At 41.7% G+C, this 72,089-nt stretch overlaps 1 protein-coding gene across 1 annotated transcript; it reads left to right on the forward strand.

The window, feature by feature from the left end:
* The first annotated feature begins 27,329 nt into the window (after nucleotides 1-27,329).
* Nucleotides 27,330-52,690, forward strand: kiz (kizuna centrosomal protein). The gene is made up of 15 exons (XM_084014032.1): nucleotides 27,330-27,484; nucleotides 28,022-28,084; nucleotides 30,105-30,267; nucleotides 31,563-31,640; nucleotides 32,939-33,563; nucleotides 33,646-33,898; nucleotides 36,821-36,940; nucleotides 37,616-37,780; nucleotides 38,946-39,096; nucleotides 41,126-41,282; nucleotides 41,747-41,809; nucleotides 43,135-43,218; nucleotides 43,546-43,606; nucleotides 50,206-50,252; nucleotides 52,090-52,690. Exons 1-15 carry the CDS (start codon nucleotides 27,333-27,335, stop codon nucleotides 52,176-52,178), a joined length of 2,271 nt encoding a protein of 756 aa, XP_083870158.1. The 5' UTR covers nucleotides 27,330-27,332; the 3' UTR covers nucleotides 52,179-52,690.
* Nucleotides 52,691-72,089: the final 19,399 nt, after the last annotated feature.

A 72,089-nucleotide genomic window follows, 5' to 3' on the forward strand; every position in this document is an offset into this window, starting at 1 on the left:
GCTCATCCCTTGTTTATATCTACAGCCACCAACAGACATGCACAAACATTAATGAGATTAAGAGGAAGCGGTGTGCAATATTTATTAGGCTAGACAAACACTTCTGGGGCTTCAGTGTGCTGGAAACAGGGCTCTCTCCAGGGGCCGGCGTTGGCACCGGCTGCCCAGGCAGGAGAGGCAGATGTCTCGAATTGCCAAGAGGATCTGCCCGCCTGCCACCCTCAAGATTGCTGCTCCACTTCTCCACACAACTTTAGAAAACACTCTATGTTACTATAGGTGCACGTGTGTGTGTGTGTGCTTGCATCTCTATGTGGCCACAATAAATTCCCTCCCTCTCTCTCCCCACGCTCCCCCTCTTCATTTCCACAAGTTGCCTCCCTAATTTTTTATTTTCTCTCTCTTATAACTTAAAAATGCAAATGGACGGATTGTTGTGATCATTGATGAGGACCTCTTTGTATCGTGTGTTAACCTCTATTAGGCGGGATTACAGTGACAGAGGCAAACTGGCATTTGGTCAGTGTCACAGTTACAGCACTTGCTGCTGGAATGCCCGGCTGTCACAGTCAGCTCCATCACCGGGCTTTCTCTCCTCCGAGTGTGAACTAATAAGCCTAGAAATTACAATTGCCTCCCTGCTAAATCCCTGATAGGCGGAAATAATGATATCAGTGCCCTGCTAATCTTCTTGGCTTGCCGCTTGGCATCAGCCTATTGAGGCACCAGTCATACTTACGTCTGATGAGATGAATTTAATCTCTCTGTCCGTAATGACAATAGGGGCCATTTTAATGTTATGGATGATATTTGTCAAGGTTCTGTCTACGTCTTTTCCCTCCCCAACCCTCGTTCTTCTCAAGCACGTACCCAATTTGACACAAGGTATCAGGACACTTGGACATTAGCGAAAGCAGACGCAGATAGTAAGTCTTTCTTAATTTCCCCATTTCAGAGAGAAATTAAAGAAGTTGCAACAGCGGTGTGTTTGAAAAAAATCTAAATACGATGAATGTTCCTCAGACTAATGGGATGTTAAAAGTACTGACAAAGCTAAGCAGATGCAACCAGACTTCTGCCAAGAAAATATTTTAATTTCTGCCGCTAGCTATTACCCAGTGCTACTGGGTCATTCAGTGCTCCACAATGTCCTTCAACTCATTATAATCCAAAATACATTTGACCGCATTCAGCATTCTCGCAATACTAATGCATTTCATTATGAGGGATGTATATCATCATAAAGGCATGTGTCTGGGGACAAGCAATAAGACTCTGAGGAAAAAACAAACTTATATCAAATGTCATTCTTTCATAACAGAGGCGTCCAAGGACAACTACCCAGGAATACTCCAATCTCTTCTCTACCAGTTCCCACAAACTAAAACCATGGAGCCATTGTGCCGACGCAAGGTCATACAGCAGCCTAGCAGTGACCTACCTGTTTGGTGCAACAAGAATGGAACAGTGAGAATTTAGCTAAGTGTTTTGGAGAATCCAAGAGTGGAGATCTTACGGACTCCATTTACAGATGAGTACTAAAATTAAATATGAGCTGTTTCAATATTGGTGCATATTCTCTCGCCAGCAGCTTAACACCCAACCTCCCTAAACTGCAAAAAAGACTTTACTCTCTCTCTCTCTCTCTCTCTCTCTCTCTCTCTCAAAAAAAAAAGGGAAGAGATCTAACAGTTTTAGAAAGACAAAACAGTTTCACATGGATGGTGTAAAAATGCTGTACTGTATGGGGGCAAACCCTATAATGATGGAATAATAATTCCTTTGCATATGTGTATATATTACTGGGGACAATATCAGAATTATTCTAAATGTGACAATTAAAAGGATCATGTTAACATCTTACTTTCTGTACATCACTAAAAACTTGTAGGATGGGTGACTGGTGTAGTCTCCCCCTTATAATATTTCAAAGAGAAAAAAAACAATTTTATTATCTCTTTTGCAGGGAAGTTTAAAAAGAGCCACCTGCTTTAGAAAAGGTAAAAACAAAGATGATTGACAATGTTTCCCAAAATGAATGTTACATTTTTTTTTACACCTGAATTACAGTAATTAGTGTTCATTTCCCTCCGTGCTGGACAATAAATGATCACAGATTAGCAGGTACAATTCACTGGAGGACAACTACACATGTTGCGGTATTGTGATGCAATAACAACAACAATAATAATCATTATAAAAACCCTGCAAGACCAAAGATAGCACACTTACATTTTGTGCCAGCTTAAGAATGTAATAAAATAACACCTTTAAGGACAATTACCACAAAGCATCTTTGTTTCCTGTTTCTGAATTAGTTTTACACAATAGCCAAATCCAAACGTTTTTCACACGTGTGAAACACACACACACACACACACACACACACACACACACACACACACACACACACAGAGGCTGCTGGAGGATCGATTGTCGTCATAGAAACTCTGTCATTAGATAAATGACTGCTTCCCGAGCTGTCAGATTTACTTTGACAGAACAATCAACACTATGTTATTTATGCCTGGCTGACAAAGAATCGTTTTGGCTTGGCGAGAACTGAACAATCCCACTGTGTCCCTAGTTGTCCTATTCAGGAAAGTACGCCATTACAAGGGTTGAGTTATGGAACATTGGACTTCCTTTACTGTCAGTTTATAGGCCAACATTTGAATCGCTCTTGTAATGGAAATTAGGCTCTAGTTATTCATTGGAAACTTGTGGAAACGGACATCCTGTCAAAACGTATAGTTTTAAATAAAAGAAACTCTGTGTTCCCTCTCTACGCTCTTGATTCTTACTGTATGGTGTCAATTATTATTCCAACAGGGAAAAGCTTAACAGATGTATATTAATATACAGTATAGAGAGGATGTTTGAAGTGCAGCGCAATGGGGGAACAATAATTATTATTGTGATTTGATGCATTTGGCATCAAGGATATGCCCGTCATGCAGATAGTAGGTAGTCGAAATTTGTTGCAGCAAGTTACTATATGGGATTATATTTTCAATGGACGCCTTTCATTTGTCAGCTGTCATTAAAAAATACAATAGACACCAATAACCATGGCCAAATGCTCAGCCACTTTAAACCACAGCTCGCGTACACAAATCCTTGTGCGTGGGAACGGAATATCACCACACCGTCTGCTTTGTTTCCATCCTCAGTGTTTTTTCCAAACTGATTGCCTCTCCGCTTTATGCTCTAATTTGAAATCTGTTTGGCTTTCCTGGAGGAGAGTATTGTTCTTTCACTGCACTGTGCTGTTAATGAGTATGGTTAAGAACATCATTATTTTTTAAGTATCATTTGGGTGTTCACAGTGGGTGATCTCGACAATAATCTGTTTTCTTGTTTCATATCTAGAGTGACAGCAGTGGGTGCCTCTTTAATACCCAGAAAATCATTAGCGCTGAGAATCTTTGGTATGCTGGAGAGAGAGAGAGAGAGAGAGAGAGAGAGAAAGAGAGAGAAAGAGAGAGAGACAGAGAGAAATTGTAATGAAGATGTATTAACTACGGGTAATTTGGTTGTTCTTCAGCTTGAGTTTCCCTTCGCTCTGCTCGTTGGTTTTATTTGCATTGATGTCTCCTCAGAAGTAGTTTGCTTCTTGAACAAAGGGGCTGGCGTATGTTAAGTGCTTTTGAAATCACAAGCATTCCAGCCATGAGGGCCGGGCCTGATGAAAGGGTGTGAAATACAATGTGGAAATCGATTTCACTATCTCCTCATTTGGCCCTGCCAAAGCACAGCGTTATGTCAAGCCAGCAGACACGGGCTGCTGTGTGCATGCGCGTACATTTAACACACTACACGCGATCAAAGGCTAGGAACAGACGGCCGGGCTTTAAGCCTGATGACTTCATGCCAGTTCTAGCGATGCGATGGACAGAATACATTAAAGGTGTTTCGTCTTCATATGAAGGCTCAACAATTGTGATAAAATAAAGGGAGAGTGGCACGAGATGATGCTACTGCATCGGTCTGAAGGCCACCACTGGGTAACACGAAGCCACTTGGAAGACACTGTAGGACCATTCAAAATGGCGGCTGAACTCAGTTTCCGAGGATGCGTCACATACTTGAGTGTGAAAGCCCATTGGCCGAAAGTGACCAATGATGACAACGGGTCAACAAAACTGTAGGGCCAGTGGCTGCTGCGCAGTCTGCCAGCCAACAGGAGCAACAAAACAAGTTAGAACCACGCTGCAACATCAGAACATCGCTCTCCCCAGCCGGGTCCACAACCAACGCCAGCGAACAGAACAGAACCCTAAGTAACCTCAGTCCCTTCATGGACCGACTCTCGGCATTAGCACACACACACACACAATTTAGATGGATGAATCTTGTTGTTTATTTAAATATCATCCATGTTTCCCTTTATTATATTTCAAAAGGACCATACCAGTCTTATTCTGACTGCTCTCCAATAGCAGAGATGTCCTGTCTTCACACATTTCGTGTGCATCAGTGTCTGCAGTGTATTTTAGTAGAGCTCAGCCAACCTCTTTTACTCCTTTCACTGCCATTCATGTTGAAATAGTGAGTAAAAACACTCTACTGAGACTGTTAAATCGATGGGTTTAGTATTCAACCTTGAGAAAATCAGTGCATTGTTTATTGTATCTAAAATTACTGTATTACTCTAATAAAAGCCATTATAATGTGCCCATTGATATCAAATCACGTCTGCGTTCGAAGCTAGAAGCAGGTTCTGGGTGCAACTGTTGTTAATCTGAGCTGTCAATCACAACAGAGCAAAGACAGCCATTGAGCCGAATGTTATTACACCTGGAAAAATTGTTTCTTACAGAAACCTTAATTTCGAACTGGAATTTGAGCTAGAAAGAGAATTTTAACAACGACGTGAGGTTTTACTAACCTTGAAAAACATTCTTTAGCATTTATTGAATATGAACAATACGTAAACAAACAAACTATCTAAAAAGTAAAGCAATTTCTGTAAACATGGAAGAGGTTAATGTAAACTAGGTGGCCGATGTTGTCGATGGACAATGACATTTAGTGACATTATATGGTATTTTAAATAAAAAACTTTATTTAATCTGTATGCGGTCTGTAAGAGTGAATGCTGGCAACCTCTACTCTTCAGAACTTCAAAATCCTTGATATGGTCATATTGGTTGTAGTTATTCATTTAATTATTAATCAGAGTTACAAATTGATGTATTTTACTATCTTTTACGAGACTAAATAATGAATTGGCTATATTTTTCCTTTTTTGAAAGTTGGTGCCACAAGGAACTTTATTTTATTTATTTATTTTATAAGTTATTATTCAATATCATTTTCATATAAATACCATTTAGGTAGCTTTAAGCACCACAAACTCAAAGGTCAACTACTTTATTTTCATTTACTCAAACACACAGACAATCACATTACAGTTACACTGATGTGAATGCTGTCATTCAAAAAGAGCAAAGGGTGGAAAAAGGGGCGAGCCACAGGAAGTCGGGGCGGGGGGCGGGGGGGGATGCTGGTCCTCAGATAGTGTGTGCACATCATTATACTCACTGCAATCTGTCAGCGTTGCACCAAGCAGGCGTCATCAATTTCTTTCCACTTCCAGAAAAAAAATGCTTTTTGTCTTTCCAAATAGCTACGTTGTTGCTATGACTCGGGTGATCCATCCTTCATGTATGTGTCTATTGAATGTAAATGACAGCTCCGTGTCTATACTGTTACAAAAGGGCCACAGAAAGCGGGGGCAACGGAACAACAGTGTGAGAGCTCCACTGTGGAGAGCTGGCAGTACCATCTGTGGGGATAAACAGGAAACGTACACAATGAAATTATAAGGCTCTCTCTCTCCTCGCTTTTGTGATTAATGGCAGTGATATCCGTCAAGCCGTTTCACCATATTTAACACTGCTACAGCAGTCTGCAGCTGTTGTGTTTTTTTCAATACGGCGAGAGAGAGAGAGAGAGAGAGAGCAGAAGACCGAAAGTAGAGAGAGAGAGAGAGAGAGCAGCTCAATCAAAATGCAGAATTACTGCTGATTTTCCTTTTAGCACCTTAACTCAGAGCACCATGCAAAAAACTCAAACAAGCGCACCGGATATAACAAGGCTGTTTGACGCTACAACAAAACAACCAAAAAACACCACGCCACTGTAATCTCTGCCCCGTGAGACGAGGCCTCTTATTGGTTGGGTGGGATCACTGAGACTACAGGTCAGGCAATGAGCTAGGGGAGTCAATTAAAGGAGCTCCAGCTTAATAGGGCTGTGATGTGGAGCCATAACAGCGTTATCTTGGCTCTCGCTCGAGGTGGCCAGATCTCTTTTGTGACACCAGCCAAGTAAATAAATAGCCAAATGAGGGCACACAATAGCGTCGGCAATATCCCAGGGCACCTATTATGCAAGGGGCCGGGGAAAATTATGCCCTCAACAAATTGCTAATGATGAGCCAGTGATGTCTTGTTAAGCGACATTGTTTTCCCTCAGATCCCTTTGTGTCTGCGCTGTGTTCTTCGTTTAACGAGACACACAAAAAAGCAGCTGAGCGGCTCTACGATATTTTCCCTTTCTTCTCCCTCCCTCTCCTCTCTTTCCTCCATTCCCTTTCCCATCTTCCTCTTCCTCTTCATCTCTCCTTTGCAGTTAACTTGTGTACGTGCCTCTGTTTTTCCATCCCCTCACATCCGCTGCCACTCAGAGGGCCTGATTTGGCGCATGAGAACATGCTAGAGTGGGCCTGCTCAGCAGGGAAGGGCCTTTTGATGCAGACCCCCCTGGGATCCATCCACTGAACCAGCAGTGCGTATCACAGATGTGACAGCTTTCATCTAACAGTTAACTTTTCCTAATTAAAGTCCCAAGTCTAATTACACACCAGTATATCTGATATTTCTGAGATGGTCATAGCAGTTCTGGGGGCAAAGCCCATCAAAGATCCAAGCATCGGTGATTGGGTGGGTGGGTGGGTTTTTTTGGAAGGAAACGGAGCGTTGCTCGTGCCCTGTGTGGGCTCACCTGGGTGTGGGGGGCTGTGAATGCCAAATGGCAAGGCCTCATCTCATTTGCAAAGATGCTGGCCCTGAATGTGGATGTGCAATTATGAATCATGGAGGAAAAATGGTTAAAAGAAAAAAAACATTCCATAATTAGCAAGGCAACTCCAAGCACAAGCAATGGAAATTAGTCCTGGTGTAATAAATTAGCCAGTGCATATATTACATGAGATGAACACCCTTGGGGCCTCGTATTAGCAGTTTTGGCTGTACACTCCTGTGTATTTAAATAAACCATTCACTCCTTCATTTCAGGCCCAATGACTTTTTTTTTTTTACATCTCATCCCCACCGTGTCAGTTGGGTGTGGTCTCTTTGTGTCTATAATATCACATGGGCGATTGCATCCTACAGCCCCAATTCTCTGCACAGTCTGTCAGCCTTTGTGGGTTTGTAATCATTGAATATTTTGTGTTCTATTTTACATTGATTAGAGTTACCCATTTCTCCCCAGCTATTTTCTCTAGCACTGATAAACAAATATGAAATTAGAACCAGTTGAGATGAGCTGGGAGGAAATTTGCATCAAAATAATACAGTGTGCGGTTAACAGACCAAAATCAGATAGCAGCAACAAAAGCTGGCAAATTGCAAATTAAAAGGCATGATGTAAATGGCATTTTGTCATTAAGCTACAGCAGCCATTTTTGGGGGGAGGATGGGGTGGTAGTGAGGGGGCTCATGCCGCTGGCTGTGATGAGTCTTATCCAGAGCGATTATTCATACTTGTCCTTCTGCTTGAATTAAAGCAAGAGTGCTGGAGCCAGTTAAAGCCAAATACTTGAATGGCTAGTGAACTCTCACCTTCACGCGCATCCATTTAGCTCACAAATGAGAGCCAAGTACAGTCAGTGGAAACCCATAATGGGTCTTTCTTCTTGCAGAGTGTGGCCATTACATACTAATTTCTTCTGGAGGCTCTTCGGGAAACACTTGGCTGGAGCCGCTGAGTCTTGTGCTGAGATGAGCAGACCCAACAATGCCAACACGCAAGGTGTTTGTGCTGGTCCCACTCATGTCAACCGACCACTATTGTGATAATTGGAGGGCTAGTATGTTATTGTATTTGGATGAGGGGCTATATCTTTTGTGAAGTGGAATGTTTTTAAATGATTTGTGTTTTGAATCTGTGTTTATGCAAGGTTGTTCTCTTTAGACCTCTAAACTCAGACTGTTATATAATAAAAAAAATTAAATGGCAATGTCAAAGAAATAATCGCACACATTGTTAAAGAAATGCTTGAAATATTTAAAGAAATTTAAAATGCCATTTATACTTCAGAGATCACCACTTGGCTAAAGTTTACTTTAAAAGTAGGGAACACATTTTTTCAAGTTCAAGTTATTTATTGGCATATGCACAACAATTACAGTTGTAACATTTGTTGAAATCATAGATTAAAAAAAAGAATCTAAGACATAAAATAGTGCAAGGTAAAATAGGTGCTGTCAAGTAGCTGTGTAAATCAATCTGAATGGTTCTTTAATACGAGGAGGAGCACAAATGGAAGAGTGCATTAGTAGAACAATATCATTCTCTACTCAAACATCTAATATCATATCCCGATTACAACGACGTATAAAAACCGAGAACTTTTTGTGTATTCATGAAGCGAGTTGTCGTTGGTGAGTTGCTGTGGTCCTAGCCATCCATTATCAACCAGCCCACATTATTGATGAGTGGTATTTTTTGCACCAGATTACCCACTGCACATCAGTAGCACCCAGGAGGCAGTGATTTAATTACGCAATTAGTGTGGTGGATGATTAAATGGCTTAATTAATAGAGGAAGATTGGGAATTTGGCTGGAGTTGACCATATTTAGCAAGCTCGCTAGTTTGTGTGGATCTTTCAATAATTGGTCTTTAGCTCTTTTGTTCAGTGTAATGCAGGGGTATGATGAGTGCGATGATGGCGAGGCAGCTATTGAAAGACTCACAACAACATCCGACAATAGTTGCATTCATTTGGCTATTAGGAATTTCAAGTGACATTCTTTTCAATGTGGCTTTCCACAATATTTCTGGTAGCGACTCGTTAACTAGCTAATGACTCCAATTAGTGAATCAATAAACACGATTATCTATTGCAGCAAATGTTACTAGCTCCGTCCCACATGCGGGCTCAGCTGTTCCTCGGAAAGAGTAGGATTTCACACTTCATGCCTGCTTTAGAGTCATTACATTTCTGTGTTCCCAGCTTTCCTCCTGTGGTTTGAGACTGGATCTTCAGACAGGATTTCTCTCAGGTCGGGGCTTTTGTTGTATTTACTGGATTAGTTCAGCTCTGAGCTCTCTAACACAGCGTAGTGTACACTTGTCCATCTGATTGACGGCCCGCGGGGACCGAGACAGGGAGTTATTTACTGCCTGTTTGTTTGCTCTCACACTGAGATATATATGGAGATACCAGATTGTGAGGTAAAGTCAATGGTGAGTTACATGGGTCTTTGTCAGTCACAAATAGTTGTGGCAAAGGCACAATCATTGTAGCATGTCGTCTCCTGAGCCGAGCAGTGCTCGCTGTGAGTGTATATTGTTTGCGGCACTTGACACCAGAACGTGAGGCTGAGAGAAGCCTCGTTCTGGTGTCAAGTTCACCGGTCCTCAGAAGCGTGACGTTGTCTTGTTAGCAGAGAAAGGCGACCATGTCGGATGCTACTCAACATAATTGCCACCATGGCAATCTCTGTTATATCCTCTCTGACATTGGAGGAAAAGTTTGACTCCAGATAGTGTATCTTTTTTTGTTTTGTTTTTTTACTGCCGTCCATCTGGATTGATGCTTTAACAAGTCGTAATCCCATAATCTGAAAAGAAACATTGTGGAAGAAGTCAATAGTTGTCTTTTTAATAGTTTAACCCCTATTGCAACGTGAAGGCTATGTGCAGTTGAACTTCCAGCTCGTCTGCGTAAATCCTTCAATTTAGCAAATGGAACATTCTATTCATTTACTGCACTATATGATATTTTGTCAAGTCAATCAAACAATCACTATAGCTGTCCGATATTTCAATGTCTTGTTCAGAGCGTGAATGCAATACAGGAGATATAATTACATTTTTTTTAATCACACATACTCAGCAGTCATAATCAAATCGACAAATTACTAAGTGTGCAATTTTCCATTTTATTTTTGTACAGAACTGTACTAATAGAGGCTTTAAAGGTGGATATAATTATTTGCTTTTCATTTTGCATTGTTACATTATCCCTCTCTATTTTCAGCCTTGTCCCAGTTGAATTGTAGCGAGAGCGTGAGCTTCTTCCCATCCATATTCAATAAAACAGAGCATCTCTGAATATCTGGTTCTCTACCAATGCTCAGCTGGGTCATGTTGTGGTTACTGCTGTAAATCTAAAAGTCACTGTCTCTAAATTGAAGATGCGTTTAGCACTGTGTTTATTGTATAAAGAATTTGTTTGGGAGGCCTATTCAAACAGCAATGCCCCATGCATTGAAAAAAGCTGTATTCATGGTTTCCTTCTTTCAAAGGCATATTATTTATATTTGAGTATTTCATATTTCTCTCATTCAAAGGTCTGAGTTGAAATGCAGTAATTGAAAGGCCTGCTACCATGTTGTGTTTATGTGCAGTCTTGTGAATCCAGTGCTGCCGTCTCGCTAAGGTTCATCTACCACAAATACATACTCAACCCGTGGCAAACAGTCAAATAAACAGCAGCCCAATGTATGTAATTCCATTAATACTCCAAAATACTCCAAAAATCAAAGTCATCAAACACTCAAGTAGAAAAATCATGATCTAAGTTAAGCAAAGTGTTGCTTTGAATTTTGTAAAGCTTTTCAATTCACTCCACAATTGTAAGAGGTTTAACAAATTATTTAATTGCCGTATTCAAGTTTTTTTCAGAAGACTACTGATGTAAAATTAAGTGGTGAGGTAAGTACTGATGGTTATTGCTTCCTACAGTAGAAATATAAAGCGAAATAAAACTTGACGCAAACATTTGAACATGATCCCAACCACTGTAAGCACAGCTTCCCCATGCTGCTGCCACTGTCAGCAGCCTGTCAGCCTGTCAGTCTGCCATGCTGCGATTGAGACATCAACCTAATCCATGTTTACACTGTCCTGCACGTGTCACGCCTAGCCGTTAACCACACAGAATTAGGCCGTGTTTGACACCTCCTGCAACCTGCCACTTGAACCCATCACCGACTTCAGGCTCAAAGAGCAGTTCCAGTGCTCCGTAAGCAGTTACTGCATTGTCAAGGGCCGAGAAAAGAAAAAATAAAGCAGGAGGCTGGTAGGGGACGAGGACGGGGTGGGGGGGATGGCTGGTGTAAGGAGAAACGATGGATGGCTGTGGGTAAGTGCCACTCCTTGAATATCCTCTCCGGCTCCTGTCCCACTCTCTCCCCCTTTTCCTTCATTCGCCTCATGTCTCTCCTCCTGCCGTCTCTCCCTCATTCTCTCTATCTTTCTCTGCGTCCCTCTTTCGGTTGCTTACTCAGAGAAGCTGCCAGTGTTTGCTTCTCCTTATCCAGGTTTCTAATCCGCAGCCAGTGAAAGAGGGGGTAGAGGGACAGGCAGAACCATTAGGGAAGAGTTTATCAGAGTCGCTCAATCTGTTATCACTCCTGTCCCTCTGTCCCTCCCGCCAGCCACCACCTCCCTCCCTTGTCACAGAGCTACTGATTGTAGCCCCTACCAGCCCCCCCTCCCCCCACACACACACACACGCACAAAGCCCACCTCTGAGTATGCTTGCGCATGTCCGTTTGACAGATTTGTCGGTGCGCCTTGCCATAAGTGAGTGAATATGTTATTGTGTACTAGTGCCCATCCATTGCTGCTCCACCTGAAAATGGCTGCAGCAAAGAATGAATAAAAGCCCAGCGCTTTTTCCGTCAAGGGGGCACTAGTTAACTTCCTGTACCCGATCACAAAGGGGCCCCAAAGAAATAACATCAAATGTGGAGTATTTCACCAGCAACCGGAGAGGAGACACTGAGTATCCGTGAGGGCACTCTGAGGTGTGAAAGCGGGCGCTCTAAAATATGCCTGCATCGTTTTTTTGTTGGCGCGGAGTGCTGCTGGGACCGAGAGGGGAGGGCTAGAGTTTACCTAAAGGATAAATGTCAGAGGATCAGCTAAATTAGATCCTGCCTGTATTAAGACATCAACCGCTGCTGATGTGTGTGTGTGTGTACGTGTGTGTGTTTTTCTTGTTCTGCTGGGTAGACCCCTGCTCTCAGCTAGACTGCAGTCCAGGCTAAAACGGAGCTCAAAATGGAAGTGGCAGAATAAGCCGTTTCCTAGAGTTCTGTCTAGTGTAGAACAAACCACTGAAGAGGGATGGCCCTTCTCTCTTATGTCACACTGTGCTGCTCGTAGGCTATGGCCCAATGAACCGCACCGCTAATGACACTTTAGATAAGGGATAACGACCATTTGAATGGTGATATCGTTTTTAATCATGGACAATGATCACTCTGTTTATTTTTCTGTATAGAACCTACAGATAATGGCCGGAACACATTTAATAACTGAATGCAGTTAGCTATAGGACTCTTCAGTACAGTGATAAAAAGAGCATCAGAGCTCCTTGACCACCATAGCTGCAGGCTTCCTGGGCCTATCTGTATTTACCTTTAAGGTTATATAGGTGGACACAGTGTAAGTACTGCCGTGGCCTGAAAGCATGAGACAGGGTAGGTTGTCTTTTCTCCCCCAGGCCCAAGTGTGGTGTGTTGGCTATAGTCACTGAGAACACTGCTGCAGGGCTTTGAAAGCACCAACACTCATCACACCTACAACTACCGCATTTGTTCCCATATCCGAGGGTACCCCAGAACGCAGCCCGAGAAACATGTTGGCTATCAATTTTATGTGGAAATACAGACGGAAAATGACTGCATTTGGATTCAGTTTCTGTGGGTAATTTGCTGTGAAAACATCGCCACTGGCTTTATTAGAATTTCTGTCTTTCACATTTTGATGTCTTGGTTTATGGGTTGAAGCACAGCACAGCGCAAGGCAACAACAGGAAAATAGCTGGTGCAGAGTGACATTTCTGCCACTTTGTTCATGTTCTGTCATTTAGAAGTAATGGCCATGACCACTGCCTCCGTGTTTACATAGCAGTGGGCTCCAAGCACCCAGCCTGTGACAAATTATAAAAGCCAGGCCTCTGTAGCCGGGTTGCATTTCATTAAACTTTAACTTCCCTTATCTGCAGAGACAGAGGACGGCATAATAAAGGCTGACAGGTATCTAAAGATGTATGTTTGGACTAGGGGACAGGAACAGCATGAGAGCCTTAGCCAGCTTTGTCACCAAAGAAGGGACATATGTTGTGGGCTATAAAAACTGAAGGCAGATGTTGCTGTTTTACTGAAGCAGAGAGAGGTTGTAGACACTGATGGTGCTTCGTACATATGTCCACCATGAATAGCTGTCTGTTTCACGAACAATGCTTCCTGCTGCACATGACAACAAAAGGAAATAAAAAAATACAGGTGTTATTTGCTATCTGATCAAAATACTGTGAGAATAAAATAGTCAAAATGGATTTGTCAGCGATTGCTTTAGATATCGCAATTTTATCCTTCCAAAAAAATATGACTTTGACGGTAATCTAGTATTAGTGGTCGTTTTGAAAATATGCCATTATATGGGAAGTAAAAGATTAAATTGGCGAATTGCAGTCAAACCTAAATATACAATGAAATGCATGGATTTAATAAAATAGCCATGCATATTGTTTAGAATAACAAGTTGAAAACAAATTAAAGATGACCGATTTAAAGATGTTTGTTTGACTGTGGCGAATAAGTCACACAAAATACAAGTGAGAACAATATGTTGCAGCCTTGCTTGTCTACACGCACACACACACACACACACACACACACACACACACACACACACACACACACACACACACAGAGAGGCCGCTCTGAAATCCACTCTACACAAAAAGTCCCCTTAGAAATGAAACTTGTATCTCAGGCGTAAGTTAGATGGGGTTTATATCTCAAAAGGACAATGTGGCAAGGCCAACATTAAACCATGTTAAGATCTTCTAAGAGAAGCAGTTGATTGATTCCATAGAACCTCGTCCATCAAGGCCACCAGGTTTGAACCAAAGATATTTGAAATGTGGGGAAGAAAGAGGTAGTTACAGCAACAAAAAGCTGCTGAAGCAGCCTTTGTAAGTATCTGAAAGGACCTATCTACAGCTCGCTAGGCTCTCCCGTTGAGCAGACGAAAGACTACCATGTACATAAATGCCAAGGGTGAGCGCACAACTTTGCCTGCGTGAATTAAAATGCCCACAATAACATTACAGCGTACACAAATAAAGCCAACCATTCATTTCTAGTAATACTGAGCAGGCACTTTCTCTTCATTCAGTGCTCCAAAAATACATGAATTTCTTGTGCGGTTTAATTGAAAGCACAAAAACAAACTCAGATGGAGTGGAATTTTTGCTCATTGTGTTCTATGTTAGCGCTGACTTTGTGAGACCAATGATGGTCCAATCTAATTTTCTCACCCTGTAATATCCTGTTTCAATACTGCACACATATTTAAGCACTGCCAATTTGGTGAATTTTCCTACATTCTCCATGAAAGGTTGTTTTCTGTGGTTCCACCAGTGTGAGTTGCTAGACAGCTACGCACATGCTGAGATAAGGTCAGATATGGCCTTCCCTGTGGGTGTTGGTGGAGGGTATCGGCCAGCCTGAGGAGTGGACTAGGTGGCCGAGATAGCCTCCTCCTGCAGGCAAGCGGGTTTGGAGTGCGCACCCCCCCCCCCCCCCCCAGCAGCCATGTCCTGTTGGAGTGAGCCCCTTCAGCAAAGCTTTGTCTGAGAAGAGAGTAGCCGAAAGGGCCCTCTGACACACTGGACAAGACCCTTCAATATACAAGCACCACCTCCACAGCCTCGTAGCCAACCTCACACACGCACGTTCTGCATATGCTCATGTGCGGCACCACACGAGTGCTGATGTTGTTTTATCTACTGCTTTTTGTGTGGTTTCAGAGTTTGAACAGAGTGCTAAGCTCAAACACAAACATTGGGCGCCGGAGGCGAGTGCAGACCGCCATCTGCCCCGTTCACGGCCTATCAGGCTTTCACTGTCCATTTCCAACAAGAAAACCTCCGCATTCATTGCAAGCCAGGGGAGAGAAAAGCAAGGAAGATAGAGTTGCACATTGCCTGAGTAAGTTTTAAATAGTTCTTTATCTACAGTGTTTTTGCACTGTGTCTCATGGAGGAGAAATGGAGATGTAATCAATAATAAACAACCTTGAAAATTGCTGTAAACAGATGGCCTATTGAAAAGAGGCAGGCTTTCACCTTCTGTACTTTCCCCCCATATTTGTGTGTTTCTAATTTACAATCCAAAAAAGAAGTTTACTCCATTGCTGAGCCCCTGACGGCATCTGTTCATAAAAAGATTGCAAATCTCCCAGTCAATACCAGCACACAATTGTCTTTCGCGTTATCATAAATAATAACCGACCTTTGCTTGTCTCTCAGGAAACATTTCCTAAGTCTCCGCAGATAACTCACACCATGTGTCACTAGGCGTGACAAAGCCCACGGTGTGACATATCTAGACCGGCGGAGAGGACTCGGAGACGGCGAGGGAAGAAAGGAGAGTAGAGGCGAAGGGTGGTGGGGGAAGGAGCGTTAAAGAGGAATGCAGTATAATGTATAGTGGTTTTGTCCAGGTAACGGTTGGCTCAAATGTGACTGTGACACATTTGAAATTGGCCCTGGCCTGCCTACAAAGACGGACGGAGGCGCTGCAAGCACTAGCCAATCCATACTCTCCAGACACCTGCTCAGCTTGGAGAATCCTCAGATATTGACCTTCAATTCAGCCAGCATTCAGAGTTGATGAAAAGAGATAAGCACTCTAATCTGTCCATCGTCTTCCCGCTCCCATTTATTGACTAACTGACATGGACTTATTTTAGCTCTGGCTGCATGCTGTCGCCACACGCCAATGTGATACATAAACCTAATAGATGTTTATTTGAAAGAGGCTAATATGAAAATTGCCGCTAAAGACACATGAATCAATTTTCAAAAGCAAACATAATTGGATATTCCGGGACACTTATTAACTATGAATGGGCCCGGGTCTTCTTGTCTGTCAGAGAAGTCTGTCCCCACCCCCCCGCTTTGCTTGTTTCCTTGTGTGACATGTTATTATGCCTCGTTTCCGTCTGTCAGCCATAGCCATTTAACAGATTGCCTGCCATAGAGGAACTGCTTTAAAATCTCAATGGAGGGGCGTGTGTGTGAAGGGAATGTGCGTATATCTAGCCAATTCTTTTATGTGCAAGTGTAGATAAATTCACACATTATACTCGGGTAGGTCCTTTCCTTACTCCTCCCACCGTGGTCCTACATTTTCACATGACAGTTGCAGGCTGGACGTTAGAGGCACTTGACAATGAGTAGGGGAGTAGGAGGAAGTACTCACAGAGAGCCTCTGTAGAGGATAGTGATGCCCACATACTGTCTGTGTCACAGACCCGCCATGAGGGTGACCATGTGGACGGATACATCCAAACACAATCAAACGCGTGCGGGCGCGCAGATTACCGAAGAGATTCACACACCGCCAACCACGCATGGTCACGCACCCCGTATCGGAGAGCCATCCGGTCATTTTCATATTCATATTTACATGTATATGAGAGCCAGCGCATCCCAGGAATACAGATCCATTTAAATTCAGACAGAATCCGTAAATACCCACCTTTCCGGAGAGCGGGAGAGACACAGAACGAGGTCAGTATATTTGTTTGAGTGACATTGTCTAAATTGAAGTTTGACACTCTTCACCACTCTAACCTTTATGCAAATGTGAAAACATCTATATGTGATGGACAGAATTCAATTAACTTAGATGACAGAAAATAATCTAGTGAACGGAATACATCATGCAGTTGAAAGTAACATAATCATCCTGGAAGGAAACTTGGGGGGGGGGGGGTGTCAGTGGGAGAGAGACAGAGGGAGAAAGAGAAGGAGAGAAGGGGGGGGGGGGCATGGGGGAGGGCACAAAGGAAGTAGAAGATAGAGCCCATTTCTCCGCCGTCTTATCGAATGGCACAAGCTCTATTTCTCCAAAGCGGAGTCTTCAGTCCACTAAACTCTTGATCTCAAATGAGAGACCCTGGAACACTGTTGCTAAGCAATTAGGGGGGCTTATTGAGCAGCTGATTCCTGCCGCTCAGTGTCCATCATTACAATTTTTCCTCAACCTCATAGACTTCCATACTGATGAGCAGCAGCCAGCGCCCAGTGACCACGCACACGAAAATGGGCTCCTGGAGGAAAGCTATAAATTACACTGCCGCTAATAGCTGCCACCCTTATTTCACCCAATATAGTAAGACCCCCCCACCCCCCACCCACCCCAAAAAAAAACCAACTGTTGCTGCATGAACCCTTATACATTGAGAGATATTCTGTTTTTTTTCCAAAAAATCGGGTCCACACTCCTTGGTATTTTTCTGTTTTCTTAAATTCCACAGTACAAGCACTCATGATCACATGTCTGAAATGATTAATATCACCTTACATCAATACAAAATTAGCATAGGTCATTTAAATACACCATCTATATCATCAAACAATTAGCCTTCATTATAGGAATCAGTGTAAAGACTGAGTGGTGGGGTGGGAACCAAAGGAGCAACCAGACCTGCCTTACACAATCTTTGCACACACGAGTTTGCTGTTGGCCAGATGGGGGCACCCTTAACCAAGATATGAGAAACCATGCTACTTTAGTGGAGCCGCTCACCACAATGAAATAAGGAGGTGTGTATAGAACGGGGAATGTTTGTTGTTATGCTCAAAACAATTCAAAAGTTTAAATGCCACACTTAGCAGCACAAAGCGAAAGCAGTGTACCCAAAATACATGTTGAAATTAACTGCATACCTGTGTGTATGTGGTTCAATATCTGCTGTGAGATCAACCTAGAATGAATTTCTTCATCCAAAAATCCACATAAAATCACTAAGATCAGTGCCAATCAAATAATCATAATGTATTTTAGAGAGCAGATAATGTTGCAATGCAATGTGGCGAAAAATAAAAATAATCTACCTCGCCGGTTTCCAAATCTCCCTCTCAATTCACACATCTCAGCTAAATTGTATTAGAATGCTGATTTAATCCCCATCATTTACATGTAGCTACAAAACGGTGCCGCAGAACTGAAACCGCCGTTGTAATGGGTGGTTAAGTGACTCCTCACCAGATCTCTTACATATAATATAAGTTCCATTAGCCCCGAAATGGCTACTGTATGGCATTTAATTAAATATAGCCTTTCAAAGAAAACCCACGGCAAGCAATTTAGAGTGTGGTTACATTTGAAGCTTGTGTGAGGTTACTAGTGCTTTTAACTACTGCACCCACTGCACAAACTGTTAATTAACATATTTAGAATGAAGTAGATTTGCCATGCACTAATCATTCTCTAATTCACTAGGAACTGCAGCCTTTCAAACACTGGACAGTAATCAACATGCCAGGCCTAAACATTACATAATCTGTAATTATGTTTTACTGAAAGAAAGGAAGAAATATATAAATAAATATACATAAATTAACAAAAGCCTATTGATGTGATTGGTTAATGGATGCCTTTACGTGTCGTGAAGGCTAGGTCTATTACACTTTCTGACTTACAATAGACACATTCACAGGAATGTGAGCGAGGGAGTCAGAAGAGAGAGCATGCTCTCAAGTGCTCTTAATAAGTTTCACCAATTTAACATGTAATGTTTCCGGCTCTTTGGAATTATTTCTCAACAGCGTGCAAATATCTATCTCAACGTGTACTAATTGTGGCCATATAAGAAATATCTGCGTATTTCACCAACCGTCACCGTGGACGTCACCACAGAAATTAGTCCACCCCACCTGGTATGGTGCAAGGGGTGGGCCTGTCCCTGAGGCCCCAGTGTACCATGGGTAATGTTTTGACTCCTCAGGTATAATGAGGGAGCTGTGGCTCGGCTGCTGAGAGGGAGAGTGGCAGCACTCCAGCCCTGACCCCCCTCCAAATCCTGGGAAACCCATCCTGGACTGACTCCCGCCTCAATCACAGCTTTAGGGTTGAGGAGAGAAACGGAGCGGCTGCCGCTGCTTATTGTCAAAGAGGACCAGGAGATTCAACGTACCCGCGTGCCCATCAACAGGTTAAACACTGAACTACACTCCTTCTGGTGTCGTCTCCTTGCAGCTCTTACAGGATCATCTGCATCTACATTAGACAGGGCCGACTACTGAGCTACCAGAGAATGAGTGAGATGTTTGCTAATGCATTTCATTTTATGACAAAAATTATACCAGTACCAGCAACCTTATGTCATTACTTATATGAGCTGCACAAAATTGCAATGGAAAAAATAATAATAATACAAATTTAAGCTAATTTTCTCACTGAAGTCAATGGGAAAATTAACCATGCAAATTAGGATTGCTGAATCAGAAAACCTGACAGTGAAGCTTCATGGGATGAAGGCAATCATTGCATGTCTTACTCGTGACCTGCAGGCAATTAGAGGGTAAAGCAATGAGCAAGCCTGCTGGGGTTCAACAGTTTTGTATTTTAACACGTGTTTTTGATTGAAAGAGGACCAATAAAGAGGAAACTCGCTGGGGGTTCATAAATGTATGTATAACGTTGCATTACTTCCATCCTGGAGGCCTGTGTTACAGCCACATACACATCAGGAGAAGATCACACAGCAGGCAGGCCGGCCCCTGTTCTACTGGCTGTTGTCAGGTGACTCTCTCTGCGGCTTCGGTGGCGGCAGATCCCAGCAGGGGACGTTGCTGATTGCTGACCACGCATAACAATGACGCCTGTGAACCCATCGCTTTAAGGCTGCCCCGGCTTTGATGCGACATCTAATTGGCCGAGATGAACTGTTGCTGTGGCAGCTTGGGGCCCGGCTCCACTGTACGCCAGTCCACACAGTCACTGTCTGCATTTAATTAGGTCCCCTCTGCCTTGTGTGTATATGTGTGTGTGTGTGTACTGTCCACGTGTGCATACACACATATATCAATATGCACTTCTATGTTTGCAACCACTTATGTGTATCTCCATGCATTTCTCTGCACGTTTGATATAAAAAAAATACTATTTATTATTAGTTGTAACAGAGGACAATTAGAAATGTAATGTTTTTATACCAAGGAAGGAATGTGACGTGGTTACACTTAAGTAATCCGTGACACGATGAGGTGCATGGTAGAATTAAGATGGAGAGGTTCGGGGCTTTACTGCCTGGTGGTTTGTTTTCTCAGTTCTTAGCGTAGCATGGAGGTACTAGTGATCGGCATGGGCAGTGACAGGGTGCAGTTGAGTGGAAGAAAGAGTGAAGGGAGTCGTAGTGGTTTGTTTTCGCAGGCCCTTCACTTCTCAGCGTTTGGCGATGGGTCTGGAGCCCGTTGTCGCCGTGGAGGAGCTGCGTGTGAGTGGCGCTTTGTTTAACTTCCTCTCAGTGCTGGAGAAACCAGCAGGGCCTGGTAATGAGTCTGCAAACAGGACTCAGAAGGAAGAGAATGGCGTTTCTCATTACTAATTGCAGTGAGTGATGGCAACATGGTGCTGTGCATGTTTTGTTTTTTTTAGAAAATGAATTATGATCAGTCATTTGCCTTAAACGATAACCGCACTTTGCAACAAATGCTAAATACAAAACTCATAAAAGTCGAGCTTAGCTAATACATGCATCACTCAGACCTTACAGCTACGTGAATGTTGCGTTGGCAAAGGGATATTTTCATTTTAGAAATGAAGGGCAATTTCAGAAGCTGTACTGCTTTGTTTATTTGCATAAAATTGAAGTAACACCACAAAGTATCATGTGTCTCAGCTTGTGCTGAACTCACCAGTGCACAATGACTGATTATGGCAAATTACTATCCCTGTGTGAGCTGCCGAGAAACCGCTCTATGTGCTGTACGCGGCCCTGAAGCAGGGGAAGAGAAATTGTTCCGCCCAAGTACCATAAAAACAGATTGGAAGCTCGGCACTGTGAATTAGCTGCACAGGAAGCCCCCTAAACCCCTTGTTTTATTCATGAGCATGAAGGCTATCTGAGTCTAAGAAACCCCTGTGGTCTCGCCCGCCACATCAAGGTTGCATGCGTCCATGGAATGTTGCATTTTTTTTATTTACATGCCACATTACAAAGCATCAACAGCTGCTGTCGTTTGAAAGCTCATAAACAAATTATTTACCCTAATGCAGGGAGAGAGATCAGCAGCCATGTTGAACAATTTTAATCAGCAAACCATCATTCAACTCATGGAATCCTGCTTGAAAAGTCCACAAGTTACATTTTTTTGTGGTTGAGGGCTTTGTTTGGCCAACCAGGGGGAAGAGCTGGTGGAGGCGGGGAGTGGAGCAACTGTTGAGAAAATGCATTGTTGTTGGTAATCCTTTGAAAATTGAAATAGGGAGAGGCAGTGGCTCCAGAGGGAGAATGATGCAGGGGACACACACATGACACTGCTACACTAGAGCACTGCGGAGCCAGAAGTTTCGGGTAGCCACAGGGGGTGCAACGGATCAGGGCCAAATAAGTGGAAGGTGAAGAGGCCACATCTGCCAAATTTGCAGAGCAGTGTTCTAGAGAAAATGAGCTTTCAAGTTACCAATGTCTGCTATCTGTTTACCGTGACACCTGCTAAACTTCATGTTATTAAGACAATATATGCTATGGACAATGCTCAGCTCTCACAACAGAACCAAAATATGTACCACAGTATGTATTATTGTATTATATACATCCAGATGTTTTATTAAATCCAGATCTGAATATAAACGGCATAGTATAAAAACAAAGTTTTGTTTTTTTTAATTAACCTTTTACCAATGAGAGGGGCATTAAATGGTCAATTTCTAATTAACAAGCAATAATAATAAAACAAAACCTATTGAAAACAAGAATTAGCCAGTAGGAGTCTGTTTGTTGGTTTTCCTTGTTTATCTCCCCTTAGATATATCTCACAATGTCGAGCCCCAGTATATGTTGAATTCAGAGCCATGTGTGCTTGTTTACTTGATTTGTCTGGGTGCCAACATTGCCTAATTGTCCTCTCAGCAACTTGGTCTCTCGTCATTACGGTGGCACTGAAGTCCTAACGAGTGGAATTGTTGTCTGAAAGATGGCCCCCTTTTTTCCCTGCTGCGAAAGCACATTAGTTCCAGACAGCTCATTTCCATTCCCCCTGTCATCTCTCTAGAAATGACGTGCAGTGCTTGAAACTGTTTATTTCCAAATTCAGACCTCCTCCGCAGCAGCCATCGGCTTCAATTACCAGTTTTTCCTGAGCGGAGCCATCAGGCAGCCTGACACTGAGGTCCAACCTAATTCCCACCTTCTCCAAAGTCAAGAGCATAATGTGCAGATAAAAAAGGTGGAAAATAGCCTGCCACTCATTAGCATGCAGCGCCTGCCTGTTCATTTGCTTGCTGCGAATGAAAGTTCTGACACTCAGCGCCTTGTGCAATACGAGAATAGTCCTCTTCAGTCTGCCTCGTGTCCTTACTGCCATGGAAAGGTCATCAGCAGAGGTGTGCGCTCACCAACCTGGCTCTCTGCTCTTCACTGGCCCACCAGGGAGAGGGGTTAGCTGGGGGTATTGATTCAGAGGGAACCTCATTACCGGCTGAATCAACATATTATTGCCATGTTTCACCCTGCCGAATTGTTTACAAGTGTCTTTAGCGCGGGCAAAAGCCTGCTCTGGTGGGCCACGACCGCATTCATTAGTCCCTGACCCCGGTGATTATGTGTTATCTGATACGCTGCTATCTGGCTTGGCCGCATGAGCAGGGCCACTGGCCTGCATCGGCCTGGGCCCATTACAAGCCCTCTCTCTTTCCCTCTACGTTTTTCTCTCCCTCTCCCCCTTGATCCCTCTTTCCCTCTGTCTGTGCTCCCTATGAATGTATCCATTAGCCTGCCGATGTGTAAATTGTTTTCACCTGCACTGCGGGCAGATGGGGAGCAGTGTCTCTGTCGTGATTTCCTATGCATGAGCTTTCTAATCAGTCAGAGTGTAACACGATTCCCTTGCTCCTTGCTCGAAAAAGGTGAGCTTGCGCACATACATCACACACGCATATACACACATAGTCTCGCATTCACAATCTGCAATCAATATGCATGCTGTGTTGTGGGGATATTGGTGCAGTGGCAGCGGTGACAGGGTTCATTATGTGAGCTCGCCTTACAACACTGTGATGGCTTAATACAGAGGAGAGGGCCTGGGCCTGAGCCCGGGCTGATCCATTCCCAATTTCAGTTCAAATCAAAGGATAATTTGACCTGGACAGCTAAACCCACATAAGCACAATGATATCCAGTAGCAGTGTCAAACGAGTGTGACCCATGTAAGAGAGAGGAGAGGTTGCCCTTCACGCAAACAAATCAAGCATTCCCTAACACCTTAATGTGGATATGACATGTGCCCCGTGGGCTTCTCCTGGAGGAGGGGGTCAAATGGATCCAGGATTGGATTGGCTCTTTGGAGATGGTGGTAGAGGTGCTCATGTAATGAGCTCTCTATACCTGGATGCTTGTCTATTCTGGTTGCTCATACAGGAAATTACATATCATTGTACTGTATGCAGGATGCTGTATCAAATTTGCTGATTACATCTATTGTAATCAGCCATAACTTCTACACTATATGCATATAGGTGCAACATTTCTGTAACATATTCAAAGCTTGGGTTTACATGAGTGGAACATGCAGGATACTGATGCACAGTGAGATGAGGCCAAAAACAACACAAGCTACTCTTCAGCATCAGTAACAGGTTCACTTCAGTTAACCGGCTGCCTGACAGCCGGTTCACTGCCAACGAGCCTGAGCTGGTAAACATGGAGGTGAAAGGGCACAGTTTTAACAAGGCCAGGGATCAGTGTAACCAACCAGGCCCGCTACAGGAGAAAACATTAATCCCTGGCTGCCAGACGGCTGACCTACACATCCGAGCCCACATGAATCTCATCATCTGACAACCTCACACGCTGCCCTTATTCGCTACTGTGTACCACACCACCCCTGCTATCAGCTGTCAGTCAAACCCCAGGCTCACAGACTCTTGTCAATCTGAGAGATGATCCTCTCCTCTTCCTGTCTCTCGCGCCCACTTACAGGATCTGTCTGTGGACTCCAAGCATGTGAAAATGATCAGTAAATATCTGGATGAGGCTAGTGGCTATATCTTAAAGAAAGAATAATATAAAAAAGAAAATAGAGAATGAATCCAATTTACAAACTACGACATCACACGGCAAGCGTGTGCTAACAACAGGCCACTGTAATCAGATCTGGGAGGCTTTGTTCAAAACCACACTGAAGCATTGTGCTCTCAGACAGCACTCGAGACAGCCCTGATGTTTATTCAAATAACCAACAAGTGCAGCATCATGCTGAATCTGATCACCTTAGAGACAGAAGAGACAATATCAACAGAAATAAAGTTAAAGTAAACAAATGCACATTTAAAAAAAAAAAAGAAGAAACAAAATGTGTCTTAACACAGCTTAGCACAGCCTCTTGGTGTTCATTTTCTTCTTAAGTTGCAAATGAAAAAGGCAAGCATTGGAAACTAGTTCCCCTCCACCCAAATCTATTTGTAAGCTTTCTTTTCCATGAAATTATAAAGGGGATTTGTTGCAGCTTTTCATCCACTTGATAGCACTTAACTAATTGCTGTCCTCTCGTAGACAAAAATGCACTCACAAAACATAGACATACTAGTAAACCATATGCAGGCATGCAATATTTTGGATCCTTTTTAAAATTTAAATCAGACCCGGTGCTCAGCAGATACTACTAATATCATCATCTGGACACATTTAATCTTTTAAATGTAACTTTGTGAAAATACCTATACCCCTGCCAACTACAAGTGCCTACTTTTGGAAACGATTATAAAAGCCTGGTCAAATCTCTTTCGCTAGGGGTATCAGCCAATTATAGAAACAAGTGACCATTGAATTAACACATGGAACTTGAAAGCTTTTGCACTCTGATGTAGAATGCTCTCTGGAAAAAAAATATGTCAGACCTTAATTTGCAATTTCACAGGGAGTCACCCGAGTTCTGGGCAAACAATAGGCACTAACTCAATGGAAACACAATGGCATTGTAAATGTTAAAATGTGTTGATGAATGTCACAGTTCTTCTTCAACATTTCCGTAAATGCGATCCAGACAAAACTATGAATGAATAACAAATGTTCAGAACAAGTTCATTTTAAACTTGCCACAATAGACAACTCCCACATCTGCTTTGTTCACAGATGAGCATTGAGGATTTGCATTAACCCCAAACACTGCTTCAGTATCTAAGTGATAGTGAAAGGAGTGAAGGGACAGCCATGAAAACCAGAGCTGTGGAAGAACAGCCACAAAAGACAGATAAACCCAACGCCACGGAGAGGTGAGCCAACTGTTCCAAGTCTCGCACAAGGGGAGGAAGAAAAAGGGAGGGGCGGAGGAGATAATTTAGCATTTGTGTAAGCTGTTTATCAAATTATTAACTGCACAGATGTTTCTGACTAGCTAGGGGCTGAACATGGGCTCTGCCAGGCAGGGGAACAAAGGTCTGAGGGATTCAACGGAGATGTGCACTGAATATCAATTTAATTTACTAGCTGTTAATTCTCATGCAAATTGTGACCTCTGTTAAGGCATATCAATGGCCATACACATTGTATGTCTTCAGAGGAGCAGCAGGCAGAAACACTGTATAAAACTGCAAATAGGGAAAATAATATTTTCAGGGCAGCCACATGTAGTCAGATTTGAAAAAGGTATGCATGGCACCTTGTTGTTTTTACTGATAAAACTTGTAAAGACTATAGGTTTCCTTACTCTGGCATCAAAACTGTTTTTGTTTTGCAACATTTGGTGCTGTATATACGTTTTTCTAGCAAGGTAGAAACTATCCGGTATACTCTCTGGACAGTCAAAAATAATCCTGTCCAAGAAAAATTCAGTGTGGAAGAGAAGAGAGGATCATTTATGAGCCCTGGAGCTTATTTTGCACATTTATCCGAGCAAAGCGACTGGAATCATACTCACCGATGTGTATTCACCTTAATTAGAGTGTCTTTATTTTTGATGCAACCTCAACCATGGTGCATCGTGATGAGTTGTCTGCCTGATACATAAAACAGGAGAGAGCATCATGAGTAAAGGGTGGTTGAGAATGTCATCTATATTGTGAACCATAATCTGCTGAAAATAATCATGAATACATGATATGACATTCAGCAGAGGTTGATCACTGGCATCAACCTCAGCCGAGCTCATGTGGAAAGGAAACGTTACAAGCCCCATTTTCTTCATCACCTCCAAAGTACCGCCTTTCAGCTCTCCACAGCACAAACAAAAACCTGGGCAACAATATCAATTATACATGCAGGAGGCAAACAAGGGGATTTATTTCACAACAAATAGCCTCATAGAGAGATGCTGAATAGGACAGATTAGCATTAGAAAAGGACAACAAAACTCCCCAGTTAACAGCTAAAGAGCAGTTTGATTGGACTGGAATTAGGGGAAATTGCTTGATTAGGGTGTACATTTGGACAGGGCTGTCGATTTCAGAATCCCAGCAAGAATGGGTTACGTTACGTCGCTTTGACAAAATGACATGCTGTTGCAGTCAAAACATGACATTATGAGAACTGTCAGTGATGAACTTTGATAATGCAAGACAATATCAGGGGACGATACAGCATCAAACGCGCCATCAACCTGTATCTGATAGAGAGGGGGAAGCTTATCAAACGAAGACAAAGAATGCCTTTTAATGGTTGGTATTTAGAACGGTCAGGTTATATTCATTTTTGTCAGCGAACTATAAGGTTCTTATCCTGGAAGCATAATGTATACATAATTGTATTTTACACTGGTAAACAAAACACGACATGTAAGCACTGCCAGTATATAGGACCGTTCAAACTTATATCTAGTTATATCTTACCCGACATATTTGTCTTGACACTTTTGGCTTTTGTGACAGGACGACGACTTTCGTCGTAAACCGCACACTCTACCACGTACAAGTTAGTTTGAGGTTTTAAAAATAGACTGTATGTAGGCTTTTAATGTCGACTGTATATACCGTGTTCAAACAGCAGTATCGAGGGGGCTCGCGCCCCTATGCGTACCACGTGCTCTCCGTGTTTATCAGCAGGGATTTCTGGGAAGCGGTGCTCATGGTAACCACAGTAAACACCGGCCATCCTCCACCGTGTCCTCGTCTGGGATGTGGAGTAGCGCCAGAGCAGACGAAAATGGCAAACATGGCGCGCTGCGATGGCCATTATTTTGAAAAGATTACATTGATTCAGCAAGACATGCATAAAAGGTAAGCAGTCCCTCTTTTTTGTTAAAGGGACAAGGCCTGGTGCAGACCGCGGACTGGAGTTGTGATCTCTACCGGCCGGCGGTAGCCGCCTCCTCCCATTGCTACAGTGAGCTAACAGGCTAGCTACTTAGCTAATTCGCGAAGTCGGGGGAGACACCATGTAACCATCGTGTTCATTAGCCTATTTAATTTGGACGCCACCTTCTGCTAACAGCAGTAATGCTGATGTTATTCTTGCATGAAGATGAACGGAAAGCTAACATGACATTCAATGTGAAGTGTTAGCGTCCGCACAGCCAAGTTCCCATGAGGCTAATGCTAATGTTTTTGTATGCAGTTAATGGTAGCTAATTCGTCCAGTATATCAACATTAGCATAAACATGTCTTGCTAGCTGATGTTACGTTAACGCTCGTTCGTTTATCAACATTAATATACAGGTTACAGTTTGTTTAGCCATCAATTCAGTTAGCCTAGCAAACCACGGAGATGATGCAGTGATGTGTGGGGTGACAGTTCTCCTGACTTGTGTGTGCAGGGAGAAACGGAGTCTGGATCTGGAGAGGGAACTGTTTGCTTACTCCAGATCCGATAATAGAATGTAAGTTGTTCAGATTACTATATCTTTTACCTTCATTTACATTTCCCTACAACCATACATTCACTTAAATTAAGCTGTTACTTTGTGTGTGTGTATATATATATATAATTACTGCCAAAAAAAAACAAATCAAGGGAACACTTAATCATCACAGCCATCAAAGTCAGTTAAACTTCACATATATCAATCTGTTCATTTAGGAAGCAGAATAGATTGCTAATCATTTTCACCTGATTTGGTGCAAATGAAAGTGACAACAGGTGAAATGGAGATGCAAAAACGACAACCCCAAAAAGGGAATTTGTTTTGCATGTGGTGGCCCTAGACAAATGCTCTCTCTTTCCCCTTCCTGATCGATTCTTCTCTAGTTTTGTGTTCTGCTTGTAGCATGATGCTGTACCTGCAGCCCAATCAGGTTGCACAGTCCAGCTCCCCGTGGATGCTACCTCCACATGTTTGGTACCAAGCAGCTTGGCTTTGTGGCTTTGTATCCCAACACAGTCTTAAGAGCATGGAGGAGATACCAGGAGACTGACCGTTACACGAGGAGAGCTAGACAGGGCTGTAGAATAGCATCAATCCAGTAGGGGGACCGGCATCTGCTCCCCTGAGGAGGAACAGGAGGAGCACTACCAGAGCCCTACAAAATGCCCCCCAGCAGGCTACTTGTGCGCATGTTTCTGACACACCTGTCCGAATCAGACACCATGAGGGTGGCATGAAGTAATCTAGTGGGACCTGTGCTCACAGCTCAGTACCCCACAGCTCAATTGGCATTCACCAGAGAATAGCAGTATTGGCAGGTCTGCCCCGTTTTCTTCACAGATGAGAGTAGGTTCATACTGAGCACATGTGACAGGTGTCAAAGAGTCTGGAGACTCTGTGGTGACTGTTATGCTGTCTGTAACATCAACCACCATGACCAGTTGGTGGTGGGTCAGTGATGGTATAGGGTGGCATATCCTTGAATGGTCGCACATATCTCTATATCATAGCCAACCCTGTCTGCTGTTAGGTACCTAGATGAAATCCTCAGATCGATCTTCAGACCGTACACTGTATACAGTGAGTCCTGTGTTCCTCCTAGTGCAGCACAATATGTGCTTCTTGTGGTCAGAGTGTAGGCAGTTCCTGGATGACGAAGGCATTGATGCCATTGACTGACCCTTGACCCAGTCTGTCTAGGAGCTCACTGATGCCCTGATCCAGGTCTAGGAGGAGAAGCCCAGGACACCATCCCTGGTGTTGTTGGAAGAGCAAAGAGGCATGCAGAGGCCAAATACACTGCAGTGTCAAATTTATGAGTTGCTGTGATGATTTACACAGAAGTTGGATCAGCCAGTGATTTCATTTTTTTTAACTTTGATTTTCATGTGTGATTTTGAATACAGTCGTCATGGGGTTGATGATTTTGTTTTCCGTTAACTGTTGTCACATAATTTTGTTCTCAACAAATGATACCGTTAGTAAAGATTTAAAAATATTTGAATAATTTATTAATCAAGATCTGATGTGAGATTTAAGTGTTCCCTTACATTTTTGGAGCAGTTTGTGTTTATGCAGTGTGTATGTATGCATGTATCTATATATGCATACACACTGCATATACATGTGTGTGTGTGTATATATGCATATATATGTATTGTAAGTATGTATTTATGTATGTATATATGCATAATGATTTTGTATACAGTATAGATGCATAGTCATGAAGTCAGTATTTTCATCTGAAACAGGCCCTATCATTTGTTTTTCAGATTTTTTTTCCCAACAATAATATGTCACCACAGTAGTGTGTTACAAGCATAGTGCTCATTTTGGATGCAAGCTGAATGCCCTGTTTTCATTGTAAATTGATTCTCATAAATATTAGCCTGCCAGGTCAAAACCGCAAGGAGAGTTGAGAATAAGATTTGAATTTAAAACATTGTGCTTAACCTTTCTTGTGAAAAGCTCTTATTTTTTTGACAATGTTCCTAGATAATATTTCTTTGGAATAATAGTTCTCCACTGCCTTCAGCTCACAGATAAAGCGTTCCAAACTGCGCAGTTATCTCAAGGAAATCTCTGACAGGGAAGCACGGGCAAAAATGAGAAACCTTGAGCTTCTGAGAGATGTGGAGTGCATAGAAATTAGCATGAAGGAATATAGTCCTGACCATGGCTCGCTGCAACAGCAAAAGGTATAGCACTGACACACGCACACAATTTCATTTGTTTAGTAGAGTAGTTTTTCTCATGCAGTTTTATTACGAGCAATCTTAACAAACACATATCCCATTGAGGTTTACCCATTAGACAAATTTCCTTTTTTTTTTTTTACAAAATATGTTATTTTATAATGTACTCATTTTTTTAAATACTATTAAGCCCCTTTTCTAGCAGGTTACAAAATATATTGTGACTTTAGAATAGGAACAATAAACTCACAGCCCTACAGTATATTATAATATTTCTAGGACTGTTTATTCATGTTATTGTAGCATGTCATACACATTTGCCTTAATGCCGTGCTGTAATTTTAACAGAGTAGAAATATTTGCTTGCAATTGCTTGATGTGACAATAGTAAACACTCAAACTGTGCAATTTATCATGACAAGCAAATGAACGAGGGAGAAAACAATGAGCCAGTCAGATTATCACTTAAAACTCAACGACAGTGCTTGACAGCTTAATATCAAATTAACAAAATTGGCTAATTATGACTCGCTGAGTTAATTGCCCAATATAGATACTCTGAAGTGCTCCAGAGGTTTAGTCATTCTCTCCCCTCAAGCAGTTGGTTTATTTCCTCTTGATGCTTTATGAGTCCTAAATGTTTTGTTGTTATTTTGGTTGTCCTGTCGCTCTTTGTTTCCATTGTATAACATTTTAGTTCTTCTTAGATTTTTCTGGTTTAACTCTGATGGTTTTTGGTGTAATGAAAACCATCAATTCTGATATGGACAGTGTAGGTTGCACATACACACATCCTGAGGTGCGTACAATTTCAGTGTACTCTTTGTTAGTATTGGTTGTGCAAACCATTGAAATGCAAGAGTGGATAAATGCGAAATTATGAAAGCTGTCTTCTGTAAATTGCCATTATTTTGATGAAAAGGTGTGGGATGTTTGAGCTAATCCAATTGCCCTTTGAATGGCCATTAGGTTTTTTTAATTGGAGTTGGGATTAGGGCAGTGAGTTAGTCTGTGGCCGGTCAGATAAATGTTAAAGGGTGTCAGCAGCCACACAGAAGACACTCAGTTGGGAAAACCCGTTGTGATTGAGTGGTGCTTGACGGTGTCACTTTTGCTTTCATACCTTCTACTTTTACGCCACGTGCAGATAATATTCGACAACATTATCGCAGCTTTATAATAGTGTTTGCATGAGACGTCAGTTTGCCTGTCACACATCAGTTAAATATCGTGATCTTCTTTTTGTCAATTTCTGGTGTTATCTCACTGTTATCTTTGTCGTTATACATCTCTTATAGGCTGACGTTTTCAAAAAGATTTCCAAATTTATGGAAGCAAAAAAAAAGAACATGGAAAAAGGGCTGGATGCAGAAAAGGTAATGCTAATATGTGCAACATAAACTATTAGTATAGTAATAACAAAAATATTGTGTTTGGAATGAACACATTTGCACGTCATTTATTTTATATGTGTCACATCTACTAATATGTATTGTGTGACCCCTGTTTGTGTGTGTGTTTACACATTTTTATGTTTGAAAATATGTTTTTTTTTTATGACCCTTCTTTTTTTAAATATTTACAAGGTTTATGCAAATCTCTGTTATATCAAGCTGTGTTTTCAGGTTTAGAATAACAATGGCAAGTAGACATTATGCCTGGTAAATCTGTAGAGGAGTCTACATTTAAACTGTGTATCTGTAATAGCACAGGTGTCTAATCCTAGCTGGTGCATCTGTAAAAGCGATGTAGTTCAAGTCCATAGCTGCTTTCTCCCTTCACTTAAAGCAGTTAAAGCTCTTTTAGATGAAATGTCCAAGACATCTCATAATAACTTGGAGCATGCTGTCTAGAGCAGTCACTTGTAACTGTTTGCAAAACCCCCGTCAGCCTGTCGATATTGTAATGAGCAAAATGGTACCGTCACTCCATTATGCATACAAGCCATTGGCTGGCAGTGTGCATGTCCCTCAGGCTGCAGCATTCATTAAGGGAAGCTTACCGGGCTGAAAGCTGGAGACAGATGATAACGGGATATGATTTTCATATTTAATACATTCCTTGGAAGAGCACACGCGTGCCGCAGATTGATAGAAGAATCAATTGCTACTTTAGTGAAACACTTTCTACTTTGCCCTGCAGCTACCGATGGAATCACTCAGCCAAGAAATTAACTTTTCCTCTTTTTTTACCTACTTTGTGGATCTGCTGGGCAGGCTGCATGGTTTACAGTGAATGTTATTAAGCAGCTAACTGTTTGGTATTTAAGACGCTTATCAGAAAAGAAACAGAAGCCATGCTTTTTGTTATTATGTTTGGAGGGAGGCTTTTTTGCTTCACTCTCTCCCACCCCTCCGGTGACATTGCAGACATGAATCAAAACTTGTCTAAAGGATTTCTAATAAGATGAAAAGTTAAAACAGCAATCCTGAGACATTCTTCTGAAAGATGTTGTGAAAAGAATTCCGACCTTGTCCCAAATAAGCTACATTTATTCAAATTTGTAAAGTGGATAGTTAACATACTTGAGTTGAATTTCTTTCAAAATTGGCTTATTCAACCTAAGCAAGACATTTCCTTTGAATAATTGTGTTTATTTACAAATATCATTTTATGAGGTGATGGGAATTTGAATGAAAATGAATATTTTTCATAGGTTATTTTTCAATTGCAGGTTGAAGCTGTGTATGGACAGCACCAGGACTGCTCCCTCTTTCATCCAGCTAGGGATTTTACACAACCACCAGCGGTAATTTTTATGGGCTGCCAGACCTCCAGAGGGTCTGACACTGAAGTTGGCACCACAAGTGTACACTCACACCAAGCATTGCATCGTTCATCCAATCGCAGCGTGCACTCCCGCGAACGTCTACCAAGTGGCCTTTTGAAGGACTTCAGAGTTGGCGGAGAGGATGCCGCCAGCAACCGAGCACATTTATCAGATGACATTTCAGGCTCAAACGATTCCCCTGACGGCTGTAATTTGAGTGACAAACATGAAAGAACGGTGGCGGTGCTCCCATCTGTTCCATCGATTTGTGCCTTAACAGGCGCAGCTGGCAATGTGCCATTTGGAAGTGATGATGAACAGGAACCTTCACCTCTGGTGACCTTGACGGGGCCTCAGAAGATTCTGTCTCCCAGCAGCAGTAGGCTCATGAAGACTAAGAATTCCCCTGCAGAGCACACAGACTCCCGAGAGGCGGCTCATCAGCCACCCATAATGGAAGATGGAGAGAGAGGTCTCGGCCATTACATGCCTCAAACCACTTTTGGAAAAGGAGCTCAGGATATGCCAGGTTTGCAATGCTATTACTCGCTTACTACCTTGTAATATATTTGCATTGTCTTTACTTAAATATTTAATATGGTTATATTCAGGTAGATGTGAGAGCGTCAGCACGCCGAGCTCTGATGAGCTGTCAGAGAGCAATGTTAGTGACCTGTCCATTTCACTGACGCCATCTGAGGAAGAGGATCTACCAGAGGGCGTGGCACGCGAGACGATTGCCTCCTCTGCAGGGAGTGATGATCGCAATCGGCACAGTCCTGAATCATCCCTTCTGTCTGACGGATCCAAGAACACACCACGGTTAAACTGTGACTCCCCAGCTCCAGTGGTGACCTTGGAAAGGTATTGTATGCATGACTTCTGTACATTGTTGTCTGGAAGAGGAAGAAGAACACTAACATTTTGATTGCGTTATGACAACACACTTCTTAAATCGTGCACAGTGCAGTCAGTGTTTTTTTTTTTTTTCTGCAAGATTTAAGGCTAAGCAGGCCGAGAAAGGAGAATGTTCTGCATAGCCATGCTGAACCACAGAGCGCTGTTAAAGACAGGAGCGGGTGAAGACACCGCACAGTCCTTGCCACCATCACATCAGAGGCTGACAGAGAGGATTTTGGGAGTCATGGTCCATGCCACCATGCTCTCTGTAGCTCAGCGGCAGCTGCGGTGGTGGCAGTGATGCATCTTATAGGGAGAGCTCAGGACCTGTCACCAACAACATTGCCATAATCCAAGATAATGCTGTAACAGAGCAATTTTCTGCTTGAGAGACCTCAGGAAGTCCCCAGTGGAGGAGGAAATTTGTGGCACCATAGAGTGTTCTGGAGGGTGGGCATGTGGACAGCACTTACAGCCACAAATCCTTAGCGTGATGATGGCCTCTGAGTTGAAGGATCATTTTGGATGGGGTTAGAAACACAGAAAATCCCATGTGTAGGTTTGTCTCCCAGAGCCTCTGCCTTTTCCAACAAGAACCTTTTATGGTCTTGAAAAAGCAGAAGAAAACTGTATTGGATGTGCATTTGTTTTCCCTACCATATTGTCAGGGACAGTCCCCTTGTTTATGGTTGTGTTTTACCTGTCCTTGGGTTTTGTACATTATGCTTATTTACTATTAAATGCTGTGTTTTTCCATTTAGTACCCAGTTGCACATATGCTCTTAATAATGCTAATGAGCATTTTGTAGTGTATTTTATAAAATGTATCAATTGTATTTTCTCTCCGAGAGTCTAGCATGTTCCTGACTGTGTTTCTGTGTGGCCTACCATAATGTTTACAGTGTGACCTCAAGAGGAACTGCAGTTAGCCTGTATCGGGGAGATGATGGTGGGGGCTGCAGCTTTCATTGTTAAAACGGAGGCCTTCTGTGTATGAGGAGAAAGCCAGAGGCTTTGATGTAAAGCTCAGAGAGCATCCAGTCGCTATCCCCCCCCCCCCCCTCGTGCGCTCTCTTAAGGTTAGAGTTTATATCGCTCCCTCCATTCAGTCTCCCACTCACAGTCAGGAAAAACAAGCCTGGGCAATTCATTAGATTATCCCATTATATTTCTCCTCCAGCATGGCTGGGGTGAGTAAGGGTACATGACTGAAATATCCTCCAGGTTTTCTTCTTGGAGACTCATCATAATGGCTTCACCGTGTCCTGCTCTCAAATATGTCATCCCTGAACTGCAGGATGTGGTTCTGCCTTGTTGGTGACAGCATGCCATGCAATTTAAGCTCTTAGAAGTCCAGTCCGAGGCGAGAGATGGAATGTAACTTGGAAATAATGTAAATGCTTTGCAATGTCATTTGGACATTCATATTTTTTTTTTTTACAAGATTCCTCTGATGACTTCTCTGGTTTATAAGTGACCGTGAAGTTTTGTATTGAAAGCGGAGTGGAGTTTTATATTTGAATTGTCACACAGTATTTGTGTGCCGAGCCATATCCCAAAATTTAGTCAGAGCTCAATTTTTTACTTGTGGTATATTTTTCCATTCCTTTGTGTTATGTTTACTGTTTGTGCCATCAAGGTGCACTTCCTCTGACACCAATCACTCAACAATGAGGCCATTCTATGTGGTAAATCACACCGGAGCCAGTACTGAACACTGTAGAGCAATATTGCTGCAGAGAGGCTGACCTCTTCCTCCTCACTAACAATACGCTCCCGATGATGTCGCCGTGCGGACAACAGCAGCATCTAAAGTGAGGTTGGGGACCTTGACATGAAAGCTGGCAACAATACAATGAGAGAGGGAGAGAGAGAGGTCTGTAGGAAAACACAAACTAATTCTCTTCCCCCCCTCACCAAAGGTCTCTTTTTGAAGAGCGTTGACAAATAAAGTGGAAAGGGAAAGATGACTATTTCAAGGCCCACGCTGGCGATAAGGAGAGGGGGAAAAAAGATGGAGCTTTTGCCTATGCTACTTCAGCCACACTGAAGAGGAATTAGCACAGACGGATTGCACACTACAGAATGTCATGGATATAATTCAAGCTGCCAGCTTAATCAGGATGTTACCAGGAAACAACCTGCAAAAAAGAGGGAGCAATTGTTTGCTGACCCCTAACCCAGGAGCCCATTAGAGATTGTCATAAATTCTTTTTGGCCCCTTTTATGTCAGGGGGCTCAGGATCTCCCGGCTTGGGGTTTCATGAGAGAATTCAATGAGGGCCACCCAGAGCTTAATGCTTGAGAAAGAGATGGATTCCCAATATCCACATGTATTAGGCATCCATTTCTGATGTTGAAGCCCCACACAGGACTAGATTAAAGCGTCAATCTCTCACCAAAAGAAATAGTTTTGATGCCCCCCCCTTTTTGGGAGCATTTTTTTCCTTTTAATTTATGATGGTATTTTTTTAATTTGTCATTCTCATTACATATTTCTAATCAAGTATGTTTAGCCATTTAACTGTTTAAAGCTGCTTTTTAAAGTTTTGCTACAGCAGCAAGGATCTTATTCAACAAACACTAGTTTTAAAGGCCAAGTTTCCCAAGCTTTTCCCATCCAACCCGTCTTTACATGTGGCGCCATTGACTAGTTTGAGTTGTTGAAGTCCTGCTATGTGGCAGTACCCTTCTAATGATCAGATTCCTCCAGCAGTCCTTGAGTACCTCAAGGAAAATACATCACAGAGTTTTGGATCAAATTGCATCCTCTATTCTTTTTCTTTTTTTTTTTTTCTTTTTTTTTTACCAATAACAGGCCCATCGATCGCATGGTCTCCTCCATTTTTTATTTCTTTTCACCACATTAATGGATATTGTATTTAGTCTCTCACAGGAAGGATTCTTTAATCTGCTAGACAGCATCGAAGGACGACTCCATGGTGAGCAGACCAGTGTGTACTCGGATTCTTCCATTGATGGAAGACAACTCAATAAAATTATCAGGTATACCATTCCTGTCTATCCTCAGACTTCCCTCCCCATGTAAATGAAATGCTGTGTATATTTATTTAACGACCATGGAGCAGTTTGTGCACAAGAGGAAAACATATTATCCTTCTGCCAAGGGCTCTCACTTTAGATGAAGTGTCATCATCAACATGTGCACGTCTTTATTTCTGAGGGGCTTTCAGACACATGGGATTGTTACAGTAACCGCCCTGTTGAATTGTTATTGAGAGTCAGGGAGATTGAGGATGGAGAATGTGTTTCATAAGACTGGGCTTATTTTTCATAAGCCTTTTATATTTCATAGCATGATTAATTTACAATAATTGGAGTTCTCGTCGTAAAGTACGGCTAAACTGGAAAATGAAAGCTTCCTCACTCGTTTTCAACCCAGTTTATCCCCTTCTATGCAAACACGAGTGTCGTAAATTATGTCAACAACATCTTCACCAGTAAAAAGAGTCTTGTGTCATGACCCTCGGTGTAATGCTTACTCTCACTATGATATCATGTGAGCAAATGTGTCTGAATGATCATAGTTGTATACTGTGTGTGTGTGTGTGTGTGTGTGTGTGAAGTGTTGGGTGTAGCCTACTCCATATACTCCTGACCCGCAGGCTGAGCTCAGGGCTCCATGGCAATAGCTGACACCTCTCTTTATATATTGGACAGCCTTTGTAACGGTGGAGCGGGCTTGAATGACGAGGACCTTGAAGCATGTGGAGCAGTCATCCTTCATGGGCTTCAGAGGTTGTCATGGAGCACGCCAAAGGGCTGCCTGCTACCACAGGATCTAGTGAGTGCTCACCAGTCCAGCACTGAGCCTAATGCAATAAGGTAAGGCCTCCGGGTATCGACTGATGTCAGCATTTTTTTTATTGTGTAATTGCACGTATTTATGCTTTTCTTTTCTTTTTTTTCTTTTTCTTTTTAGCTTGATGAAACTTGTGGATTTCTAAATAGCAATGGCACAATCAGGTTTGATTATTTTTGTGAAGCTGTAGTCAGATAAAGGTTGTTTTTTTACAGTTTGCATAATATTACTTTGCATTGTGTTTAATTTCTCACAAACTGCAACATCTGAGATACCAGGAAAACAAATAGTTATATGATACAATATAGTTTCCAATATAGTGTGTGTGTATTGTGTCTAGACAATGCCAGTTTCAACTCTCCTAATAAGTAGTGCTATAATGGAATAATGGAGAGCACAAACACCAATGCTCTGAAAGCTACAGGGTAATGTACTTTTCTTTTCGGAGAGACAGAGAACTGACTTACACTAAAAGTGAATTTCACTTCTCAGACAATGAGCGCATTGCTGCCTGTGCATTATTTTTATTCTTTGACCAGGAGAGGGCACACACTTACAACAGTCACTGAGATGTTTCATGCCATTCGATATGGTCTCCCTTGTCCAGAAATGTAAAGGTCATCTGCGGTGACACCTTGCGTGGTAACACCGCATGGGTGAATGTCATGAGTAAATTAAAATGCCCTATCTGTGACTTCCAGTCCTTTGGATAATGAGTAGTCATACACTGAGCCAAATCCATGCTCCGCTTCACTATTCTATTGATTTCACTGAGACATTCCCTGCTATGTACTCAATCCAAAGAGACACATCTGGCAGTCTCCCACTCTTTTTCTGCTGAGATGCCTATTGGCTCTTTGACCTTTTTTATGTAGTTCTCAACCAGGTACTATATTGCCGTCTGTGTCTATTCAATGATTAACTGGAATGATACATTTCTAATTATTTTTATATATGTATATTTTTATTTTATTTGTTTTATCTATAAGTGTTAAGATGGACTAGCAAGGACACTTTTGAGAAAGAAAGCAATGTGACAAATCTAATTTCTTCACATAATTGTCACATTTGTCTTGATAATCAAAGAATCTTTCACTGTAAGTTGTTGTAAGATATTTACAGATATCCCACTGTGTATTCAGTAAGACAGCCTCTCTTTCTCTCCCACCACCCCCACCCTCACCACAGCGCCAGCCTCCCTCCTGATGCCGCTCGGCTGTGGGATCGCTGGTTCAAGCACACCCTTCTGCTGAAGGAGCGCCGTGTCCTCAGCACTGAGCGCTTGGTCCAGCTGTTCACGCCGCTGCTGCTGGATCGCCATGCCACCTACAGCCACCAGGTAGCGTTGGAGGCACATACACTGCCACCACACACACACACACACAGATAGGTCATTCACTGACACCCACTCCCAAAAGCAAGCGGGCATTAACACACACACACACACACACACACACACACACACGTGACTGCAGTAAAATGCCTTATTTTTCTTTTATCCAAAGAGACTAGTGTTTTTGTTTCTTTGCATGTTTTTCTTGGAAGAGAGCTATACTTGGTACTGAGTGCCCTCTTTGTGTCTGGTGTTTGAAACCAAGTCCTGGCTGCCGATCAGATTGCTCCACACGTTGACCTAGACAGAAAGCAAACCCTGACCCATGTGCTAATTGCAAATTACAGCCTCTGCTTGGCTTCTTTCATCTCATGTGGCGTATTCATGTGGGAAACACTTGCTTTTAATTTGGCATTAACCAAAAATATAGCCATCAGCCGGGTCTGATTGAACGAGGGAGCCATCGGGACCCTCTCCACATCGGACAAGATTATTTTAAATGTCCCTCTTGTTGACCTGGTGCAGATCAAGCTCAATTAAGCAAAGACAGAAATCAACAATTCATATTCAGACTTAAAACACAAAGATAATGCCAATGAAGCTGTCAAGAATCAAACTGTTTCAGGAAATGTACTATTCTATCTGCATACCATGCAGGGTTTTTATCTTATTAATTTTGCAGACTCACCTTGTGTTTTTTTTTTTTTTGGCTCGGAAATGTGCGTTTCTGCGTCTCTGACGTAATGATAGAGGCAAATAGGGAGACTGTAGAGCCTCTTGAAAATATGAACTAATAAAAGGAAGAGAGGCACTGCCATCTACATCATTGTATCCAAGTGCATCTGGAAAAGCCTGAGTGAAAATCTTTTTCCCCCTTTATCTCTCACTCCATCTATTTCTCTCTCTCTCCCTCTATTTCTCCTTCTCTCCCTTTATTTCTCTCTCTCCTCTCTGTCCTCTCATACAACAGCTTACTCCCCTCACACAAGAGCAAACAGAAATTTCCATTCACGTAATGCCACACAGCCTGGCCACTCCGACAAATGGGAGCATGCAGCTCACATGCACACACTCAAAGAGGCCCTTTGAATATTCAAGTGCTAACAGTTGCATTCATTGATATTTAAAATGCAGTGGGTCCGCGAGAGCCCTCAACCCATGTTACATTTGACTAAATCTAAAAAAAAAAAGAACAAAGACGGATATCGGGGACAAGGATCAAGACAGTTTTTATTGTGCAGCAACATCAAATACCGAGTGGCAAGCTCAGATTGGCATGTGTTTGCCTCTCTTCCCCTCGAGGAAAATGAAAGCATGCGCATTGTCAATCTTCACTGCGACCTACTGATAACAACTTACAATGTACTTTAAGTTTGTCACTGTCAAAATCCTCCTGATCATCCCCTCCCTATTAGTGCTCATTAAAAGTTGCAAATGGCCATCTGAGGCTGAGAGGCAGCCTTTGATCACGAAAGAGAGATGATGATGGCAGGATTTGATACGGGGGAGGGAGAAAGTAGAGAAAAAGGAAATCGGTGTGTGGCATCTCATTGCTCCTCATCTCCCAGAACAGCTCCTCTTAATTGTGTATCCTCATCTCCCCAGAGATAAAAAAAAAAAAAAAAGAAAAGAAGATGAGCCAGAGAGGGAGGAAGAGAGCAGTTTGTCTCAATTCTCTCAGCCAAGAGGGGAGATATCTGGAACGTGTTGCACATTAACGCCAGGGTGATTGCATTCTTTAGGCGCTTCTCTAATCTCATGGATGAGAAGAGAGGGAGAGAGAGAGAAAAAAATGTGATCGAGAGTGAGAGCAGGAGCGAATGTGTGCGTAATAATCTTTTTTTTTTTTTAGTTAAACGAGTGAGAGAATTTGAAGTTATTTTCTCTTGGCGTTTGAACACACTGCAGCTGCACCTCTGTGCGAGCAGCCATGGCCGAAGTAAATGACTTGCCTAATCGGCGAGAGTTCAATTTGACACTTCCTTCACAAAATGGGAACAATTAAGAGTGTGGTTTTAATTTGTGCTGCTCACAGGCCAAAGTGCTGCTGAGGACACTTGTGTCCCGGTCCAGTGAGGAGTGCCCCTCAGCAGAGGACGAGAGTGACTTGTCTTCTTCGCGTGGTCCTCCTTCTCTCCTGGCTGACGGTGATGTGAAGCCCGCCAGGCCGCTAAAGAAGCAACAGATCCAAGGTGAGTGGAAATTATTAGTATGAATAATAGACATGGCGTATTCTAATTAGTGGTATTTCCGTATTGTTATGGAGGAATGGCTATACTGTCTATACTATCTCGCATTGAAAAACTCTCCCCTCAGCAAGTGTTTTGTTACAGTTGCCAGTAGATTCCCACAAATGTCCAAAACATTCCACATTGTCTGTCTTAACACAGTATTATAAACAAGACCATTAACAGGAACAGATGTAGCGGCTATTTTTTATTTTTTTTTGCAAACCACCTCTGCCGAGAACTAAAACTTTGCTTTTATGAAAGAAATCAATTTCACCATAGAGCTTTTTTTTTATTAATCCCTCACAGCCCAGTTTTCCTACAGGCTTCTATTCAAAGCTAAAGAAAGACCCCCCATTCCTATTTCTATCCCGAGACACCCTTCCTCCCTGCCACTGCTTCTCACTATGCGTTTCCCTTTCTTACAGAACTACAAAGTACTGAAGAGGACAGCCAGGACGAAAGCCCTGTGGAAAGTGTTCCTATTAGAGGTAAAAAGGCATCGCCGGTGCCCCAGTATTCACACTGTCCTTATGTTGTGGTTTGTTTTCTTCCCACTGCAGTGAATAATGGGCTCTTTTACTGTGGCATGATGATGAAGGTGAATCCAGGGTCAAAGTACCACCTGAAGAGTTGTGCTAGTTCTCTTTAATTATCTCCGAGAAAACACTAGCTATTTTTTCAGCCCAGTCCGAGGCATTCCGGCAAAGTTGATAATTCGCTGGCCAGGCATAACGCGGCTGCTTTAATTGTCAGGACGCCAGGTGGGAAGTGCATGAGATCTGTCATAGGTTCTCATTATCTTCTAAACAATGCTCTGGAAAGGCTGGACTTGAAAAATACTACATGTGAAGGCATCCTGGCAGCAGTCGGTGTGCCCATCTCTAAGCTTCACCTCTGAAATGTAAAGCAATCCTATATTAACCACGGCTATCTGATATCCTACGGGGTGTTTCATGTGTCTGCATCCCTGAGGTGCACAGCCAGCAAAATGAGTCGAGTCTCCGATCGCTACACTTAATCAAAAGAGACATCACCAGTAAAAAAAGAAAAGAAAAAAAAAGAAAACATGACAAAAGATTTTACTAGGAAAGGAGTTTGCTGTGGTGAGCAACATCAATGTCAAAATCAAATACTATGACCTTGGAACTGATAGTAATTGCCAAGCCATGCACAGCTGTACACTGAAGGTTGTTTTTTTTATTATGTGTAAAAGCAATGCCACTATAAGATACTGTGGGTGCCTGGAAATTCTGTATAATATGGTTTTCAGAACATGATTAAAAGTGACACTTTTATCACGAACCCAGTAAAAATGTTAGGACGTTTTCATGAGAGATCACAATTCTGCGCTCTCCTTTGATTTGGTATGTGTTTAGCAACATGATGACACGTACTTCTCTTTTCTTTCTTTCTTTTTTTAAAGCCAGCAGAGTCTCTTTGCTCCTCTCTAATATGACACCTACTTTACTGTGCGGGAAAGTAATTATGAGTGTTTTTAAAAGAGAAAATCAATCATTGCCTTCCTGGTACGGGATGCTGAGATAATGTGGGATGCTGATTGCTGTCTCATGGAAACAGTTGCTACATACTGTAGGCTAGAATCAACAGCTTAGCTGATTGAGCGCAGTGTTTTCACCCGCTCTGTTCAGCAGTGAGACTAAAAGACTCAGCTACTGAAGCGTGTTGTCTCATCAAACACAGAAACCTCTGAAAGTTGGAAACCTGGGTTTTAAGCAAATATTTGACTCTGTGTGTGTGTGCGTGCGTGCGTGTGTGTGTGCGCGTGTGTGTGTGTGTGTGTGTCCCTGAACAGAGACAAAAGCTTATCAGTTACTTAAACAATCAGCCATGCCGGAAAGGCTGCAGAATTCTGAAAAGGACGACGAAGGCCTCTCAGGTAAGAGATGCGGTCCACTTTACCAGGCAAGTGTTGACCAATGGGGAATCCATCGGTCAAAACTTGCCATATGTTGTCACAACACATAAGGAAGTTCAATGCAATTAAGTTTTCTCAACCTAATTTTGGCTCATAATCTCATTTTTACCAATCATGTAATATAAATATATATGTGTTCTCACACAATTGTATGTGCAAATCAAGATATGTCTTAGCCCCTCAGAAGGCTTACATACACATTAATAATAATGTTAATGTATTGTAGATTAGTTTGTGATGAAATGTCCAAATCAAATGGTTTTATCTGGCCCTGTTTGCTCTTTTAAGGAATAAAGGAAGAGGACCTTGGGAGGGCCAAACGCTCCTCACATCAAGACCCTTACCCTTGGTAAGAACATTGTTATTATTCAACGGGCCACAGGAAATGGGCCACCAGACACCAAAGTGGTTGATGTACATTTGCATGGCCGCTCTCATAATTCCCTGTTCATTTCCATAAGATCAAGGGGGCGCCACCCATTAACTCGCTTACAAAGACAAAAGGCCCCCAAAGCCCCTCTCACTGACTGTTTGCTGGGTTCAGCCAGGTTTTAGAAATCAAAAAAGCGAAACCCGGCAAGCACAAAAAATAACTTTGAGTCATAATCTCGCTGTCTTCAGGCTTGTTGTCGGAAGGCAAACAGATCATGTCAAGAAGAGAATCGGAGACAACTATTTTGGAAGAAGGGGACTCGAGTGTTGACAAGGACAAATGTCCTTTCATTTTTCACCCTCAAAAGGCATTTAGGCTGCTCAAATCAGGGCCTTAAGTGGGTTGGAAAAGAAGATCTAATGATAAATAGCATGGTGGTAGCTAACACCACCGCAGTTACATTTGAATATCAACACGACTTCATCAAATCTGCAATTGCACGTCGGGTCCTCAGAGCACCTCTTCACTGCGAACCCATTTGGGCTGTCGTAATGGCTGGGTAAACGTTATGAGGAATAATCTTCTCTGATTTCATGTGATTACTGGGCACCACGCTGACACAAGGGCTGAAGTCTGTATCTTCCTGGCCTGGCAAGCAGGCACTCCCAGTCTGCCTATTAGCCCAGGGAAGGGCCTAATGGGCAGGCTCTATTGTGGTCCTCATAGCGGCTGATGTCTGCCACTACCAGCCCCAGTGACCACACTCTTTAATAAACATGAGCCAATTTCGGGGCCCAGACCCTCTCAGGTGGTGTCTGTCCTCCTGTCGTTAATGTGCAGGGAATACCCGCAATATATGCGATTTCAAGAAAATTTATGGAACAAAAAAACGAATTGATTGATACAGAGAATGACACGAGGAATTATGAGACCCAAGTTCTGTACAGAGGCAAAAATTGGACAAATGGGAAGGTGCGCATGTCTGACATTGTAATCCCACTGGTTAGGGAGGAAGGAGTGACCAGTCACTATGACCATAATGATTTCTTTGGTCATACACTGATTTCCGCCGTCTTTTCTTTGTTTCTCCTCTGCTAAATTTAAGCATTCCACTTCTTGCGCTTTATTGCTTCTACAAGTGGTCTGGAAGCCCTGCACTTGAGCAGAAGCATAACACTGCAGCATACTCTGGCCCTGTTTCTGTCTCTCTCTGTCTCTCTCTCTCTCTCTCTCTCTCTCTCTCTCTCTCTCTCTCTCTCGCTGTCTTGTCCTTTTTCCATCTATTTGCCCCTTTTCCTCTCTGTCTTCCTGTGTTTTCCTCTTCCCCTCCTTCCCCTCCTACTTGTTAATTATTTGCTTTATTTTGTCAGCGAGCTGATGAGTGACATCAAAAGGAGGACGGAGTTGGACTTGAAATACAAAAATGGCTTCCTCTCTGTTGTCTTAGACAATAATTATGATTTGCCAGTTAAGCCTGGACTACAGCAGAGGGATTGTAGTTTAAAGCAGAGGCTTTGGTGCAAAAAATGCATTTATAGCCCTTTGTGAGGCTCCTCATTATGTGTGGGCCCGATTCATTAAGTAATTGGTTTGCAGTTGTTTACATGAGTATTAAGGCCTTCTATTCAGGGCCTTTGAGAGATACATTGTGCAAATGTTGCATGTTATGAATGCAGAATGAGAGGCGGGGGGCCAGTCCTATTGGCCAAACACTGCTCTCAGCTGAAAAGCGAGAGAAAAGCACTGGGTGCTGCTTTGCATAGCAATGACTAGAGCCTTAATAAGCTTTACAGATTAAATACATGCAGTCTATACAAGATGCAAAGAGATACTCTTAACACATTTATATGTGCTCATTTCACTATTATGGTGTTGGGAGAGAATTGAGGTCTTTCATATTCTTTCTCTCTCTCTCTCTCTCTCTCTCTCTCTCTCTCTCTCTCTCTCTCTCTCTCTCTCTCTCTCTCTCTCTCTATCTATCTCTCTCTTCCTTGCTCTCTCCCACACAGTGTTTTTCAGTCAGATACTTTCATAGACTGCTGTTTATTGTATTATAACTCGTGGGGAAGCGTCTGATTTGTCCATTAGAAATCTTTTGCTGTCTTTGTGAGTGGCAAAGTAAAATCACTTTGTGGTTGAGTGGGGATGAAAGGAATAATGCACGAAGGAGTGAGTCTTAATAAGCAGCTGCACTCCATGTAAAGACCACTTGTTCCCCTTTTGTATGCGAGTGCATGCCACTGCTTCCTCTCGTGCAAAGAATCATTGTGCTCCTTTCTACTGTAGGCATTTCAGATGCCACTCCTTTCTTATTTTTATTTTATTTTTTTAATACCTTTACACCCCCCCCCTTTCCTGTTTGGAAACATGTGTACACACACACAGACACACACACGCGCACACACACGCGCACACACACACAAAACAAAATCCTCCAGCCATCAGCAGGTGTGATGATTGTTTTGCCTAGTGCCTGCTTGACAAAAACCTTGACTCAACAATTAGTGGTTTACAGCTTTGCCTTGGACAACAGGATGTGCTCAAGCATTCGACCTCAAATCACTCAGAATGTCAAAATCAGGCCCCCCACACACTCACTCACTCTCTCTATCTGTCTCTTGCTCTCTCTCTCTCTCTCTCTCTCTCTTTCTCTCTCTCTCTCTCTCTCTCTCTCACACACACATACGCATACACACACACACACACACACTCTCTCTCTCTTTCTCTCTCTCTCTCTCTCTCTCTCTCTCTCTCTCATGGGGAGCTAATGTGTGTGGATCTGACAGCTCACTGGGAGAAAGTATTGGAGGAATGAGAGGGACATGAGCTGAGAGAAAGGACTGGAAGGGAGGGGGACACTGAAAGAGAGAGTGGGAGATAGAGGGAGACAGAGAGACAGTAACAAACAAAGAGGTTGTGAAAGACATATTCCTGTTCCAAGATCATGCACAGTGAATGAAGGGGAAACCCATGTTAAAAATCTAACTATAGAATGATGGGTCATAGATGGTGCTTGTGGCAGCATTAAATCCTCACTGGTGCAAATGTTGTTTTTGGAGAACATATCCTGTTAGAAAATACCATGAAATGTTGTACTAAGTTTTTGTTTTGTTTAACATTTGACCATATATTGGTTGAGCTCTTCAAGTTTAGACCGAAGAATAAGATTACAGCCAGGACAAAATCGGACAAACAAGACAAGTGTCTATATAGGAAGGCAGTTGGAGGCTCCAACCAGAGGAGGTCACTGTCCTACATAAACTACCACAAAGTTCTTTCAAACCTTCCCTGTGCTTTGTTTATTTCAATATTGTGTGTTATTGAATTTCATTTAGTGAAAAAGGACAATGTGCAAATAATGTTCCGTTTTGCTTGTCATGGTGCACAAACAAAATGTAACATGAGATGAATGATCTGTCTCCAGCAGCCCACCACCAGTCAGGAGGAGAGCGCACTGTGTTGAAATCACTGCCCCCAATACCGCTTCCTCTGAGTTGCAGTACTTACTTGTTGCCAGCAGAGAGCACTCACATGTTAGAGAGTACCCACTCACCAAGCACTCTTGGTTGCCTCTCACTGTTTGCCCCCACTGAGCGCAATATCCTGCTGCCATTCAGGCCTGTTAGAGTACATCTAAACGGAGCCTAAACAATGTTTCTGCGGGGTCATAGCTGGGATGGGAGTAGGAGTTGATGGGAATGATGAGGTGATGGGTCTCCCTTTACCTTTAGACAAGCGCCGCTGTGCAAAAGTGCTATTGTGCTATTAGCATTTGTGTGTGGGTGGCGGGAGCTTAAAAAAAGCGAGGGTAAATAAAAGCAGCTTTCTCGCTATCTGTGTGTGCAAGGCAGCATTAAATGCTTGCTAAGCATTATTTCCTCTGTTTTCCTCACATTCCCTAATGTGACTGTGGGATTACATTCCGTCTGCCTTCAGTGAGTCCAAGAAACACATCCTAGTCTTGCTTAGCAATTGCTTAAGGATGCAGAATGGACAGTGTGTTCTGTATGAAGATGTCTATGTCCATGTGCTATTTTTTTGTAATATGTAACTACAACACTGGACACGCTCTTAAAAAAGGTGTCATGTGTGTCTTGACTGTCGTAGTTCATATGTATTTGTTACAGTAGAGATACCAGCCGATATCGCAAATATATTTAGTAAAACAGACTTGGAATACTTTCTCTGAGTTGCAAACAAAGCAAAATGTCACAAATGACAAAAAATGTAGTGTGCAACAGCAGATCTAAAGATGTAGAGAACAGCATCAAGAGCACTTTAAACTTGCTACTGAAATGCAAGGCAGTCTGATGTGTTCTTTAAAAAAACACACCACTTTTTCATTATTGACTGACTGTGTCGATCCACTGTGTTTGTACCTGCAATGTACCTGAGATATGTGCTTACATGATTGCGCTAGTTGTTATTAATGTAATGATTTGCACATTGTATACCACTGTATCACTATCCTGCATAAATTGCCCTTTTTACAACCCAATTGTGAAATTTCAAAATACGTAAATTCAGGAGCTTTTCAGGTGCAAACTGACGAAACATGATGGAGGTTTGATTTAGGAAATACACTGGCATCAGGCCCCAATTGTCTGTGTAAGGGGAAAAAAACTCATCATGCAATTTTAAAGGTCATTGTGGACTCAGCTATGCATAACGGACACAAAAACTGTTAAAACACGAGATAAACAACAATATGAATTGTAAAGGCCAGAGAAGGAGAATGGGCGAGCGGCATTGGGGTGGAAAAAAAGAAAAGAAAAAGATTACAATAGCTGTAATTTGCATCATTTTACACATTACATTCACCTCTTCAGAGCTTGTAAAACACTGGCCGGCCCAGTCTTACATATTCAGATCATTTGCCTCAATTAAGGCAAACTCAGCAGAAGATGAACTGGCATACATGTTTATGGAAACGGAATATTAGATTGGTGGGGTCAGATCCAGACTGGGCTCTCTATGGTAATAGCCCTGTCTTGAAATCAGTCCTGTCCCTCACTGAAGTGGAACAGCTGATAGACCATTCCCATCCCGTGGGGGGGGGGTTCAAGAAAAGAAAAGCCCAATTTACTCTCCGTAATAGCTATTATTGTGGCAAAAGAGAGGAAGCAATCGTATAGATTATGGTGGTATTTTTGCTGCTGCAGTTTCTGCTGGAGATCTGTTGTCTGACGGTTATAAATGGATGCAGTATAGTCCCGGTGCTTTAGTTGTGCTTCGGCGGCCGTACTTTATCTCTCATTCACTTTGAAAAGCTGAGCGCGGATAGCAGGTGGATGTCTTTTTATATACCGGTATGTTTATTAATATACAGTATATTCCTCATACTGTTTTTTTTACAGTTACCATCCAAAAGTATTCTCATATCCAGCTTTGTACAGCAGTGGTCAAAACAGTACAATACTGTGATTTTTTTTTTTTTTTTTTTTTTTTTTTTTATCAAAATAATTGAGTATATTGCCATCTGTCTTGGCTGGATAATTTCCTACTGACCAAACAAGAAAAAAAGCTAACCTTTGCTGTTCCTAAGCATAGTATAGTCTAGGGAGCTAATGCAAACCAAAAACAGTACCTAAAATAATTCATCTTTTTGTGTGCAAGATGATTACCTGTCATTGTGTCTTTTTTGGCATTGCTTTCCTTGCTCAGCCTCTGCTTTGATTTGCTAGTATTTTAAGCACCTGAGGTTCAACATGCTGTCTGAATAAATGCAAGAATCATCCAAATGTCCTGTCCGCATATGAATATAAAGGTTATGTTATACTGTTTATATGGATTGCATGGTATATTGCTTTTAGCACCAAGTAATCTGTTCACAGATATCAATCAGAGTTGCATCTTCTTTCCTCCTATTCTGCTTTGAGAGGCGCAAATCAGCAATGTATAGTTTAGAAGGCAGCAATCGGCACGGAGACTAATTTGGTCCTTATGCTCAATGTACAGTTGCATGAGCCGAGATGAGGGTGATTGAGTATGACAATCAAAGAGGTCATGGGCTTGAATTGATGCAGATGGAGGAACATACCACGCAACCGTTTTTGCCACAGCTCATCTGCTTAAATCTCAGCATCTTTTTTTTTTTTTTTCCTTCCCATTTCCAAGAAAAGCGCCAAAACAGCTCCAATATGGAGGGGTTCAAACAAATAAGCTATATGGATATGTATGCTAACCTGGGAGATGATTAGTCTATATTGTGGGCTTTTCAATAGGCTCTGTGATGATGTAAATTAAAGAGGAGCCCTTTAAAAGTGGTGGGGGGGGGGGGCTTATTGCATATGCATTGGGTAGATCAAAGCCTTTTCGGAGGTCACACATTTACATAGCGATATCACCGGAGCTATGGGAACCTGGCAACCTCGACTTTGGACTATTTTTGAATAGAGGGCCTTGTGGAAGTCCTTTGGCACAATTACAACAGGAGTCAAGGAAGTTCCCTCTGCTACACTGTCTGCCTGCCTTTTTACTTTTTTGGCTGATTTTGTTTATAATAGGAACTTCTTTTCCAAAGAAAGCCTAAGATGGTAACTTTACAAGGCTAATAACTGTGTTTGTGTTTCCAGGAAAGAAAAGAATAGCTCAAAGGCTCACTCTACTTTACAGTCCAAAGGTGAGTATAAACAATGTCATTTCAATGGAATGTGTCAAAAACGAGGTTAATTACAGCCTCTAACTCCAAGTGATATAATTTCTCTGTAATTATAGTTTTACCTTTTTTGAGTATGTGTTAAAATAATAATGACCATGAAGGAAAATTCAGGTTACTGAAAGTTGAGATATATGTTGTCATCAAGTACCATAATCATATACTACATAACTTAAAGGACCATACCAGTGTTACTACATGTTACTACAAGCTTACATAAACCTCTACCATGTTTACCAAAATTGCTTTTTTTAGATCATTTGTTTATGTTTTGTCCATATTCAATGAACGTTTTGAATGTACCTGAAAATGTTTAAGGTGAGTTAAAACTCACCTCGTCTTTAAAATCCTCCTTCAAGCTGAAATTAATTTCTTGTAAGAAATTATTTTTCCAGGTATAATAACATTTGGCTTTTTCTCTCTATTGAAGTGCGGATCATAAAGCGACGTTGAGCAGTTTCTCATTGTTTATCTCACCGCTCGCTTCCTGGTTAGAAAGTCCAATCAGAGCCAGCCAGAGAACTTTTGGGATGCAGCCAAGGGAACATGTGTTCTTTGTGCTGAGAGAGTGTGCTTGTTATTGAGGTTGGCGTACACTGAAATTCGACTCTCTCGATCTTGATATTACATTTACATTTGCATTTAGCAGACCCTTTTGTCCAAAGCGACTTACAATAAGTACTTCTGTCGAAAGAAAGAAACCACAACATAGCTATATAATAGACACAAGTGTTCGGTCCTTGTCTAAGTGAATTAGTAGCTGTTCATCAAGGATACCAGCAAGGATATTATCGGCTAGCTCCACCCGAGCCATTTATGTACACTGAAAGCAGCCGGACATTAACAACAAGTTCACCTAGAACCTGCTTCTAGCTTCAGGTGTGAATTTGAATGCCTTTTATTAGAGTAATACAGCAATTTCAGATAAAATAAAGAACATGTGGTGTTCACAAGGTTGCGTTACCTATACCCAGCGATTTAACAGTCTCGTAGAGTGTTTTTACACACTCTTTCAACATGAATGGCAGTGAGCTTTACCAAAGTATACACTGATGCACACGTTTTGGAGAGAGAGGAGAATATCTGCTAATGGAGAGAAGTCAGAATTTGACTGGTATGGTCCTTAAAAAAGGTCCTACTTCAGGACTACTTTGTGTTCTTGCATCACTGATTGAACCTTAAACAACTGCCCTAGCTGGACACCCTGAGAGATCACAGCAGATTATCATGGGAGCAGCCAGACATGTTTCTTTGCTATGACATCTCTGATCATTTTTGGCTTTGAAATCAACATATATCTAAATAGTGCCTGGCTCTAACAGAGGCCAGTGACACACTGGTGTCAGATTGCATCCTAGTTCTTCAATGGCAACTTTCACTCCACTGCTCTAAAGATTAAATAGACCCAGATATCACATCAGTTTCTTTAGACCATGCAGAGCTGCTCAATACATAAACATTACAGACTTCTCTCTGAATATGGCTCGAGCAGTTCAATCTCAATATATGTACATTTGAGTGCTACATTCTCATCCATATTTACAGAACAAGATACGGATTTAACACATATTTAGACTGCATAAAAGGTAGAATGTTAAGATTTTCATTGTGCAATCAAAACTCAAGGTAAGCTTTAGCTTCGGCGCTTTCATCCCAGTATACTTTTATAGAGAGCATATATTTGAGTGGTTAAAGAAAGTATTGATACGAAGTAAAAGGTTATAGCTCATTTGAAGGCCGTGAAAACATTCTGCTCAAATAATGCAATCTTGTGTTTCTTTCTCTTCACCTTTTTGTAAAGCTTTCTGGGGGGAATCAGATGACAGCAACTCGGAGATCGAGGCAGCGTTACGTCCGCAACCCTTCAACACAAACAATGATGACCATTGATGGCTCCGGTGACTGATGTCCCCCCCCCCCACACAGATATTTTTTAAATGCACTACATTATATTGCTGCAGATTGGCTCACAGTATTTCACCCTGTGACCATTATTTTAGTGGGCCTGCGTTGTAAATCAAATGCACACTGTATCGTAAAAACAAATAATAAAGTTGACAGCTCTCACGCTTGGGTAAAGTACGTGAAGAGTTGTCCAACACTCTGATGTTAACCCTGCTTCAGTCTCTTTATCTGAACAACTCTCCCAGCTCATAATAACAGCTCGAAATAGATTAAACTGATCTTTTAAAGCTATTTGTTTGCACTAGGTTGAAAATCATGCATTTTGAATGCCGCAAGCATCTCCGAGTGCTCTATCTCCAGCATGCTCGAGTGTAGTGATGTGAGTCACCTGTGAAATGACAAAGCACAATGGCCACTCTGCACGTTGCTGTGCGACCTGTGAACCTGCTGAAGAGGCCCATCTCCCAGGGCACAAAGTGTTGAAGCGCTAACAAACTCAGAATATTTAGATCCCCCCCAACAAATGCTTCTACACCACGTTTCCACAGCTGCTTCTTTAATGCTGCAGAAACACAAAGACGTATGTCTAAATTCCTGACTGTATTATGGTGTAAATGAGTCACAAGTAGCAGGGTTGTTGTGGAAACCGCACAATAGTCTTTTGCATTTTATCATTTTGCAGCACATTGAACGCTCTGTATCTATTAATAACTCTGAGCCACTGTGTGGGAGGCTACCATCCCAAGTTTACATTTATAGTTCATTATGTCTGTAGTGTAAATTTCCAAAACCGCCATTCTGGGATGTGGTAAAAGCCCATGGCATTCAGTGTCAGCAGGATTCCATTAGTCAGCTTTAGGTGACTTTACATGCCTGAACCTTTTAAAGTAGGACTCCACATTCATTACCAATAATGGCTTCAGACAGCCCTGACCCACCACAGAAAAGGGACTGTGGCAGAATAATTTGGAGTTTGCTAAAAGGCTCCCTAACATAATACCCATGTTAAGGAGTATGTCAACAGATACTTGTGTGCGACGGATAGCTCACAGCGGGAGTTATATTCTACTGATGTGTACTAACACAATAACATTAAAAAAAAAAAATTAGAGGGAGTGTAGTCAGACACATAACTACTTGTTCAGGTTGACTTTACACAAAGCTCAGTTCTGGTTATTGGGACTCAAAAGATATAGATTGTATGTTGAGTGAGAGAGGATGGAAAACAAATGTATTTGTATGATATTCCTACAATACCACTTGATGTAAAAAAAATTTGAATAATGATAACAAACCAATTTTCAACTTCAAACAACATCTGAGAATATATGGAACCTGAGGGAAGCTTCTCATTTTAAAATGGGCCATACCTCTACTTTTTGGATGATTCAGCCACTTAGCTGAAATAGTAGTGTCACAACCACTAAGCTGATACTCTTCACACTGGAATGTTCAGAATAGACTGAACAAGGTTAATGGATCCTAGTTTCTAGTATTAATATTGATTGAAACTTGAATATAGAATTAAATCTTGAGAATATTGATTGAAACTTGAATATCCATCCATCATCAACCGCTTATCCTGTATTCAGCTGACATTGGCCGAACGCAGGGTACACCCTGGACAGGTCGCCTGTCTATTGCATGACATGTAGAGACAGACAACCATTCAGACTCACATTCACACCGACGGGCAATTTAGAGTCATCAATTAACCCAGCCCCATCCTGCATGTCTTTGGACTGTGGGAGGAAGTCAGAGAACCCGGAGGCGACAGTGCTACCCACTACACCACCGTGCAGCCCCTGAAACTTGAATATATGGAATGGAATCTTAAGAATACTGAATGAACCTTGAACATATTCTGAAGATTGCATAGGATGGAATGCCAATTCAGAAATAATTCTACATATAATGTGAAGTTTGAGAATATGGACTGAAAGGCAGAATATATCAAATATGTCAAAATTAAAGGTTGAGTAGGTGATTCTATTCAGAAACATTTTCTGTTATATTACTTGAAATCCTCGTAACATACCAATAGCAATGAATACATTAAATGCTCTGACATACAAAAAAATAAAAAAAATGTCATCAGCATTATAAAATCCCTGTCCAATCAAAAATGTTGGGCCAGAGAAAATAATTGGATGGCCTGCATGTCTGTCAATACCTGAATGCATGCACCCTGTGGATCTCGAGCACTCTTTTGGCGTTAGAACAGGGTTGAAAGGGTGGGACGTTCAGCGATGCGTTCAAAGTCACAGTCTCTGTGGTTTTCCCAAATCACCTACTCTGCCTACTCTACACTTTTTTAACACATTAATGCTGTTGGCTCTCTGGATGGGACGTTTGAGTATAAAAAACAAAGATAGAACAATCAATAAACACCAACCTCAGACTACAGATACAACTGCACCAACAACACTGCAGCAACGTGAAGTTAACCTCTCATCATGGAGCCTAATAAGCCACCCTGCAACAATAACCTGATGAACAAATATGTTGAATCATCATTTATCAGCAGCTGCAGAGAGAGACAGACAGAGTGTGACGGTGTTACAGCTGTGAAAGTAGCAGTGTACCGTGTGCAGTTTATTTGTCCGTGAATAAAAGCGACAACTAAACACAAGCTAAGTTCCTGTCTTGTTGTCATCCAGAGGGGTATTCCATCAAACTCGCTAAGTGCAAAGCCGGGCTAATTTCGATAAGCCTTGCTACCTTTAGCGAGAGTTGCGTTCCATCAACGTGACTTGAGGCACTCTCCGCTAAGTAACCATGGGAATTTATCCGACCAAACTAGCCTGCCCCGGGACAGGCTAACCATCAGGCTTTAGCGGGGGTTTCAGAGAAGTCCGTCTGTCGGAAACAACTGTACCAGCAGAAGGTTCCGCCAAGCCTAGTCCTCGTGATTTCGTCACGTGAAAGACCAAAAATTACCAAAATTACATATATCAAGTACAAACAGACTATATTTTCATCAAACGTCTAAGAATACACGCTTGCAATTAAAAAAATATGAATAAATCGTTTATTTTGTTTAAGACCGACTGGCCATATCATTATCTAAAGCCCCCAGTCGGGTGAGTGGTGATGATCCTGCCCCCGGATGTGGCCATCCCAGGTTCACAAACCAGAGAGGACATCTCATGTGTGTTTTTTTGTTGTTTTTTTGCCTGTATAATTGTCTTTAGATCAGAGAATTAGACCAACATTTTACCTTAACTATGATAAATATGTCATACAATTTCCCCAGAACCCAAATATAACTTGCAAAAACATGATAGGCATAAAGATGTTATTATTAATAGCATGTATATCCCAATGACAAAGGCATTGCTGCATGCAATTTTCAGCCACATAAATTCCTTTCAGGTGAGTTCATTAATAGGTTCATTGAATGTGTTCATTGAATTGTTGAGATTAATGAGTTGGTCAATGTAGATGCATTTACTAGGCCTATCTAAAAAAAAGAGAGAGAGAGAGAGAGAGAGAGAGAGAGAGAGTTCCGGACAAAGAAAGAAGTTTCTCGAACTTCCATAGTCGGGAATTGAACCGTGGCCAGCCGCAAGCAAAGCCGGCACGTTACCTCTACGCTATTGTCACGTTTGAGAGTTTGTAGTCAGAGTTATATTAGAACATGTTATTCTTAACGGTACTTCCGTATTTAATCGTTTGGCAATTCTTGCCCAAGCAGCCTCGCGATTTTTATTAATCACTACAGTATTCCCTTTATTGGTTATGATGGGTTTGTACTCCTCATACAGTTCCATCAATATTTTTTGCTCTGGTCTTTTCTGCCATTTTCTCGATGATTCGACATTCACGGTTCTGGTCTGGCTTCATATCCCGTGAACGGCGTAACACAAGACAACTTTAACCTGGCTTCCTTTAAGTCACAGGCTGTCTCTTAGCTTTCTATCTTTAATATTTCTTTTAACTGTGTAACAGTTTATTATTAATATTACTGCAAATTCTGCTCCGTTTTTTATCAGGAAAACACGAGTTGAGTATTTTCAAAGTTATTGTTACAACTGCAATGGTATTATTATAGTCTTATCAGTACTCGGTAGCAGCAAGTAGTCTGATAAAAAGTGGTGTCAGTGCATCCCTATTTGGCGAGGCTTCAAATTCTGTGCATATACGCCTTCTCTCATTAATCTTTCCATTCCCTCAACAGGTAGATTTACGAATGGTGATTAATTGTGATTAATACAGCTACCCTGTAATTAATCTTATTAAAATGTTTTATCGTTTTGACTCGTAACACAATTGTGTTTCTATCAAGGTTCTGGCTCTTCTTCAGATGTGAAGGTTTCACAGATTTACACTCAGCTGTCCTTGAGGAGTGAAACATTGGAATTTCTCACGCTGGTTCAATGTGAGAGCAAAGGGCACTGTGACTGCTTAACTGTGAGCATGTTTCCTTTTGAGATGAAAATAAAAAAGCAAATTTGTTACAGCAAGCTTAACAAAACATCTTTGAGGAGCAATGTCAGACTGTTTCAAGTCGGATTCTCTTTCTTTGAAGAACTATTTAAAATTTCGTGTAAAATGTATTGCATATTAGCAGGTACTTGGGCCTCTCTTCATCAATGGCTTCAAAATTGAACCGGTAACAATTTAGAGTGGTGTTTGGGATCAGTGAGCTCATTTCTAAAGCAGTATATAGCTTTTAATGTAGCGTTTTAATATAATGTTCTGTAACTGGGCTTCAACCGCAGTTGAGAAAATTATAAGCATAACAATGACGTGCACAACAACCACGTCTATCGCCAATGTGTGAGTACATCACATGTTCCCTCTAAATGCCATGACTCCTCCATTATGTGCCAGAGCTCTACATCTACTGTGTGTAACAGGGGTCAAGGTCTGACAGCAGCTTTGTTTAGCGTGTACAAATAATGTTTGACAACACAACAGGCAACATTTCACTAGCGATGGTAAACCACACAACACAGATAGTGACCAATGTATTCAGCTTAGCACATAAACGAATGATAAAACATTTAGTGCATTCCAGTGTTTGTGATGAACTTTTTCAAGTGAGCTGTCTTTGCTCAAATGTTTATTATTGCTCTCGATTTCCAAGAATATTGTAGCAGTCTTACGATTGGGAGTCCAGATTACGAGTTCATTAGTCGAAATCTGGGTGTTTTAATTATGATCCACCAATGTCAGATAAAGAAGTCACTTGTACCACTGCTCTTCATGTATGATGGTTGAACGATGTTGAAATTTAATAGAATGATTTCTGCTTTTTAAGTGTTTTTATGATTTATGATGACAAACTGAATGTGTTTTGGGATCTGAAAGCTGTTGAGGGAAAAAACAAGCAGATTCCACCTTGGGCTGTGGAAAATATTCACTGTTAACAGTTTATAGAACAAACAATAACTCAATTTATTGAGAAAAAATCGGTAGATTAATCAATAACAAAAACAATAGGTTGTTGTAGCTGAATTGGAAGGAGTTCACTGACACATTTCTTTGTCATCAAACTCTTTGTAATTGAGCAGTTATTCAGATGGCCTCGCATTTCATTTTTTTTGTTCCAAATAAAAAGTGCAGTGCTTCCACAAATCCTGGAACAAAGATTTAAAACCAGACAACATGATACACAAAATAACACAAATTACATTTTTTTTTTTTTTTTTTAGTATGGAAGCCTGTTCCTTTCAGTCTGGCACGCTACTGAGCTGAAAGCCATTCATGTTCGGCCCACATCAATTCAACCTTTTTTTCCTCACCAGTTGCTGCCATAAGTGTCTGGAAAGTTGAGAGGAGGGGTCTTGCTCCCTCACAAGGCAGATTGACCTGCTTTTTGTCCAGACAACTTCCAAAAAGAAAGGGTCACTGTTCTTTCATTGGTGTCTTGCATGTGAGTCTCCTGAATGCGTTTAAATTGTTCACCCAAGACACTGGGTTACTGGTAAATGAAATACTGCATATATCCCTCTTTGTTAGTAGATTTGTGCCTTTTACCAATAATAATAAATATGCTTTAAACGTATGTTTTTCAAAATCCTGTCAACCCTCTCTGTGCTTGTAAAACAGCTATGATGCATTTTGGATTTGTAATCAAATAAAAGAATTGAATGTTATCTGTGAGTGAGGGTGCACACGGATGAAAGCAATGGGAGAGTTAACCACGTTCATCCAGAGCTCTGTGGTTCTGCTCTCGTATGTTGGTGTAATATATTCCTGCCTTCTGGACAAACTGAGGCTCTCAAATGCACGCCTTCCATTCTCCCCGACCCTACTTTTATTTGTATCACTGAATAATCATTAAGAGCAAGGTCATTTTGATCTTCTATCTCAATAGACCTCAATTAAATATTCATTCATTCTGATGTGGCCTCCTCAGCAGCTTCTTTGGTATGTGTGTTAAAGAGACAAAGGGCTGTGCTTTTGATTACACAAGCTTGGGCTTTTTCAAAGAGATCCGGCACCATTATATAGAGTTAAACAATCTTTTCCACCGATCAACAGTTGTTGGTAAAATGTTTACTTTGGTGAGGATAAATAAACGTGTCCTTGAATGTTGAAACAAAAATAAGTCAGTTTGCAAAGCTTAATTGAGCGGTGTCTCCAAGGCTTCGGTCTCGTGTGATATGCGGTACTGCTACTTCATGAATTTCAGCTATTTATCTGCAGCTACCCCAGTTGCCTATTGACAATATAGGCAATATAATTTCAACAGGAGATTAAATCATATTAGTCTAGAGCAAGTATCATGCTCTAAAGATCAGAATGCAATGAGTGCAGTATATTATTTAGCACCTTGGTCATGTTAGCATCATGGATTTTACAGTGACCTTAGTCAGTTGCTCTGTTCATGCAACACTTTGGTTAATGACTATTTGATGGATAGGCATGGCATTTGATACACATGAATCATATAATGATTTGAACAATCCCTGACTTTTATGTGTAGCACCACGAGCAGGTTGAAGTTACTACTTTGTCAGATTCTTCAGTTCATTACAAAATACCTCTAAACTCAGCCTCAGCCTGACAAGCTTTGTCTCACATTGACCTGTCGCAGCATTGGAAACGTACAAGTGTTATTAATTATAACATTAATGGTGGCTTCTTTATACTCAATGCCATGTGTCCAAAATTCCTCCCACTATACAGTGCCCTATATACACCCTTTGCCATTGTATTTGTCCAAATTTTGAACTTGAAAATGGAATACAGGATCATTATTTTTCTATTTTTTTCAGGTTTGTTTTTTTCTTTTACACAAGATGAAACAATAATATGGTTATACCCATCTGTTCTGTTTCTGTAAAAGAAAAGTCTCATTTCTTTTACAGCTGATGGAACATTGTACATGTACCAACATGTTCCATTAACAAAGAGCTTACATGTTATGAGGTGTTTTCCATGGTTTCTAATGTGTTAGTCATCACTACTATATGTGGTATGTCATCATTAAAAGCACCTGTCTTGTTATAATGGTCAAATTAAGTAACCATAGAAACCCTTGAAGGTATTTTAATGCTGCATTAGATAATACACTTTTTTATTCTACAAGATTTTAATCAAGAATAAAACTGAAGCACTTGAAGGTTATTTTATATCAGTCATCTTCTGTACTCTGAGTTATGTATTATTTACTGTAATAGAAAAAAACCCTAAGAAATGGAGGCCAACCAGCCATTATGAAGGACTTGGACCCATTTTAATGTCTCACTTTTGATCCTATCAACTGTTGGAGAAGGCTTTTAATGTCAAATAGACGAAAAGAAAGAAATATTAGTATTACCTAAAAATATGAATATTGCCATTGTTCTAGCTGTAAGTGCTCATTATTATTAAGTCTTATTATACCCTTTCACTATATTGAACATATCTCCAGCCCTGCCATTACATTTATCACTTGATTCAGCAAGTATCTGAAAGCGCAGTGGGTGAACAATAGGTCCAAGGATGATTTGCACATGAATGATGTCTGTGAATGAGAGTGGGTTACAGAGGAAGGCTGTCTCTCCTTAGTCAGGGCAGGAAGGTTCTCTCCCCTCTGCCCCCACTCCAAAGACCAGGTGAGATTCTCCGACACAAAGGGCCAAGTGAAAATCTGTTCAGCATGGATGCCTCAAACCCTTATTATGGTGATGCTTTATGGAGGATTTCAGTGGACCTATATAAAAGCACAGAGTTGTGCCCATCTTCAGCTGGATATGGTGTCTTTATGGATTGCTGTTACATGTCCATAGGGCTTTCACGACAATACTATATATATATATTTCACACCATTTCTGTGTGGAACCAAGATAAAAACTTCCAGTCTAAAAGGTTAGATTGAGTATTTATTCTGAGCCTTCCACTGTGCAAAAATATGCATCTCATCTTTTGTTTGTTGTTCTCATTTTATTTGGTATAGTTAGGTTGACACTGGTCAATTACATATGCCTGGAACATACAGTGTGTAACATTAAAGGGGACATGTGCTCATTTTCAGGTTTTTACTTTACTTTTCAAGTTTCTATTAGAACACATTTACAAAAATAAATTGTATACATTCTGTCTGAATATACCTGTATTTACTTATTTCTGAAATGCTCTGTTGAAGTGCCTGTCTCTTTAAAAACCTCTTCCGAAAAAGCATTTAAAGGTTCAGTCAAAGGCAGTGCTGAATATTAGTTTTTAACCGGGATTTAAAGGAGGTCAAAGTCTAATATCCTCTTGAAGTGTGTTCAAAATCTGTGGCACACAGTAACTAAATGCTGCCTGTCAATGTTTAGTTTGCAGTCTGGAATGAGTTAGAAGCCCTCTTACTTGTTGACCTGAGACACAAAGATGTATTTGTCGTAAACGCATTGAGAGATTTATAAATAAGAAGCAGTATTTTAACTACACTCAACAAAAATATAAACGCAACACTTTTGTTTTTGCTCCCATTTTTCATGAGATGGACTTAAAGATCTAAAATTCATTCCAGATACACAATATTACCATTTCTCTCAAACATTGTTCACAAATCTGTCTAAATGTGTGATAGTGAGCACTTCTGCTTTGCTGAGATAATCCATCCCACCTCACAGGTGTGCCACATCAAGATGCTGATCTGACATCATGATTAGTGCACAGGTGTACCTTATACTGCCCACAATAAAAGGCCACTCTGAAATGTGCAGTTTTGTCTCACAGCAAAATGCCACAGATGCCACAAGCATTGAGGGAGCGTGCAATTGGCATGCTGACAGCAGGAATGTCAACCAGATCTGTTGCTCGTGCATTGAATGTTCATTTCTCCACCATAAGCCGTCTCCAAAGGCGTTTCAGAGAATATGGCAGTACATCCAACCGGCCTCACAACCGCAGACCACGTGTAACCACACCAGCCCAGGACCTCCACATCCAGCAGGTTCACCTCCAAGATCGTCTGAGACCAGCCACTCAGACAGCTGCTGAAACAATTGGTTTGCATAACCAAACAATTTCTGCACAAACTGTCAGAAACCGTCTCAGGGAAGCTCAACTGCATGCTCGTCGTCCTCATCGGGGTCTTGACCTGACTCCAGCTCGTCGCCGTAACAGACTTGAGTGGGCAAATGCTCACATTCGATGGCGTCTGGCACGTTGGAGAGGTGTTCTCTTCACGGATGAATCTCGGTTTACATTGTTCAGGGCAGATGGCAGACAGCGTGTGTGGCGTCGTGTGGGTGAGCGCTTTGCTGATGTCAATGTTGTGGATCGAGTGGCCCATGGTGGTGGTGGGGTTATGGTATGGGCAGGCATCTGTTATGGACGAAGAACACAGGTGCATTTTATTGATGGCATTTTGAATGCACAGAGATACCGTGATGAGATCCTGAGGCCCATTGTTGTGCCATACATCCATGAACATCACCTCATGTTTCAGCAAGATAATGCACGGCCCCATGTTGCAAGGATCTGTACACAATTCTTGGAAGCTGAAAATGTCCCAGTTCTTGCATGGCCAGCATACTCACCGGACATGTCACCCATTGAGCATGTTTGGGATGTGCTTGACCGGCGTATACAACAGCGTGTACCAGTTCCCACTAATATCCAGCAACTTCGCACAGCCATTGAAGAGGAGTGGACCAACATTCCACAGGCCATAATTGACAATCTGATAAACTCTATGCGAAGAAGATGTGTTGCACTGCATGAGGCAAATGGTGGTCACACCAGATACTGACTGGTTCTGAGTCCCCAGACCCCCAATAAAGCAAAAAAATGCACATTTCAGGGTGGCCTTTTATTGTGGACAGTCTAAGGCACACCTGTGCACTAATCATGATGTCAGATCAGCATCTTGATGTGGCACACCTGTGAGGTGGGATGGATTATCTCAGCAAAGCAGAAGTGCTCACTATCACACATTTAGACTGATTTGTGAACAATGTTTGAGAGAAATGGTAATATTGTGTATCTGGAATGAATTTTAGATCTTTAAGTCCATCTCATGAAAAATGGGAGCAAAAACAAAAGTGTTGCGTTTATATTTTTGTTGAGTGTATATTCTCTGACACACCAGTGAAGCCAGTGAAAAGACCTGAGAACTGGTGAGATTCTCTAGCAGCAGCTGAATGCTAAATGCCAGACACATCTGATCATTTATTAATTCAATACATCACAGAGAGAATCTAAAGCATAATTTCCACTGAACACTCCAGTTCATTACACATGAGAACAGTTGTTTTTGCGTTTCTATGAGCAACAGTTGTGGACAGTGCCATGGTTATTCAGAGACTTGTGACTTGTGCCACATGGGGCATCCTGACCTGCACATACTGTACCTGCTGTATTTAAATAGCCAAGCCACCATCGATAACAATTGACACAGGAATCAGACAAAATGTATGGTCTCAGGTTTAAAGGTCCCATATTATGAAAAACACATTTTCTCTGGTCTCTACACCTATGAACTGGTCCTCCCTGAGCCTGTCAACATCCAGAATGAGGAAAACAAGCGACTCCTGCATGGTCTCTGCAGTCCCCCCACTGGTACAACCGCTCTCCTACGGGCTGTTCAGATTCAGCTTTATTTGTTACATAAAGAATGGAGTCATTTGCATAGGCCAAACTCCTCTGCAAAATGATAGGAGATATCTGAGAGGGGGCGCTCATCACCGAGGTGAAGTTAGGTGTGTCCTGCGGTGAAACAGCAGTGAGATAGCCAGTGTTGTACAAGTCACACTTTTCATGAACTAGTTCAGTTCACACATGTTCAAAGTGAACTGTTCACGTTCATAGTTCACCATTTCAATTCTGAACTAGTTCAAAGTTCAGTTCATTTTTTTTTTCGGCGTCTGGTCTATTTTGTGCGTGAGCCGCGAGGAATCGCTTCAATTCTGGCAGGAAGTCACACAAAGGAACACGAGACAATCCGGTCAATTTTCAAAATAAAAGTAATTTTCGCGATTGACAAATGCGATCATATTTGTGTATCTATAGAGAGATGAAAACAAACAAACAAACAAACAAACAAACAAACAAACACACACACAGACACACACACACACACGGTATATCTACACTACTACCATACACACTCTCTCTGTCTGTGTGTGTGTGTGTCTGGATAAATAAAAGTGTACACACTTCTTGGTTACAGAAACATGGCGGAGGTTTTTATTTTATGAGGTTATTTACTTGCCCATGATGGAAAAATAGCTCTGAATGAACAACAGCTGAGCAGAAGCGCTTGTCGTCCATCGCGGAGAAATACACGTCTGGTCTGAACCCGAGATGTGGGGAGGAGCGCTGCGCAAGCCCGGCGTGCGTGCACACAAACTCTGAAGAAATCCGAGTGATTTGCTGAACTTATAGAAGAGATACTATGCTGTTTCTAATTTAGAGCAGGTCGCTTCACAAAAAAAAAAATCTGTAACGTTTAATTGGACCGCAACATTGACGTTCGTCGTTCATTTCACATAATCGGAACTAATTCACGTTCAAGTTCTTGCGTTGCGTTCAGTTCAAAGTTCACAGAAAAATGAACGTGTTCAATGAACGCGTTCTTTTGAACTTGTTCATGCACAACACTGGAGATAGCGGTGTTTCACAATGTCGTCGCTCACAGCTAGACACGCAGATTGCTCTGATGTTGATTGTACAAATCAAAATAAGTGCTTATATTCTGTCCCAGCTACAGAAGAACAGAAGAGACAGTGGTTGCGTTTAATTTTTAATGACAATGTGCCGGCTACGGTCCGTGTTAGCTTGTATGTGTGTGCTAACCACTTCACATCGGACTACTTCAGTAAGGAGGGTCAGTACAAAGCTGGCTTTGCCTCGACACTGACCCTCATAAAAGGATCTGTCCCAACGATACGCGACCCAGCAACTTCACCTGAGCCACATAGGCCAGCCATAGCGATACATCCACGTAAACATTGGCGCATGTTGCCGCGTAGCGTAAGCGGCATTATCGCCATCTCTCTCCAAGTAGGCGATGACAGATGGAGCTCATTAGCATTTAAAGGTGCAGGCACAGAAACAGCCTGTTCTCAGGAGAGCTCAGCAGAGCTCATTTGACCAACATTTAGACAGCTGAAATTCCGGACCATGGATGGGTTTGGGGCAATGCATATCGAATACAGTGTTGTTGGACCTCTGACAGCTGTGTGAAATTGAGGAAATACAGTATAATATGGCACCTTTAATGTAGGCAGAGCTTGTACACAGGAAGGCAGTCAGCGAAACAAAGGGATCAGGCAAACATTTAAAAAAGGAAAAACAAGCAAAAAGTCAAAAATATGCAGCAGCAAAACCTACAGGGCATAGACCGTTTTAGAGTGGACGTCACTTTTACGTCACAGCAGCGTGTGCATTGAAGTGGCAGAGAGACAGTGAAAACAAATTGAAACGGGATATCTTCAGAACTAAAACAGGTCTTGGCATAGGATGTCCAAATGGGAATGCAAAAAAAGATAATCTTCATTTGTATAAAAATAACATCATCAAAGATGCCTGTTGTAGCAAAACACAGCCATTAAATGGACTAAATGGACTGATGCAATCATATTTTAGTAGTCTGTGGTCTCCAGGAACTCTATGATAGTATCTTACATTTCATACAGAGACTGAACCAAAATTTGAGTACAAACCAGAGACCATCTGTGGTCCAAATAACAAGGTTGTGTTGTGTCCGTATTTATGCCGAGACAGCGTTATTTTAAGCGTTTACGGAGCAGCTACGGTGTTAGCATAGCCTAGCTCTGAGCGATCCAAACTCTATTTGGAAAACAAGCATTTTAAATGTTGTTTGCTTATCGCAGACAGACCATGAAAAACCATGACTATAGTCGTCATTAAATTGTTACTTATGGCATCATTTTTGTCCGTTTATTGCAATAATATCACAACAAAGTTGTTTGATTTGGGTGCATAGCAATTCCTTGCGTGGATTACATTTAAAGTGCCGGACACCTCGGCCGTTCGTGAAAACAAATAATATGTGTATTTGCATATTTAACAATTACTTTCATGCAGACATAGTTGATAAATGTGTGTGGACAGTGATAATAATTGAATGGTATTTTTATTTATTTCAATCATGTTACAAAAACGAACCAGAAATTAAATGAAATACAGCGACTATTCAAACAGGAACAAGGAGCTGCTGGAACTGAAGCTGGTCAGTGAAACCAACCACATGGGGAGAAGTGGACGATGCACATTTTTTAGTCCATTATTGTAGTTTCTCCACCGCAGAACCATGTCATTCGATCATCAGCTGTCAATCGGCAGCTGTCAATCATCAGCGGGCGCATTATAATGACGTAGCTTAGTGAAAGTCCGTTCGGATTCTCTGAGCACCGCGGTCTACTTTTCCCGAAATGTTTCCTAAAGTCCAACTTCCCTTAACCTGGTGAGTTTTTCCCAGAGGTCAAGGAAAAGGCATTAGGAATAGGAGTTAGGACCTAATTTTTTTACTATTGAACCGCAGCCCAGGTGTGTATACTGGGCGACTGATTGGTGATGAGGTGCAGTTGTGGGAAACTGAACAATGGGACAAAGTCAAGCTGGAATCCATGAACAAAGTGAGTGGAAAAACAAAATAAAACAGCAAGTGGGAGTTCAGTCCAGATGGGTCGTCACAAATGATCTCAACCCAGAGCCTCTGTTTGGTGGCTGTTGAATTGATTAAACAAGTGTCCCTTTAAAGATAATGTCATGTTCCGTGCAATCAGCTGAGAATCCCGCAGTGAGGGGATTTTAATTTATCATATGTATCATTTAAAATGACATGATTTACATGAGAGCACTGTGTTTGGAAATGTTCCCTGGTTTTGGTGCATTAACGCACGTTACAGTTATTTCTCTCACTTGCCTGCTTGAAATGAACTAAAGGAGTACGAATTCAGGAGTAAGAATGATGTGCTTCAACATGGCTGGATGAACATAACCAATATGCCCAAGTTTTCCTCCCGCCCCTAGGCCATTTCTGTGATCCTTAGGCTGAGGGGACGAGAAGGACCGGCCATCTGAGCCATAATGAAGAGACCCAAAGTGGAGCTGTGGTTAGAGAGCTCCAAATCTAGATTGCCAGATTCCTGTTAGAGATACTTCAAATCACATTATAATTAACCGCATTTAGGATGGAGAGCAGAGTCCCTGCTTAGAGCTACAGTATTCCCATGATCCCCCCCCCCCCCCCTCTCTCTCTCTCTCTGTCTGTCTCTCTCTCTCTCTCTCTCTCTCTCTCTCTCTCTCTCTCTATTCCCATCTCTTGCTGCCCCTATTTTCAGTTTGGGTAATTAATATGGAAAGATGGAAAGGCATCATATTCTACAAATTCCTATGAGATTGGCTTGCAAAAGCTGTTAAAGCCAAGTAGGTAAATTAGTATTCATGCAGGTTTTCCTGTTGCAAGTCATCTTTTCCTGTGGGACCAAGTAGTAGATTGGGTAGACAGGCAACGCTCATCCTTGATTATGTGAGCAGAATGCCACCACAGAGCCGAAGCCTAGCAGGAAAAAAAAAACATTCCTTAGGCAGTAAATCAATTTCTGTGACCGGCTAAATGTAATTGACTACACTCTAATTCTTTAACCCTGTGTGTGACGATGAAAACACATCCTGAGGTAGAATGATTACCAGCTATTATACAAATCCATGGTGTCTGTATCAGTTAATAACCATTTACAGCAAAATTATACATATGCCATGATTCACTGGCAATAAACAATTGCTTTAATGCACTAGTCACGTCTTTGTTTAGTCAATCAGCTGGATCTCAGAAAACCACCTATTATTCAAAATAGGAAAATGGCTTGGTAAAGAGTTTTTTTTTGCTTTTAGATGCATGGAAATTGGTATGTAAATTGAGATGTTAATATTTCAGCTTGTGCTGAATACTGGAAATGGCCTTTAATATTATGGTTCATACACATGGGAACATTTGATGCAGTTACAGGACATAAAATGGTGTAATGATTATGGATCCACATTACTGTAGCGTCAGAGATTTTGCACAGTGTAACAAAGGTTATAAATCATTGATTATGGCAAATACAATATGTCAAATATTATATGTTTCAGGACAGCTACACCATGTTGTTGTTTGTACCATTCAGTATTCAGCATTAGCACAGATATCGCAATCAAAATCAAATGACCACATAAAATGAGCTTTTCCCAATGATTTCTATAAGCATTGCATTTCTTTCATCAGCATGTCCTCCCAAGACTTCCAGTCTTTGAAAATTCATTTGACAGTATGCCTACATGTATCCCTGGCCTCAATTTGACCAGTTGTCAGCGGGCCCAGGACATGGGCACTGACTGGCCGGATTAATTAGCAGTCCATACTCAACAGTCCGTTCCCCTATTCCTATTAGACCCAGCTCAGCAATCTGGTGGAAGGTAATTTGGTGCTCCATGCACACAGGGCGCAGCATTGACACCTTATGCTTCGTGATTGAAGGCAATCTCCTGGGGACAGCGCTAAATTTATTCATGGTACGCTCTCCCACAGCCACTAGAGACATGTCTGTGCCCGCCTGCCACACATCCACAGATTCCCTGCTCTGCATCTTTCCCCGAATGCACAAATAATACTAAATGATCTGAGGGAGTTGTTGCGATGCCTTATATTCCTACTCTTGCTGGAACCTGGTGATCTCTGGGTGAGTGACTTGCCTCCGCTCGGCTTACGAGTCTCCGAAATGAAGATAATGCATAATGTCGGAGCTAGTGAATGTTATTGCACATACAAATCTTCACCCTCACAACCTCTTACATTCTCCCTCCCAAGGGAACGCACGACAATGTACGTACACAGGCTGCCATGCTCGGTGCAGCTGGGTCACAGGAAGTGCCATTAATGTAATTCCTTGTTGATGGCTGAAATCTGTTGATAATAGAAATGTTAGAAAAGGTGATCAAAGCAGATTAGCCCAAGACACGGCGGGGGGATTGGTTGGACCCCCTGTCATTAACACAGGCTGTTATCCGGGAGCCGGCACGCTCGCTAGTCCTCACTGGGGGAATAAAGGGTCAGCCATTAGCATGGAGTAGAAATGCTAATGCTCAACTTGAATCAACAAACCCCTGACTGCCTGTCACTGTTTATGTACGGCTGAGGTTCAAAGCTGTTATTAGCCAGTGACGCAAACTGGTGCACTGTGGTTCTGCTAAGCTTTGTGGGTCATTGCTTTAGAGTGCAAAATGTCACAACACAACCAAGAAATGGCCTTTTGTCACGAGGCACTGGTGTGGTGCTGAAGCATAACATCACATGTACACTCTGGTCCCTCACGTGACACGTTTTAACCTAAAGCATCGCAAAATGCTACGAGCTGTGAGCGCCACACAAAGGTTAAATAGGGAACTATTAGATCATAGTAGTATCACTGAGAGCTTTTCTCATCCCCTCGTCTCTCACAGTGATAAAAGGAAAATTCAAACCATCACTCCTGAGGCTGCAAACTTGTTTGGAGTTATTGAATCATCAGAGCAGAAGAGGCAAACAAGTGCCCTCAAGTCTTACAGCGCTTGAGGTGAAAGAGGTATTTTGACAATTAGCCCTATGAATTTGGTTCCCTCAGCATCAAAACACAAGTGCTATCAATATTTGTTAGGCAATATACATGCATGCGGCTCCCAGACTGAGGTGAGCCCATTTCCTTTGTTAAGTCACTATATTGTAATGTCAGAGCAGAAATATAACGCAGCTGTTGCTGTGAGGTAGGGCTATGGCATTGCTCAGCTGATTTACTAAATCATTGCGGTGCCTATGTAACAGGTTTGTACTGAGGCAATCCGCATCGTTATATATGTAGAAGTCAATCTTAATTTTACCAGCAAGGTAGAGTTTGGGCAGCCTGAAAGACAGTATGTCCAATCAAAGCAGTATTTGCAACATATATATACAGTATATATATATATATATATATATATATATATATATATACAGAATATATACTGTACTATAAAATAGAAGACCATGTACATAGGATACATTGCATAGGGTTGAGATTGAGTAATGGCAATTCTCGGTCATGGCAACAACACAACAGAGCATTTGTATACTACAATGCCATAAAAACATGAAAAACAATAAGTGAGCTGCTGTATACGTCAATCAATCAATCACACACACACACACACACACACACAAACTGGATGGGTAATATCAGATTCAAAGATGTATTCAGCTGATCATCTCCTGGTTGTGAACCATCATTGTATGCCGTGGAGACAATAGAAAACGTCCTCGAGTCTGCATTTAGATCGGGGCACGGTAAGTCACAGGGAAATAAGTGTAGCTATCTGTATGTATAACACAGCAATACATGCCATTCACTTACTTCTCTTTTCACAAGCTCCATGCTCTGCAAAGGAAGGTCAAGCAGTAGGCCTATTCATGAGCCCCTGCTGCTTTACCTCTATTTAGTTAATCACGTAGTAACAATAAAAGTAGACCAGATCCAGTGATCAACAAACTATTCACAGTTCTTTGAGTAAACACCACGGTAATAGTCTTCTTGACTATGCATTAAAATGTCATATTCACCACTGCATGAACACTTTGTACTAAAACCTGGATTCAAATCATCTCATTTGCCCACCAACAGTCCATTTCTTACCTTCATATCAGCTTAAAAGTCCCTTCGGTAAAACTTTTATTTTTAAATGTTCTATACATATAGAGTTGAATTATGGATTACAAAGTAATTTTCGCCGTTCATTTACTGCATTAAAACCACGCAATGGCGGATGGGACCGGTTCTTATTAAAGTCTGAGTTGAGAAGGGGGTACTGAGTCGTGGTGGTTCATGGGACCGGTTGTTGTTTCGGTCTGATTCGTGCTGCAGCTCTTGGTCAGCAAGTGAGTGAGTGGCAGTTCATATGGCCGGTTGTGATTCAGGTCTGATTCACGGCTCTCGGTCGGCAAGTGAGTTATGAGTGGCGGTTCATGCGACCGGTTGTTACTTTGGTTCGCAGTAGCTCTATATAGCCAATAGAGGCCCAGGAGACTCACGTTAAACACTTTAGAACAAGACGGGCTTCCCTGCTGCTGAGCCGTAATCATTTGCAACCACTGGGACAGACGGCGAAAGGAAAACTGTATTTGAATAAGAACCGACTCATTTGATGCCGACACCCGATTCCAAGACTTGGTTCAAAGTGCCGACTCTTTGGTCACACCGTCATCTCTAGTGGGCAGTACCATAAATTATCTGTCCAGCAGTAATACATAGGTATCAGGTTAAATGTTACGTATGTAATGAATGTACTGAATGATTCACACTAAAATTGAAAAATATAGAATATATTTCATATAGTCATGAAATTAAATCCATCTCCAGTATAGCAGAACATTTCCACCCAGCAGGTGTGGTAATGTGCAGCAGATTGGTAGACATCTAGACCAAAGACCCATACATACGATGACCTCTAGTAATGTGACATATAATATTCATTCTCATTAGACTACAGAAGTCATATAATAATTATGCTGAGAAGGACATTGTGGATTTTCCACTTCTAAAAATCATGGTGCTGCAGAGTCTTAATCGTCACCATGGAATTAGCATGAAGGGAAGTCAGTATTTGACCATAAAGTAAAAAAATCCACGGGGCTTTGTGGTTGACACAAAATAGGTTTCCGTCAATTACTTTCTTATATTCATACACTAATTACCAGTATTGGGCAAATTCCTTAAAATATGCTCCTGTTACAGTAGGTTACAGGTTCAATGTCTGGGAACCATCAATGTCTGTAAAAAATATTGTGCAAATCTATATAGCTATTGAGATATTTCACAGGATGTGTTAGGTTTTTGGTTTTGTTCGGACTCTGAAGCAGAGTCTGACACAGGCAGGTGTAGGTAAAAAAATATGTTTAATGCAAAAATACACAAGCTGAACAAAAAGAGAAGGCAGCGGAGGCTTGGGGCTGGCTAGCTTGAATAATTATCTTGGTCAGTGGCCCGAAGCCTAATGCTCTGAATGTGTAATAATGACGCAGGTGTGTTAACATTGGAGTTGGTAGAAAGCACAGCGTCTGTATCTGACCAACTAGCGATATTTGACATGTTGGGAGTGAAACCAGGTCGGAGCAGCAGATATGATTCCTCACTGATGATTAGAGAGATGAATTATACGCACACAAAGACGCAATCAGTACAGCATCATAGCGAAAAAGGACAACGCCTGCACACAACTACATCCCACAATTTATTCATTGATAACATTGATCCTACTTGAGTCTTCGTTAGAATGGTCAGAAAGGTATTGTGTGAAGGTTGAGGATTTAAACATCAACGCTTGTGGGCTATGAGATTCATCAATGATTCCATTTCTGAATGATTTCTTAATTTGAAAGGAATTTAAATAGAACTTAATGTTGAATTTCCCTCGTCAGGTTATTACTTTGCACTTTGTTTCTCATAAAAGCCACCT

The sequence above is a fragment of the Eutrigla gurnardus genome (assembly GCF_963514095.1).
Source record: "Eutrigla gurnardus genome assembly, chromosome: 7".
Lineage (NCBI taxonomy): Eukaryota > Metazoa > Chordata > Actinopteri > Perciformes > Triglidae > Eutrigla > Eutrigla gurnardus.

Bases quoted from the DNA above. Each gene is read 5' to 3' on its own strand.
- kiz (XM_084014032.1), top strand. From the start codon at position 27,333: ATGGTAACCACAGTAAACACCGGCCATCCTCCACCGTGTCCTCGTCTG. The intron at 33,564-33,645 runs GTTTGCAATGCT...GGTTATATTCAG, and splicing joins AGGAGCTCAGGATATGCCAG to GTAGATGTGAGAGCGTCAGC. The intron at 43,219-43,545 runs GTAAGAGATGCG...TGCTCTTTTAAG, and splicing joins GGACGACGAAGGCCTCTCAG to GAATAAAGGAAGAGGACCTT.